This window comes from Manduca sexta, chromosome 25 (assembly GCF_014839805.1).
Source record: "Manduca sexta isolate Smith_Timp_Sample1 chromosome 25, JHU_Msex_v1.0, whole genome shotgun sequence".
NCBI lineage: Eukaryota > Metazoa > Arthropoda > Insecta > Lepidoptera > Sphingidae > Manduca > Manduca sexta.
The window spans coordinates 2,860,015-2,932,103 of NC_051139.1; the positions used below are offsets into that span (position 1 = coordinate 2,860,015).

A 72,089-nucleotide genomic window follows, 5' to 3' on the forward strand; every position below is an offset into this window, starting at 1 on the left:
ATAAATATTACCTATATATAATTCATATATATTCATAGTTTCGTATTTATAAGTGATAAGGTCGTATGTGCCTTGTCAGTAGCGTTTATTATTCTGCAAAGCAGTTTTAGTAGACTATAGTATGTTGATGTCGCGAGCCATTCACTTACGCAACCTAATGTCTTTGTGCTTGTGCAACGTTGTAACCATTTCCCGGGCCTTCTACGGTGATAGTTGGAATTAATATCGATATTAATGCGTATCGATATACACAACAATTAATCGATGTGTTTCTATTGTCATATGTTCGCAGAATATTGTTGATTGTACTAGCTTAATTTGATTAAGATTAGCTGCCTCGGCGGCGCGATTCTAATGCATGCGTGTAACACGACTAGCGCGCTGAGGTCTTGGGTTCGATCCCCGAGTCGGGCAAAGTGATATTAGGTTTTTCTACTGAACATCAATCTGGTTTCTGAAGTTGTGCTCGATATGGCGATAGGCTCATCTTCTTTAACATCATAGAACGGAACGCACAGCGAAAGGTGGTTGCATCGGTTACACTTCTGAATACTCCTTCGGGGATAAAAGACATGAGTATGTGTGTGTGCGTTATATAACAAAAATGATTATGACATTATAAATAAAAAGAATAATTGATCTATGTGAGACAAACGTGCAGATTCCATTACGTGAAAGAATGCGTTCCATTCACTTCCTTATTATTTAATCGATAATTATTATAACTGATAATAACAATGTGTCAGCTTGCATCTTTTGCTCTCAAATAAATCATGTCAATAGATAAATGTAAATACCGATGATTTATTACAATTGGATTCAAAATGCATGATTGTTACGAACATATATTAATTAGAAGAATAATGATTTTTTATGTTTACGCGAATATTAGACATTGGAATTAAACTGTTTTTTGGAATTTATTATTTTTATTTTATATTTTTTTCCCGACGTTTCAAAAACTTTGCAGCCTTCGTGGTCACAAGGGGACTGAGTTGTTGGTCGTCTGACAAGTCAAACATACAATATCTAACTACTTTTTACAACTATAAGAAACGCAATAATATCCGAAAAATATTTTATTTCAATTAGTACATTTTATTAAATGTCTAAAAAGATTATTTTATTTGCCAATATTAAAGTCGCACAGTCATACCTTAGGCACTTTACTAATCTGAAAAACACACTAAAAACAATAAAGTGAAGCAATTGCATTGGCAAATTTAACTTAACAAACTAAAGAAATTTTATCGGCAAATTTAACAATTAAAGGCGCCGTTAATTGACTATTACTGTGCCAATTGGGTCTAACAACTAAATTGTTTAGTATTTAATGTCTTGTGAAATGTGCGTACAGGGTCGTAGCTAGACTCGAATTTAAGGTAGGACAGCTGTTATTACAAGCAGGGTGGAAATAAAAATGTTACTAAATCTGATCTGGTCAATCGATTTTTGGTTTCCTTCACTCGTTAACGTGAGCAAAACAAAAAAAAAGGGTTTTATACTTAGGTAATTGTTAAGGTAATATATTCAGATTGTGACAAAATTCCCATAAATCTCGAAGGAAGGTTATTTCACCCATCAATACGGATAACTCTTACTATGGGGCCAACTTCCAAATCGTAAAATAAAAAAAACCGCTGCTCCATATATTTTCATACAGTAGTACTATACAATTTTGTTAATTATTAAGGTCGGGCATTACTATTTTTAGGTAGGGCATTAGTATTTTAAGGTAGGGCATTGCCCCCCAATGCCCCCCCCCCCCCCTAGCTACGGCCCTGTGTGCGTGTTGTCAACAAAAGTTACCATTTTAACACAAGATGCCTAATTCAAAACATTAAAGCTTATGAAAAGATTGGGCATTACACAAGTATGTTTCCGTCCCGAAATTTTATTACTAGAATTTTAATTCTTTATTCTATATACTATCCAAATATGTTCATAGTTATGTATTTATAAGTGATAAGGTCGAATATGGTATGCCATGCCTTTATTAATCTGCAAAGTTTAGTTTTACTAACCTTTAGTTTTCAAAGTAATGGAGTTTCGAACTAGTGAATAAAAAGTCATACCCAATCGGAGCTAGTTTCCGCAATAAGTGCGTACAAAAAAATCTCATTCTTTATTGAGTGGAAGAGATAACTTGACATCAATTACCCTTTGCCTGGATATGCTAAAAATGCATTACTCTAAATCTGTAATCCTTTTTTTTTCATCACGTAACAAACTAATTCAACTCGTGAAATAAAAAGAAAATCAATCAACTAAACCAGGCTTTACAAGCACATGTTGCGCGGTAATTAAATAATTACTTCGTGTTTTGTTGTCAGACGGGTCATTATCCGCCATTACAAAACCCCATAAACTCGTGTGGCATCCACCGTGACCGCAAATGACTATAACACCCATAGCTCTCTGATGGTTTCCGCGAGTCAGCGTAATGTGCTTACAGTTAGGTTAGTGAGTTCAGGAACGCGTCTAAAGTGTGGTCACATAACCGAGTGAAACGCGTTATTGATGATGTTGGTAATATTAATTAAATTAGCGGTCGTCCAGTGAAAACTAGACTTTAATTATGCCAAATGTCAACTATTTACGTAGTTTTAATATATAATCTACATATCAATACGTGGAGAAAAAAATTAGCCTTTTTAAACACATTGCACGCACAGAGGCTCTGTGTCACGGTGTTTTTTTTAGTTTTCATATGAACTTGTAATCTGAATTTTATTGACCCGACTTGAGAATCAAATACATATTTTCACAAATTTACAGAAAATAAAATATGACAATACCTGTTTTATTCTTAATTAAAAATATTGTCTACTGGCAACATAACAATTAAAAAGACCTGATTTTGCCTTAAAAAGTTTTTAATTCTTTTCTATCTATCTCGAATAATAAGTAAAGTTAAACTATTTTTTCGCACACCACATATCTAATAAAATTACAAGTAATCCAACAGTAGTTAAATTTTACCAAACACCATATAATTTACCACGATGAGTAAACATGTCATTTGTATTGCCGACATTTTAAAATGGTGAATTGACATTTTAAATTGGCGGCAATGTGAATTCACATGATCAATCCTCAGAACAATGACAAGCATAGAAGTAACATTATGACATTTGAGTGTACTCTGTCTTTGACAGCAAGAAATTTAATTGTGTTGCGATCTCTTCTGACATCTTATCGATATCGATAGATGCTTTGTCTATCGGCTATGGTAAATTCACGGACCTGCTAAAATAAACACTTTTCGAGTCAACTACAAACCGTTGCAAAATGCTATTTTAGATAAAGGTTAAAAAAAAGATATCAAAACCCTAATTTGGTATTCAAGTATCAAATGAGGTCTGGGTATATAAAATCACTCGTTAAGAAGCTGTTAAATTACAATAAACTATAGAACTACCGGCTCTCTTCGAGCTAAATTTTATCCAATTTTCATTTGCTATTTACAGCAGTTTCCATGCCTTCCGAAACGTCATTCACACAAAAATGGTTTAGCATTTAGATTATTAAATTAAGAAAATCTTAGAAATTTCGGAAGGAATGGAAACCGCTGTAAGTAACAAACAAGAAGTCGGCCGGAATTTCGTTTAGGAGAAAGCCAGTACGCCTTCTGTTCTTTTCTGACTTTCTTAGGGATTAAAAGATACCCAAGGGGTGTGATTTGACAGAAGCTACTAAAATGGGACAATAAAATTAAAACACAGCGGTATCATTCATGTCACATATGTTTGATAACTTATTTCAAAGTTAATAAAACTTTGTCGAAATGCTTAGAGCAAACACGGTGCTGTTTTTCCAATGCCAATTGGGACGAGCTATGGCAACGATCCATTTTGCCTCATAGCATCATCTGTGGGGAATCTGCAATGAAACACAATATGAAAATCAAATAGTTTGCTCAACCCCCAGCCTTCGCGCACGGTTTCCAAGTGGCTTTTACCACTTCACCACCGTATATTGAAAGTAAAACGCAATTTATGCAAAATAGTCAACTACAATATACTAACATCTATGTTATCGACAGAATATGCAGAACAACACTATTGAACACGACTACGTAAATTGATATAAATGAAAAATACTTAATAATTACTGTATCGAATGGCCAACAGCAGATTATAATATGACTACAGCATAATAAAGATTAATTAATATTACTTTTTGCACTTATGTACAGGGTTTAAGCAAATATATTAGGTTTTTTGTTTACTCACCGATGGAAGCTGATGATTTCAGTTTCATTTTCTTTACGACAAGAATGAGATTTACACCCCATAATAACGCAGGCCATTGCTTGTTCGTAGGGCTATATTATACTTAAACAGCACTGTGTATTTATTAAAATTAACAACAAAAATATTACAAAACATGTAGCCACTTTTGAAAAGCACGCGCTGAAGTATAACGTAACTAAATTGTGTGGGCGCGTTTGTGACATTGTTTTGAGGTTGGCAAGTTGGAACATTTGACATTTTATTTGCTTTGTAATTCGGCATCATAAAGAGGACCAAAGGTAACCATTTGATAATTTTAAAGTGTACGCAAGCCGACCTTAGCAACATAATATTTGTCTCGTTCTTTTCAACGGTTTTGGCCTATTTGAAAAAAAGGACAAGTATATGAGGGTAATTTAGATTCCTTCTATGCTTGTTCTTGTTCTGAGGATCAATCCATCATGTTTAATGTTATATTCGAATTTCGAATGTACCATTCTTTCCATTAATGTGCATAGATGAGATTCACAATACAATTTTGTGCTCTATGCAAGCTCGTTCGGCTTGATGGCACATACATTTACATTATTCCTTTTTACAGTACAATTGTGGGTGACTAAAGGCTAATTATAAGCTTCCACTAATTAATATTATTCTACTTTAAAAAAAACTTATTGTTTTCACACCCGTAATGTCCCTTTCAAAATAGAGGTCACTCAAAAGGCGTTTAAGGCGTTTAAGAGTTGTATTAATAATCTAAATCTACTGCTGTATTATTATCAGTACCAGCAAACATTTCGTTGAAATATGTGCTTGCTCTGAAGAAAGAAAAACGTTGATAAAGGAATGCAGTAAGGAAATAATAAATTTAACATTTTGTATTGCTCTCATAAATATACTTACAAATTGAATTCTTATCTTGGACATTAATTTGTTCGTTGACATCGTCAATGCCATAACATGCATTATTCAATGTGTTCAAACTGATTAATGTATTGTTGGAGATTGATTTAATGTCGTTCTTAGATGCCTAAAATGGAATATTACTTGTTATCACACTACAGTAGTGTCGCAAGTTCGATTCCTTCTTTTATTGTTAATCTTTATAAAAAAATTAACAACACCATGTCTATATATTGTGAATATTGATTAAAATCGAATGTCTATTAGAGCGACAGAAGCCATAACAATTGTTTTTAGAATTTTTGTCTGTCTGTATGTTTGTACACACATCACGTATAGACTACTGCATGGAATTGAATGCAGTTTTCATCGATGTATTGCTAGAAGTCTAACTTAAAATATAGGCTCTATTTTATCCCAAGAAAATATAAAGTGACTTTTATCCGAAAAAAACTCTTGACATTGGCGGAGCCGCGAGCAAAACCTAGTCTAAAATATACCAATTACGGTTACATGATTACTATATACAAAATCACTCCATATACATTATCTTCGACCAGAGCCGTACCGCGCTTTGGCCCAGAGGGGTACAAATCCCAGCTTTTGATCCAGGTAGAGGACAATTATACGTTGTCCTGATAATTCAACACAAATAAATACAATTGAACACAAACGCAGAGTATCTATCCTACCCTGCAGCTCCCCTATGGGTACGCTTTTGTCATCGTAAGGTAAATTTTATAATATTAATTTTTCTTATATTGGTATCGTACGAGAAGTGGAGTACACTCGACTGACGAGAGATGATTCCTCGCCAGTTGACACAATAATGCCGGCCTGTTTGAAACTAGATATACACATGCTAATCCCTGAACGCGAAACACTCATGTCGGCCTTTATGGCGAAATAGGTTTACTTATAATATGGTTATTAGTGGCCATAGGCCTCATCTCTAGCATATCACGAAAAATTACAGTCCATTATGTGGACTAGCTTAATGTTTTAAGATTATTTTAGTAAAGGTTTAATAATGTCAAATTAAAATGCCAATCGCGTCTAAATATAAAATAATAAATTATTCAACAGCTTCTCACTTTTAAGGTTAGTTCACACAGAGCCGTGTAGTGTGCGAACCTCAGAACAATGACAAGCAGTGCGAACAGTGACACGGCAGTGCTCATGCTCAATTATAATTGACTACTGACTTGATTATCAGCTCAATGACAGACATGGAGATTATTTGACGGACGTATAAGCTCGTGTTTTTTTTTACAAGTTTACTGGTGGTAGGATATATTTTATATCCGCCCGGTTAGCGACCACCGTACCCAAGGTGTTAAAACCCGCCATAGTGGCCTACGTAATTTTGTCGTGTTCCGAGATCAGCCTGTGTATATCCGGTTCCAACAGGCTGGCGTAATTGTGTCTACTGGCGAGGGCTAATCAACTCTCGTCAGTCGACATTCTATTGGACCCCACTCCACTTACCATCAGATGCAGTGAGGTCACTTTGCTGTGCACGTAAAAAAAAAGAATCATATAACATTATCATATTCGCTGAAGAATGCTCACAACACAAGCACAAGCCTGGGATCCAGTTCTACATTTAATTAAATCGGTAGCCAAAAGACCGGCTGCCAGACTTCAAGACACTGTCAGCTCATTCTGCGTAAATCAGACCACCAATAGCTAAAATTTAAAAAGTTGTATATTTGTAAAATATAGGTAGATATTGTAACTTTGACTTTGCGCATGAACATCACCCCAGTCCCCCCCGTGACCACGAAGGCTGCGAAGTCTTCGAAACGTCGGGAGAAAACTAAAATATTAAAACCGCGATAAAACCCGAAAAATAGATTAATTTTAATGTCTAACATTCGCGTAAAGAAATCATTTTTTAACCTAGTTGAAAAAATTCGAAAAAAAAATTCGCTTAAGTCAAATAGCCTTTCAACCGTCTATATTATATACGTAAACACTTACAGGTACCTCAGATCTCTACATTCGATCTCTGCAACGTTCAAAACAAAAACCTTTTTTTTATCGCAAACTTCATACTTGTCCTTCGCAGGTTCACGAGAAACGAGTTTTAGGGAATAAAAAAGAGACAGCATTATTTTCTCAAACAAGTGTAAAGAGGACAGAAAGATGGTGCTTTTTATGCGAAATATTATAAAGTTCGATTCTTTTATATTCCAAGAACCAGTTTTACGTATTCTTAGCGGGAGAGTTGACATCTTTATACTATACTAGGTGTTGCTCGTGGCTCCATTCGTGTGAGACACTTTTCCAAGAAAAAGAGTATGTATTTGCCGGAGTAAAACCTGTGCCGGATTTGTGAATAGATCATACAGGCCGCGACCTAGGGACGGCGAAGGCTTAGGTTCGTAATTGCAATCGGGGGCCATTTTTGTTTATTTTTCTCACGCAAAATAGGCACCCGCATGTCCAGTGTGGGAGGTTGCGTGAACTCAGTGGGCTATACTTGAGGAGAGTATAAATTCGGCACTGATAAAACTGCTTATGTGTTAATCTAGGCTTCAGTCTGCTGTATACAGTCAGCCAAAAAAGTAGATGAACAAATTTAAAACATCAAACCTCTTTTTTTTATTGTATGAATCCCTTTTCTTTATTTTTGTGAGAAAATAAAATGTTGGTATCAACTCAAAAGTGTTTAGCTGATTTGAAATTTGAAATTTGTTCTGCGACTTATATGGGTGACTGTATCACATTTTTAGCTATCACTGCGTTTACATTTACCAAAATTCCAAATAACTTCAAAAACCTAGTTACGTATAATATTATAGCCTGACCAGGAAAATAAAAAACCAAGGCAATGCTGAAGTAACATATGGACCTATTTTCTGATACATACAACGATAGCTTAAAACGAAAAAGCCATATTGGCAAACTCAAAGAAGGTTTTTAATATTCATGTCCAGAGTAAAATAAAATTGTTCATTACAATTTTTAGAAAGGTATTTAATATTGTTATAATTTGTTCACACTTTAGCATACGTGTCAACTAGAAGTAGCAATACACAGTTCAGAGCAAAACGAACCCTATAATTTAATCATTTAGGTCTACGAGGAAAGAACAAAACACGCCCTAGAGAGTTCACCGGAAATAGCAGGCGGCATTCCACCTCGAAGAGGTTCGATGTCGCATGTATTCTTATTGAACATTTTCCTCAAATGATTACTGGATATGACGTGTTATCGAAACGACAATCGTGTTTTAAATTGTTAGATAGTTTAAACCCAATTTTTTTTTATACTTGCGCGGCAAACAGGCATTGGAGTAGGGTCCATTAGAATGTCGACTGAGGAGAGATGATTACTCCGACAGTCAACACAATTATGCCGGCCAAAATGACAAACAAATTGATACATTAGGGGCCTATTTCACAAGTTTCAAATGATTAACAGTTGTCGTATTAAACAGCTAATATAGAGAGTACTTATTTGAATAAAATTTATTTGTGGGCACAGATCAGTGTGACTTTTGTATTTGGTCAGCTTATACATTTATGAGAGGAATAGCATTTACTGAGAAATGAAACAGGGCCTAGCAGAATAAAAATCTATAAATATTATAAAATAAAGTCCCCTTTTCTATCTGCCTGTATGTTATCGATTTTCTCAAAATCACTGAACGGATTTTTATGAAATTTGGTATGGAGATAGTTTAAGGTCTTAAAAATATTTAGCGGAACTTTTATCCCGGAAATCTGCTTAACTAAGCTAAAAAAGCTAAGCTGCGAGCAGAAGCTAGTTTTATTATATTATTTTATTATAAGTTTAGGATAACTTTTTAACTACAATTTTATTTCATGTGCAAGCATCGTGGTAACTTCTTCAACATATATTTAGGCGCCAGCAATACACTGAGTCATTTTGACATGAAATTTTAGATTACATACTTCGATAAAAATGTTTACTACGTTCTCTGAGTCAAACAGGTTTTTACTTATTATGCGTAAAGGTAATACGACTAGGCGAGGATTCGCGGTTTCTAAAGCTTACAATTTATGAGATTTCCTTTCCTATGAATATTCTATGTTGCAAATATATGGAAGACCACTTTCACTATCAATGGAAACTTTGAGACCCGAGACAGTAAGTCTATTATATCATTATTGAATATAATTAAATTTAAATAGATAAATTAATGCAAAAGAACACAATATAATTTTATTTGATTCCGTCGAATGGAACACCTATAAGCCGTTTTCGTTTTCGTTTGTTTGTTATTCGTTGCCCGTCTGTCTGATTCTTTTTCTCAAGTACGCGTGGAGGTATCAAGATGAAATTTATAATATGAAATACTCGAGTCTGCGGTCTTTTTTATTAGTAAAAGGTTAATGAGTACCGGATCTAGTTCCAAAGATTACTTTCAATTAAAATTCACAATCTTTACCTCTTCGTAACATTAGTAGGTCATTAGGTATACAGAAATGCTGTGGCAATCTCTACATATATTTATCACATCTGAAGGTTGATTTAGAAAATATTTCGGGTCTTAAGTCCATCTATATACACTAAAAAAAAAGTTTTAGTAAATAAATATTACAAATTATCATTATTAATAATATAAAAGGAACAAAAAAAATAAGATTGTTATTTGGAATATTTAAAAAAAATATTAAGATTAAAACAACATACCCCATAGGTTTGTAGTTGTATATAAGGTATTGTACGTAGGTTAATAGGTTTTTTTATTATACACTCAATGATAAGAAGTTATATTTACGGTATGACTGAATTTGTATGAAAAACTAGAGTTGCACGTTTGCGTAACTCGCTTGTTAACTCGAACACTACTAGTCTATTATGGAGGTTATTGATTTTCAATTTTACATATATCTAAAATGGCTTCCCCCAGATGCTGAGTGAGGCTCCACACCCAAGCCACCGGTGGTATCGGGTTCTAAATGAGTAATCTCCTCGAATAAGTTGTTATTATTGTTAACAATAAAATTGAAATTTACTACTTTTTTAACCTTATTTAAGAAAAAAGAAAGTATTTTAAAACAAGTTATTCCGCTTATCGTGGTGCGACGAAACGTGCTCTACAAAATGAACAGGCTTCATTTATTACACTATAAAAATGGCTTTAATTGTACTAGTCTTATGCTATAGGGATAAACAAACCTTCTTAAACCATAAAATCAAAAACCCTTTTTACACTACGTAAGTAAACGTAAAAGCAGACTTCAAAACCTCACCTGAACTTTCGATTAACACATATCCAAAAAAAGGTTGAATCACAACACAACACAAAAACTGTTACGGAATCACTGACGTAAGAAAGTAAAAGTGAATGCGCGGGTCGCGGATACGTGCGCACGCGCACCTGTCGAGCGGTGGACTGAGGCCTGAGGTGGTCAAGGACCGCGCAACCTGCCCGACAGGATGTAGGGCTGCCGGCGAACCTGGCTTCACGCTTCGCTACCCCTATGGTTTTTATTGATATCTTATGAAATATTTTTTTAATGGTAATGCGACGGCGGTGTTGCTTGATAAGTGTATTCCGTTGAGTCTTCTTGATTTTTAACTACCGATATTTTTTAAAGTTAAGGCTATATATTAAAATCACAGTTGCCAGAAATCAATGAGAAAAAGACGTTTGGATAAAGTAAGCGGAAGACATTAAATCCAAACCATATTTTATTTTTAAAAGGATTTAAAATTTCATACACTTATTATGGTGGATATGCACTATGCGCTACCTTGGACACACATATTATGAACATTGACAGTTTGTTTACGAAGAATTATGCAACCGCAACAAACTGGGGAATACAACAACTTATCACCCTTTTAGCTAGTGTAGACCTACAATACATACATTATGGTTTAAACATTGTATTTAACAGCTTCAATCCAATAACACATTAAATAATTAAATAGGAAGGTTTTTTATACTGTGACGTCATATAATTGTAAACAATAGTTATTTCAATGCTATTTCTTTTAAATAAACATATTATTAACTTTAGAACTTTTGTAGGTTATGTTTCATCAATTTATGGAATAACTTGTTAATGGTCACGTACTTAGCTCAGCTTAAAATATTGTTACCGTTGGCGTAGGTATATAAATATATTCCTACTTTATATTCATAGTATTTTAATGATCAATTAGGTCAGTAAATAAAAAAAAATATTAATCTAAAAAAAATGCCTTCTCATTGTGTCTTCAATAAAAAAATATGTTACAAAATCATGGATTACTTAAAATACTTATCAATAACATTCATTGGAAATATTTTAAGCCCAAGATAAATTCAAACTCAAAATTTCCTTTATTCAAATGGTCTTCCACAAGTTCTGGTTAATCTAGTATCGCTTCGGAACGTGCTATCGCTGTGAAGAAGCGCAAGAAGATTCCTCATAGACACGATCTGTTAAAATAATAATTACATAATTCTAATATAATATTAACAGACAAATTAGATATATGTTTATGTATTTCAAACCCATAGTACAATTACAAAACATTAGGACGTAGTTATAATTCCGATCGTAGAGTCAATGACTCCACCAGTCGTTAAGGGTTCACTGCGCACCCTCCTATAAATTAATTATAATTTATTACTGCAATTTTAATGATTCTAGCGTATCTTTTGAGCCTATTTTGCATATGACTCACGGTAATAACAGGTCTAAGAGTAATGAAATGTTTATTGGGAACTATTTAATTATATAGTAAAGATAATATTTTACTCTTATGGATATAAAAAAAATATGGCTACGTATTAAATTTTACAACGCGGGATCATGAGCTTTTCTTTTTGAGGCAGCTGTTTGGTGATGTTATCACCGACGTCATCTTAATACAGTGCGAAATACATAACAATATTTGTTTATAATTAACATTAATCAACTGTCTAGAAAAACCGCCATGAGAAACCTGACTTTTAAGATTTAATTTAATAAATAGCTGATTAAATATCCAAAATTTCTATTTATCTATGTATAATTTTACTATCTTCAGAAACTAATACTAAAATCCTCTGCACTTCCAAAACTAGAACGTTAATATTCATATGCCCCGATAAAAATAAACGTCTGCTAATACATGACACAGTGGTAAAGAAAAATCATGAAAAGCTCTCATCTTCCCGCGGGAACCTTGCTTCTTTATACCCTGCGGCCCTGCACAGTGACACACATGCCGAATAGCGTACGGGGCAGGACTTGGAATTCTAGTGGGGGCAATATCTCAACGTATCGATACTAATATTATAATTAATGCGAAAATAATTCTGTTAGTCTATCTGTGACGTTTTTACGGCTAAGCAGATTTTGATGCAATTTGGGAAGTAAGCCTAAAGTATAAGAAAGGATATCGGCTATATTTATTAAATAGTGGGACTCTTATCACGGGAAGGGTTTCAAGCGGGTGGAGGCGCGAACAACTAGTATTGAATACGAACAAAGTGTCGAATAACACATGAACTTGTAATAAACAAAACATTTGTATAAATCAACTTTGGTGTATTTAGATGTCATGTTATGATATTCATCCCTTTCTTGGGTACAGCTCATCTTAAACTTATAAATTGAAATATTGTCCATAAGCGGCATTTTTCTATAATTATGATAAAGTAGATACTCGTATTCTAATAGTTATATATGTAGTCCTTAAACACGGCCAACTGAATAAAAAAATATATAAATTCCCTATAGGTAATTACATATACCACGACGATCTCAAGTATAAGTAAAAATATTTTAAAAGACCAAGCACGGTTATTGTAAGTGACCCCCTCTAAAATAATAGTTGGATACCTTCCTGTGCGTGTCATATCGTAGCCTTTTGTTCCATGTTGGCTAATCTCCAGTTTACTTTCATGCTTTCAGGTCCCAACGCCCACGTTCACTGTGACTTTTGATGTTCCTTTATGCTCGCCATACCTGCATACAATGAAAGTTTTTAGTGCATGCGAAACCGGGCTCGAATTTTTTATAGGCTGATTTGTTAAAGTTTAAAAGGATGTTTTGTTTATTTAGCACTAGCGACCCGCCCCGGCTTCGCACGGGTGCAATGCTGATACTAAATACACTACAGAAAAACTGTGAACGTTGTATATAAAAACATAGCGGCCCGCTCTGGCTTCGCACGGGTATAACATAACAAAATAACAGTATTTCTCCACTATGGATGTTATTATACATATAAACCTTCTTCTTGAATCACTCTATCTATTAAAAAACCGCATCAAAATCCGTTGCGTAGTTTTAAAGATTTAAGCGTACAAATAGTCCATTGAAATGTTACATTTTTTAGGCCTTACCTTGCGTTTTTTAGAGGACGCAATTTTATTTTTTTGAAGTGTAGGGGGGGTCAGTCTAAAGCTAAAACCAAGTTTGTGGGGTCGCCACCCTTGTCCCACGGCCGCCATCTTGAAAATAGGGGTTGAAATGGTTTTACGATGTATCTCTTAAACTATTTATCTGACAAAAATGTATAAACATTCTTTGTTGCAAATTAAATTCTCTACAACTTTGGTCTAGTAACTTTTGTCGTAGAACTATAAATACAAAAGTTATAAGCGTAAATGTTAAGAAATTCAATGTTAAGCAATGTCCATTGCAACGTCATTAGAACGTGTGTTTATAAGGTTCATAATACTTTTTTTGTACTCTCATTAATACCCAAATACCCAAGGGACCATTAGGAAACAAAAAAAACATCTGCCTGCTATTATTATTTTTATTTCTAGAGGTTAGAATATGTAGCACAACTAAAAGATATAAGTTGAACGACAACTTCAACACAATATTATCAGCTATTCTTACAATAAGAGAGGTTAGAAATAATAATAATAATAGCAGGCAGATGTTCTTTTGTTCCCTAATGGTCCCTTGGGTATTTGGGTATTAATGAGAGTACAAAAAAGTATTATGAACCTTATAAACACACGTTCTGATGACGTTGCAATGGACATTGCTTAACATTGAATTTCTTAACATTTTCGCTTATAACTTTTTTATTTATAGTTCTACGACAAAAGTTACTAGACCAAAGTTGTAGAGAATTTAATTTGCAACAAAAAATGTTTATACATTTTTTTGTCAGATAAATAGTTTAAGAGATACATCGTAAAAGCCATTTCAACCCCTATTTTCAAGATGGCGGCCGTGGGACAAGGGTGGCGACCCCACAAACTTGGTTTTAGCTTTAGACTGACCCCCCCTACACTTCAAAAAAATAAAATTACGTCCTCTAAAAAACGCAACCCCAAATGTAACTTTTCAATGGACTAAAAGGGATATAGGGAAATAGAAAGCGACTTTGTTTTATATTATGTAGTGATAGCGCCTTTCTTTGTTTTAAAAATAGTAAAAATGTAACACACTGTTTCACAAGCCATGTTAGGCTCCATGTAATAGGGGGCCTATTTCTACTTACAAGATACAATTGAAAACTCCCGGTTCTACAGCCTAAATAACTTTATCTGACCCGAAGATCAAACCACAGTCGTACTATGTATGCAATAAACCTACGCCACTAAGGCATTCGAGACGAATTTTGTTTACAATTAGTTTAATACCGTTTTGTCTTCTTGCTGTCTAAAAATATTTTAATACATAACGTCTAAGTTCCACTTTTTCTACATTCTAGATCTAGAACATTACATAATGTTGACATCTGCGAAAGGTGTAGATGTTTGACCACTCTACGCTCCTTATTAATGCAGACTGCATTTCTCGGCGACATTGGAACTTGAAACCGAAAGGTCGGTTATTACGTGTGATTTATATTTATTTTTGACCTTTACACTATAGTGCTCTATTATAATAATATCTCGTCCCGTGTCAATCATCAATTTAGTATAAACTGTTAAACTATTACTGTTCGCATTTATTTTAAAATAGACAAGTAAATGAGGAACTAAATATTATTTTTATATCACCTATTAAAAATATTGAGGTTTGTTTCTTGCTAAAACAATGAATGAATGAAAACACTTCATTGCACACCACGTTCAGCAAAATGATTACGATTATGACATAAAAAAACATGCAACAATAAATTTTATTATCGCTTGAAAGCGATCTCTTGACTTATAATGAGAGACTAAATAAAACGAACTAAAGGAGTAAGTGTATGCCTGAGATTCAGAACAATCAATTATAAACTATTTGTTCAGCAGGTTATCTTTTGACTCAATATGTTTATAACTCAGCATCAATATACTCACTTCTGATTATTACTAAAATTTATTCTACAAACCGCCAAAAGGTATGTTGCAATACCTTACCAAATTAAATTTAATAAATTCACGAAGGATGGACGTTCAATCATAGGAAGCATGAGGATTTCACAACTAGATGCCGAAAACGACAGAATGTTTCCAAATGTAAGGAAATGGTTTGTTTACAGGTAGGTTACTATACGATACGTGATACGGATTGGCAATTCTTTATACTTTTTGCTGGTGGTAGGATTTATTTTATATCCACCCGTATAGCGATCACGAACAAGGTGTTAAAAGTGCCATAGTGGTCCACGTAAATGAGTCGCGTTCTAGCTTCAGCCTATGTATATCCGGTTCCGAAAGGCCGGCATAATTGTGTCAAGTGTTGAGTGGTCATCAATCATCTCTCGTCAGTCGACATTCTATTGGACATACATTCCACTTACCATCATGTGCATTGTGATCAGTTCGCTATGCTCGAAAAAAAAAATTTGATTTCAAGACCGACCTTTGAAGTTGTTTTTGAAGGTATGTTATAGTGCTATCTCAATGCTGAGTGTAGACTTATTCTGCTAATAAACGGATTATTCCGCTACCACCACCGCCGCCACTACGCCACCCATTTGGGGGTCAGCAGTATCAACTATTCATGAAGAGTGATCAAAATAAGGACGCATACAATTTATGGGAGTAATCCGTTTACTGACTTGCGACGGATTAGTTTACATTTAATCCAAAAGTCTAGTTACAACAATAATTTGTCGTGTAATCGATTGTGCAACAAATGCCGAGCAACATATTGTTTGGTCCCTTAACTAGTAATTTATATGCTACGTGTCTCGCTATGCAATCAGTCAATGTCCGCACGCAGTTTTATCATTATTGGATTGCGAACTTGATTCAAGCGAGTTTGAGACGCTTGCTAGTACGATAAATGCAAAAAGGTTTGAAGTATAGACATGTTTAGTCTGACCCCCTTATTCATAAACGTTTTTTATCGAACGACCGAGTAAAGCTGTGATAACAAGTTTGTTTCTCAGTGCTGACGGTATGGCAGTCTTCTCAGTGCGTAGACATAGGGCCGTTGTGATTGGCTAATATTGAGATACAACAATATTAGCCAATCACAACGGCCCCATGTCTGTTTCTCAGTGCCGTTGGGCACTGAGAAACAAGCTTGTTATCACAGCTTTACTTCGTCCTTCGATAAAAAACGTTTATGAATAAGGGGGTTAGTGTTTAGTCAATGAAAACAAACGAGATCGTAAAAAAAGCAAGCTTAACACGTCGCCATGGCAACCGGCTTATTGACATAACCCTGTCTTTTGAAATAATTTTACTAAAATAAATAAAAATGGTTTTATAAAAGCAATATTACATCGTTAAAATGAAATTGTTAAAGTTTCATTTGAGGTACCATCCTCCGGGTCTGATACTTGAATACTTGCAAAAAGGTGTTGTGAAAAGTAAAGATATAGATTTGCTGGATTTAAACGCTAAGTAAGTAGCAAATTTTGTGAATTATCGCTTGTTTTAACGGTGAAAGAAAACACCGAGAGGAAACCTGCGCATACCTGAGAAATTCTCTAAAAAAAATTCGAGTGTGTGTGAAGTCTACCAATCCGCATTAGGCCAGCGTGGTGGACTAAGGCCTAATCCCTCTCAGTAGTAGAAGAGGCCCGTGCCCAACAGTGGGACAGTATATAATACAGGGCTGATATTATTATATTATTATTATTAAGTAGCAATAATTAATATTATTTAGAGTAGGGTCTTAAACTTGTAGAAGTAATTTCTAATTATTGGTCACCTAGGAATTGGTAGATCAACATTGTTCTCAGCAATTACTTATCGTTTTGTTTGTTCATCACATTTGTTGCGTTGTTACATACGGTAGAGAAGTTCTCTATAGGAATTTTGAGGGTGTGTGAAATCTACCAATCTGCATTAGGCCAGCGTGGTGGACTAAGACCTAATCCCTCTCAGTAGTAGAGGAGGTCTGTGCCCAGCATTGGGCAAGTATATATCTAATAAAGGACTGGTATTATTATATACGGTTATAAGTTTTGCTCGCGGTTAGATTCGCATCACATTCCTAAAATGAAAGTCTCACATTGTCCATTCCATAATTAAAAATACTCTAAATGTTATCTAAAATATATGTGCTTGTAGTGTGTACTATATGTATATATGTGGTGTACATTTATGCCAAATCTTAGTTCGTTTTCTGTCATTATTCCTAACAAATATCGAGACATCTTCGCATGTAGGTAGAGCAGAAATTAGAGTGTCAAATAAATATCTATATAATATTCAAAGCATTTAGGATTAATTAACATCACAGCCATCTAAAAAAACATTTTGTAAACCTGTAACGTATCGTGAATCTTCCAATTTATTCTGTTACAGTTCAGACATAAAAGAGATAGCCAAGCGGCTGTACATGAAGGAAGTGCTGATCACGGAGGACGTGCGCGAGCAGCTCGAGCAGTGCCTGGATATCCTGAAGAAGCGAATCGAACACGAAGGTCCAGCGGGGAAGAGGTTTTACATATACAAGACATTACAAACACATGTACTGCCTCTAACTAATGTGGCTTTCGATAAGAATGGCAGCAGGTAAAACTTTATGTATATAGAGACTTTGAATTTGGTATAGCAGTGAACTATTGCCATATTGTTGCATGTGTGTTGAAAAATAATAACTATGTATTATTTTAGTGTGAGCAAAGCCATTACGAAAATTTAAATTTCGAAATAAGACGTTACTATATTTAAAAATAAATGCAAAGGTTACTTATTCTTGCTTTAAAAATGTTATATGTAGTACATATTATTCCTCTTTACAAGTGTACGCGAGTTAAAGACTGCGTACCTCTTTGGTTTCTTTGCAAACTGTCTGTGTTTGATTAGTCCGCTTGCAATTCTTGTTGGTTTTTTGGATGTACGGACGGTCATTGATGTGAATACAGTCGTACAATGTATTTTGGGCTGACTATCGCTTTTATTAGGTACACGTAAGCAGCTGCACTTTGAGCTTCAAATACAAAAATTTAAAGCAGCGTATGTTTTTTGTTATTGAATGAAGATCACAAATAGAAATTCGGTAACGCCTTTTATCCCAAAATGGTGGTGATGGTAGAAACGTAATCAGTGCCTCTCCACAGGGTTAGATAGAGGTGCACACAAAGCATCCATTTTTCGCTATATCGAGAACAAACTCCAAACTCCGGATTGATACTGAGCAGAGTAACTCAACATCACAATGACCTACAGAGTAGTTTTATATCTATAACTCACGCATTATAACTTCACCACCGAAGCATTCAGAAGCAGTCCTACCAGTGGCGAAAAGTCCATATAACCGAATTCCTACAGGCTTCCTTTTATGTAGAATTTATGTAGTCTAATTGTCTTTTAAACAATTTGCAGACTGCATTTATACATATTAGAACCTATGTGTTGTGTCTTCCCTGTCAGAAAATTTCACCTTTCGTCACTGAGTCCTACTGATAGTATGGTTATTTTTAAGGTGTTTATCAGGCAGCTACGACCGAACCTGCAAGCTGTGGAACGTGGAAACAGGCAAAGAGCTGAAGTCGTTCACGGGTCATCAAAATGTCGTCTATTGCGTCGGTTTCAATTTTCCCACGTGGTTAGTGAATATTTATTTAGATACCTGTTACAATATAATATGGATTTCAACAACTTAGAATGATAGAAATTTTTGTCGCACATCCAAATTTACGAAGCAAATTATATATACTTAACAAACATTTGATAGACTCAGGTTCGAAGTACACTCAAAGTAACTTGATTATGTAGCACAAATCTATACAAAAAAACAAAAATATTGGCTATAAAACATAATATTAATGATTCGCCATGTTTTTAATATTTCTCTATAATAACAGTGGAATTTTTTTAAATGTTTTTAGTAAGTAATAAAAATATCGGTATGCAATATTTCTCATTCGTCAAAACTAATAATAAAATGTTTTTTTTTTTCTTTCGTACTCAATTGGTAACATTAACGAACATGACATTTATTTATGGAAAATATTATTTATTATAAATATGTTTATCTTAACCTCTACAGGAAATTATATTACATAAGTACGTTGTTATCTAGTAAATAGTGTATTTTTCACAGTAATCGAGTGCTGACCGGATCGTTTGACAAGTCAGCCAAGATCTGGGACCCGGAGACGGGGGAATGTCTGGCCACACTCTGGGGACATCGAGGAGAGGTGGTCGCCGCGCAGTTCAGCGCGAAGGGTGATCTCGCGGCCACCAGCTCCATGGATCATACCGCCAAACTCTATGATGTTAGAACTGGTAAGGGGGTTAAGCAAGAAATGATTGTATAGAGTATTTCATAATGTCTAATTTTGTACTTTTTGGAGAAATTAATTTAAAAACAATCATGCTGCTCGCCTGACTTTAAGCGCCATAAACAGCTTTTCAACTTCACGCCTTATTCTAATTTATAAATCACGTTATTATGTAACACTTTACCAATAATGCGTGTTTTTGGGAGATTTACTGAGAATTACATATTTTTATTAGCTTAGTACATCATTTAAAAGAATCAACATTTGTTTTTTTTTATTTTCGCTTAAGGTAACGAAATCCACACCTATACTGGTCATACTGCGGAGGTTATTGCGTTACAATTTGACCCCAATGAAGGGCAGAGGATGATCACTGGCTCATTCGACGGCACCATATCCATGTGGGATACCAGGGCTAAAGAGTAAGTTGAAACAAACGCGCCTGACAAAATATTTATAGCAATATTATTTACGAGATATGCTATGATAAAAAGTTAAGGCGAAGATTTAGAACTTGGAGACTAGTCGTAATTACTAAACAATAGGAATAAAAAAACTTATTTCATTGCAGTGGGGCTGACGAGTAGTCTACATAATAAATTAAGTAATACTTTAACAATTTTATTTGCGGCCTTGAAGGTCTACAGTACAGAATTGGACGAATAGAATCTAAAAATTAATGCAAGCCCTCGTTGTTAGTGTACTAAAACACATACTATGATTATTTACCTACACTCATTTTTTACCAAGGCCTGCATCGGCCAAGGTCCATTCAGGCCTTGAACTTTGCTATCAAATATTGCCGATCATTTACCTAATCTAATAGTTTTACCTAACATGTTTAATGTTTGTTGTGTGCACTTGATAAATCTACGTAAAATAAATTCGCTTTTGTTACTTTTTAAGGCACTCAGTAGTAAAATTTCCACCACATTAGAGTGCTAGAGGTCAACTAAAATCAAATGCTAGTGATAGGATATCTGTATCCCCCGGATAACCACCACCGAAATCAAGGTGCAAAACATTAGTGTAGTAGTAGTGTGTAGTGGTGATGGCTGATCCTCGAACACGACACATGTGATATTCGGCTGAATATACACACATCCGGTTTCAATCATCAAATTATGGCTGCCTTGGGTTAATCATCTCTCGTCAGTCGACACTGTATCTCGACCCAACTTCAGTTACCACCAAGTCACATTGCCGTAGCCATATTATTACAAAAATCGGTCTCCCTAGATTCGTATCCACTGGTAGTGGGTATAAGAAACCAATAGATATAACTTTTGTAATATGAAAATATGTACATTGTACAGTCAACAGTGAGACGCGTCGCCCTCATATGAATATGAATTATAATTATTGACTAACATAACATAACATAACATAACTAAAATACTAAACATAACTAAAATATTCCCACGAAAGGCTGCTAATCCCAAATAATACTTACACAGCCGCGTGGCAGTGCTCCAAGGTCATGATGGCGAGATATCCAACGTGCAGTTCAACTGGGACAGTTCGCTGGTGGGCTCCTCGTCCCTGGACGGCAGCGCGAAGCTATGGGACGCCAGGAAGACGTCGTGCCTGGCTACTGTTGCAGGCCACACTGATGAGGTCAGATCTCGACTCCTTTTAGATGATACTTAAAATCGGGGCTATTTTGAAAATGGAAGGAAAGGAAATTTAGAAAAAGGTACATGAAGAAAGGGGGAGGTGGGTACATAAATTATGGACTTACAACTTTCGAGAATTACTTAGCGTGTCCTAAAAAAGGACTGACATTAAAGGCCTGCTTACAATAATATCGAAATGTGTCTTGACACGTGTGTAGATACAGTTTACTGGGTTACTGTGTTTCCATACAAAAGGCATAAACAACGCGCGTTGTGAAATATTTATACAATATATTATGACACGTGAATGGATTTTTATTATAAAATGTAACTAAACAAAGTATATCAACAGATTCAGGGATAAATTAGTAACATTGAAGAATAAGTATACCAAAAAAAAAGGCTATAAATAATATTTGTTTCATACTAAAACGATACATAACAATAGCTGGAATAATAAAGCAGTGGTTAGCAGCGTTAATAAAAACATCAGCCGCCACTTTACCTGGACCTCCGCTTACCAAGTGATACAATGGGGTCACTTTACCGAGTCTGTAAAAAAAATTATATCTTTTGCATCAGGTGTTAGATATCTGTTTCGATTGGGCCGGCAAACGGATGGCGACGTCGTCGAGCGACTGTTCTGCGCGCGTGTACGACGTCAGATCAGACTTCAAGGAGCTCGCCGTCATGAGGGGACATCGGGAAGAAGTCTCTAAGGTACTGGATAAAACCTATATGAACAATTTATTTGCAAACACTTGGATCGGGAATGGAGGAATGAATTGACTGTAATGCAAGCAGAAGGTGGTAAAGTGATTTACATTTGAATGACACTTTAATTCACAACAGCTAACGTTTTTATGTTTGTTATTCCTATTCCATCTTTTGTCTATTGACGAAAAATTTGAATGTTCTTCTTTATGATATATCGATGTCTTCAGGTGTGCTTCAGTCCAGCTGGAGGTTGTCTCCTCACCGCGTCAGCTGATCGCAGCGCCAGGATATGGAATACAACTACTGGAAATTGCATCCAGGTAAATTTAAATAAGACCACCATATTGTAAAATTACCGTACACATCACATAGTTACTCATAATCTTTAAAAGTAGGAAAACAATTAAAAAAATAGATCACCGTTGTAAACTAAATTTTATTTGGAATAATATATTGTTAGGTTATGAAGCGATTTTGATTTAAAAATAACCATTTCTGATTTTAGAAATACTTACATAAAGATTTCACCAACCACATCAATATACAAACAAATGTCAATGAACAAATGCATCGGTCTGTGAAACACTCAGTATTTTTATATCACAAAATTATTTGTATCTCAAAAATATATTTTGTTTCTGAAAAAGATTCACATAAGCAAAGCCGCGGACAGAGTCTATTTTGTATTACTTCTAGGTGCTGTCAGGTCATCAGGGCGAGATCTTCTCTTGCGCCTTCTCGTACGCCGGAGACGCCATCATCACCGCCTCCAAAGACAACACCTGCCGAATATGGAGATGATTGGACTGGTGGATGTAACACTGCAATGAAATAATTGAAGTGTTTAAACTTTTTAAAAGTGATTAGGTATAACAATAGCTAATTAAAGTCTGCACGATGCTAAAGTACGTACACAAAAATTACTCAGTATGGTAATAATAAGTAAGTAATTTGATTAGCACGCTATACTTATATATATTTTTTTTGATACCTATAATATAAAGGAAAATTTACGGCATCTAAAAGTTTGCACAGAACTGTGAAAATGCGCTCAAAATTTGATAAGTTATAAGCCTTTGACATTTGGTGGAAGGGGAACCTAAGGTAAATTGTAGTTAGATATTTAACATAAATTAGTCCTAATTTCACATTGACATAAACACTACGCCCAATCCGATTCCTACCAAAGGACCAAAAGCCGCGTGCCACGCCGAAAAAAAGTTGAGAATGAAAAAAAATGCAATTTTTTTATACGAAAGAATGAGGAAGCTGATAATGACACACGGCCGGCAGTTGACGTCATGCATTAACGAGATGGGTGAGACGTGGGGTGCATCCACGCGGCGTGCAAGTTAAATGCACGTAGTTATTAACCGCCTACGACACATGAATCAGTTCGCATTCTTTGCAATGAACGTCTGGCAGATGTCTTGATATCCTGATCTGTTAGAATCAGTTATGATGAATTTCTTAAACTTATTAGCCAGAAGATTTAGTAAGGTAACTCACTCGTATTGATCTTACCCTCGCATATTTCTTACCCTTGACTCCTACTTCGGACTTCCTCATATCATTTGCATGCTCATATACGCGGAAGCATGTGCAGCAGGCCAAGGCATAAAATATATCCTTGATAGCATTCATACACTGGGGACTAAACGGCCCTGCAAAGATTTCCTCTCCGTTTTATTAGTCTCCTATCTTCTTAACTTTCTTCTTCGCCAAGGGAAGGTTAAGAAGATGGTACAATCTTTTCCCATGATTCTTTCCCTTTGTTCGGGTTCCAATAGCTGTAATTATTACGTTTGATCGTCTGTATCACATTTGCAATGACCCCCGATTCCAGCAAAATACCCGCAGTAACCATCACAGATGCTTTTGACCTCGCTTGTCCAGAATCGTGAGACATTGATAGAAGTTGTTGCTCAACAATAGCCAAGAGAAAATTCACAAGATGCGGTAGAACAGTTTGGTATTTAGTTACGATATTACAAATGAATTTAGTACACAGGATTGCCTTGAAAAGCACAATAAATTTAGTCAATAAAATATAAGGTAATTATTTAAACAGCATAGATAAAAAATGTTTCTAGGCACTCTTCATGAATGTTAATTAAATGAATAGCTAATTATACATTATTACAAAAGTATAGGGCATAACGCAATTGGCCCCGCGCTTATAGAGTTCCGTACCTCAACACTTAAATTATTTTCTGATACGACATTAAAAATGATTGCGCTGACATTTTTTTAAATTACAGCTAACCAAGTAGAATGCAGGTATTAAAGTTAAGTTGTTATTTGGTTAACCGTTGATGACTATATCGTCGAAAAATAACCTATTTTAAGATGCTCCTCCTAGCAAAACTATGCGCTAACCGTATTTTTTGAGCCATCTACTCGCAATTTGTGAAACATAGATAAAAAAAAATGAACATCATATTTTTACATTTTAATGCAACCTTGGTGGTTTATTTTTTTATAATGCGAATATTGTGTTATTAATTTCACAATACAAATACCACAAAAATGGTTGATTTCGTGCATCGCCTCCTAAAGTACAAATAATTTTAATTAGAACCCAACACTAATCAATAGAAAATTTAATAAGAAATATTTGAGTAAAAGACTTAAAATAGATTAAAGTAATTATTTGTAAATTTTTGCGTATTCCCGTTGTAGCTCGTGCACCGAAAATGTATGGAACGAATACTCAAGGCCGTTTGCTAGGGGGCGGTTCTTAATAGAGCTTCTTATAGCACAATAAGTTCTAATAATACACTGCAATATGCACTTAAAGATACAAGAGACAATGCTATCAGCACAAATAATGTTAATACTGTAAAGCATTTCGGCTATGTTTTTATTACATATTTACTAATAAAACGTTTAATAAAATTGTGTTTTTGTATTATCTCCAAAATCGAAGCCGCACCAATTTAAATATTATGTTTGTAGTTCGATATAAGAGCTCTTAAAAAAGAACTAGGTACTCTAGGAAATCTTTAAACTGCCCTCAAGCGCTAAGTTGGCAGCTCTGAATTCAGGTTCACACCAGCCTACTACATCTCTCGCAGTCATCATTGTGCGGTCCTACACAACAAACACAGCCTTAGAAAGTTCGAGATCTTCGAATTTTGCTAGGCATTCCCATAATTCACTCGATCACTCCCAAAAAGTTCACTTCGTATTACTTATTATTAATATTCTAATATACATTGAGTTTTAACTGTGTTTAAATTAGGTCATTCAGACAAAGTGGCGAAGGGTGAATTTTTCCGAAAGAGCCCTACACAAGATTCTATAAGTATCGATGCGAATACGATCTGCAAATCTTTCTAATGATAATTCGATTTTACATAAATTACGAAAAGGAAGCCGGCAGGAATCAGGTTAGATAGACTTTTCGCCACAGGTAAATTTTGAGCCAAACAAGGAACACCTCGGAAACAAATATCCTACATTCAGGTGAGGTGTCAGCGTTTCGAAATTTATTATACGATTCGTTAACCCGTACGAGTACTTATTGAAAAACGTTAGGCTGATTTGTGTTCCGACTGTGGTACCGACAACTCACAATATGGCGGTACATCGCACTCCTCACTCTCCTCGCCCTCGCGCGCTCCGAACACGAAGTGGTGCACGGTGCCCTTAGATCACTTCGGATTCGCGACAAACACCACGTTCAAGATCAAATATTTGGAATGTGACGACTACTGGGACATGGGCGGCGGGCCCATATTCTTCTACACCGGGAATGAGGTTATTAAACATATTCAAGCCTTTATAAATGACTTTGATCGAAATATCGCGAAAAGGATGCGGGCCGCTTCCAGATCAGAAAATCGGCCCATGTTCAGCAGTGGACATCCTGCGGCTGATGATGATAATGATGATCTCGGCAAGGAACCAACCCTAATAAAGTTTAAGTGCATAAGGAGATGTTGTTCAAAGCCCAAACTATTATGCACCTAAACATCACCTAGGTTCGCGAGGACCTCGGCCGCCAGCACTCTATAAGTTCAATTGGGGGGATGTGTTCTATGATAGCCCCTGTACATGTATTATGTGAATGTTTCGAACAACAATTTGTCGCTTGATCATGGTGTAGCAACCATTATCTATTTATGTGTGCACTAGAACGTCGTATGACCACAAACTAAAATTGAAATAGATTTATATAGCTTTCGTTTTGGATTACGGGGCACCACGAAGCCTTTAACTCAGACTACCGATGTGGAGAGGAAGTAACATTATACTGAACAAAGGTGTTCGGAAAACCACAGAATGACGTTCCATATAGTTTAACTTTAGGTTAAGTCATTTTCGAGTGTAGTGTAGTGGGAGTTTGTGGTTTGTTTTTAAATCTGCAAATCTTAAAGAAAACTATTTTTTATAACAGCTCCTCACTCATGCTGCCTGGTTCATTCATTTTACCATCTAAAATAAACTAATATGCAGAAAAATATTCTTATCATGAATAAATTATGCGGGGTACGTTATACTTAATTAGGTATGTAAAAATAGACTGTAATAATTAACAGCACCGTACGGCTCACTATACCTATTAAATATTTCTTTCTTACAGGAGCTACGTAGCGTGTGCAAATACTTCCCAATGGCTACGTCAGAGCTGGAATCTTTGTGGTCCAACTAATTCTCCTATAGATGTCGAATTTCTGGTGCAGTTCCTAAAGTCCATGTACGTGAGAACGGCGATGGTGAATTATCCCTACGCTTCAGATTATGTGATGCCATTGCCCGCGGAACCTGTGGAAATCATTTGCCAGTATTTAAACGAGAGTTTGACGGACAAAAAGCTTTTGGAAGTGCGTGTTTGCTATACAGGATTTCTTTACACAAATCCACGCCTTTTAACCCCGCAAGGGTAGGCAGAGGCGTAACTGGTGCACTAAATTGTTGGCGTGTGTATACCGTCACGTAATGTAATAATGGGTGAACCCTATCGCACTATCAAGTATTAATTCCGGACTGATACTTTATAGAAAAACCCAATATCACCTTACCCGACCCGGGGATCGAACCCGAGACTTCAGTACTGATGTCATACCGTGATATGACGCCACCGAAACAATCATCAGGATTTCTTTATTCCTATATTTTTCGCCTGGCAAAGTACACTGTTCCGGGTTCTAAACATGGTGTTAGGTTGATTATATTGTTATCTAACAACAGATGCTGCGATCCGCAACAGTGACCAGAACAACTGTTTACTGTTTTGCACGATCACGGACTGACCAAAAATGGGTATCGTCGGACAAGCACTCTTTCATAAACAACCAATCCAAATACTAAATAAGAAAATATTTTACGTATTTTTGTGTTGTTCATGGCATTGACGTTACGGACAGGAATGTACCTATGTAATTAATTACCGAAATCAGAAATAAAAAAGTTAATTTGAATATGCAAAGATTTACGAATGGTTTATTTGAAAAATATATTTTAGGTCTTCTACTACCAAAATGAGCTTTATTAAATTGTCGATCTAATATTGTTGGCAGCAAATTAAAGTGAAATTTTCATTATAAAATTATAAAACACTATCCATATTATAAAATTAAAGAACAGAAATAAAGATATTAATAAATAATGTATTTTTTTCTATGTGTATTATATATTTCGAATAGATAGAAAATGCTTAGCCTAACGTTTCACTGGCCTTTACGCCAAAATATTTAAATAATTACTTAGTACTTGCCATTGTACTTATTTACTAATCAATATTATTTTATTAATTTCAGGCGATAGGAAAAGTTATTTTGGTGTTCGTAAACAATCAAAAGGAATGTTTAAATTACACAGAAGGTGCCAGTTATAGATTTGAACACATTATTGGTTGGAGTTTTCAGGTAAGGATGAATAAAATGCATAAGCAATGACTTATAATCTATTCTAAACTAATGTAAATTAGGACGCGTTAAGAAACATACTCTAATGTTTGTATAAATGCGAAGTGTATATGAAATATTATTTAAACAACTATTCCCTCATTCAAGAATAGTAGGTAAGCTAAATATATCAGATGCTATTAAAACTTACTCAATATGAAATTCGGTGCCCATGTTGCTAATGCAATAATGAGTCTACCCAGCTTTTAATATCTGCGAAGGCAATCTCGTGTTGATCCAGGTAGGGCAAAACAGAAGTTACTTACATTATCCTTTCATAATAGTATACTGAGACAGTCCCAAAAAATTAACACATACAATATATATTTTGGATATATAGGTAGAAGCGCCAACTATTCTTCCCTGAGTCAAGACTCCGCAAAATATTTAAAGCCTCAAACTACCTTTTTCAGGCTTGCACAGAGATAATAACACCCATGTGTGCTACAGGAGTGACAGATATGTTCGAACCATCTCCGTGGAGCTTCGCTGAGCACGTCGAGTTGTGTCACAATATGTATGATGTGTACCCTCGGCATGACATGGCTAGGATAGAATACGGAGGCGCCAGGCTGGAAGCTGCTTCCAATATCGTATTTAGTAATGGTCTTCGAGACCCTTGGGCGGCTGGTACGTGATTAAAATCGTTACAAATCCATTTAAATTTGAAAGTGGGTAGGTAACTTTTTTTTTATAAAATTTCATGGCTCCGCAGGACGAAATTCGACGAAGTTTTGGAACTTATGAAGGATATCTTGAGTTCCAATAAAAAATATTTAATATTATGTAATGTTATTTTATTTAAAAACACTTTTAGGTTAAAATAGGGCAGAATCTAAGTAGCTTAAACGCTATCAAATTTATTAGGAAGATATTATGAAAGCCAACACCTAGTAATATATAAAATTAAATGTGTGGATGTCGCTATGGATTTCAAAACAACTGAGGCGATTTTTATAACGTTTTAGGTAATCTTCAGAAGTTTATTAGCGATCGGACGACAAAAGAGTCATCTGGCTATAGATAATACCATAAAACCATAATAATCATTTTACAGGGGGAATCTTGAAGGACATAAACGACTCAGTCAAGGCAGTTGTTCTCGACGATGCTGCTCATCATCTGGACCTCATGGCTAGTAACCCCGCTGACCCTCCTTCCGTGAAGATGGCCAGGCATGTCCACAAAGATAACATTCGCAAATGGATCAATGAGTTCAATAACAATTGTGACAATGAACGTGAAGCGTTGTAGAATTCTGGTTTGCAGCTGTTTTCAATAAACGATCCCTATCTCAAACTTCAATCCCGGTTCCGAGAAAGAACCAATCAAATAACTCATTTGTAAGCATGTCAAAAATACTTTGTTCTAATTGGCCCATTTTTGAAAAAGATCGAAAGAACGTTTGGGTTCGTTGTTTGAAAATGGCGGTTAGACGACATTTGTTAATAAAAATGTATTAAATACTTAACTATAATTCGAATATTTTCTTTAATACACACACAAACAGGCCTTTTATCCCCAAAAGGGTAGACACTTTGTCCGACCCAGAATTCGAATCCGAAGCCTCAAAGGGAAGTTGTTCTACGCATACAATGCAACTACGCCACCGAGGCAGTTGTAATATTAATAGTTTTTAATACAAAATAATTAATTATTCACAATAGCCGTGTGATAGCCTAGTTAAGAATGAAACAAACTGCCGAGACCTAAGGTCCGTAGGTTCAAAACTCAAGGAACACACCTCTGACTTTGTATTGTTTACAATATTAGTTATCAATAATTATTGCTCGCTTTGACTGTGAAAGACAACATCATGAGGAAACATTACTAAATAAATTTCTGAAGAAGAGGAATGAAGCCAGTGCCAGTGCCTACCCACATTACGCCAACATGGCAGACCAAGACATAAACTCACTTATCAGATGAGAAGTCCTAAGCCACCAGTAAAACAGTACACAGGTCTTGTATATCATTATTTTTTATACTATAAAAAAGATAGGTGTAAATAAAAAGAAATAGTGTCATCGATATAAACGGACCAATCGGTCACATCCTGCCCCGACGCTGAGACAAGGGTCAAATGAACTTCGATAACGGGGTATACGCGCTCACAAGTGTTCTATTTCTACATTTTGCTCAATCGACTGACCCAAAATTAGGCACGTCACCTTAAACATCAAAGACTTTATCAGTACAAGCCTATAACTTAAATTATACTCTTGTACTGTATCAACTTGACATTTCTAGAATATCATAAGAAAAACAAGCCCCAGACCTTAATATAGTGTCGACTCAACCCAGAATACTGATGAATTTTGAATTACTTTCCAAAATAGGTACCTCTCTTTTTCGAAATCTGAAGCTGTCATTTCAAATATGTGCTCTCAAGATGAAACTTATCTTCCATTCTTAAGCAGTACCATACGGTTCATTTTATTTTAAAATTCCTGACTCGCATTGCTGTTCATTAAATAGATGGGGTGCTTACAATCAGCCGAGAAACCAGTTTGTATTGTTAATCAATACAAAAACATAACCCTCATAGTGGAACATTCTTCAATCGCATCACAAGCCACTGCGCAAATCTTATATTACTATGACCGAATAACAAAACAATTACTGAGTTACCTTTTTACAAAGACATTAAACCAAATTTTTGAAAGTACCAATTGGTACCTAATAAGATGCTGTTGGAAATATCCGTTTGACAAGTAATATATTTACAGAAAATATGCTAATATTACGTACAAATCGATACGGAGAAAATATGAAGAATTTCAAAATTGATGTTTTGCTATTTCACGGTAGATTGAGTAAACATCACATAAGCGCAAATTTTTTGTATAACAATCTTCAATGTCCGCTCTATATAAACATAGAACTCTTTGCCATTTATAATAATAAAAAATGTAAAGTATGTTTCGCTAAACATTTAAAATAACTTGACAACAGGACTGTACAAATTGCATAACGTTACACTAAGCGCGAACTTTAATACGAACCGTCGGCTCGCGCGGTGAGGACGTGTAGTATCGTTGTGTTGATTTGTGTCCTGACTCACAATGTGGCGGTACATCGCACTCCTCACACTCCTCGCCCTCGCGCGCTCCGAGTACAGATACAACACGAAGTGGTTCACGGTGCCCTTAGATCACTTCGGATTCGCGACAAACACCACGTTCAAGATCAAATATTTGGAATGTGACGACTACTGGGACATGGGAGGCGGGCCCATATTCTTCTACACCGGGAATGAGGTAAGTATTTTCAAATTTATATTCGTTAGTAGAAATTTAGAAGATCACTCCTTGTTAATCTTCTGTTTGTTGACGTTGTTTCATCGCCATGTGATAGAGGACGATGTAATAACCTTAACAAATACCTCCAGTAAACAGATATATATCAATATCTATCGCGTCACACTTTTTCGAATTAAAAACCCACAATTATATTTACACCACGCGAACTGAGAATTTAGGACCTCGCCATTTTCAAATATCTTCCTTTTCCATAGTATATTTTATTATATTAAGCTCTGTGGTGTGACCATATAGTAAATAATATACTACAAAAGATAGGTGACTAACATTTCCATGTAAATTATTGTTATTATTTAGAATTTGAATGTTGTAACCATAGTAACGATGAAGCTTCAAAACGAGTTATGAATTATAAGTACCCTCTTATTATAATTGAAAACAACGTTTAAAATGCCTTTAGATAAAGTATGAATTATGATGTCATATATTTAGATAAAACATTTACGATTGTGAATATTTTCCTGTAAATACCTTATACAAATAATAAGTGTTGTGTTAGCGTTACTATTTTAGATATTTCAACAATAGATTTATGTACTAACCGTAATAACAACTATGTTACAATAAAGAATTGATTTTATTCATTCCGTTTTAGTGTACAAGTTTCCTGAAATGTTTCCTTTACAAATGAGAAGGAATATATTTTGTTATTGTTTATGCCGTCAAACAGATGAATCACGTAATGATGATTACTACCGCACATAAACACCCACAATTCTACAATAATATAGGATGCGATACCGACCTTACAGAAAAGGAATAGGCATTAGGCAACTGGATAGTGCGGGAGGTTATATTCTGGATATCGTCAGGGTTAGTGCGATAGCTCATTAGTGACAAAAAAGTTTAGAATTATAAATCTAACGTTTATTACAGTAAGAATCAATTTCAAATGGTCTCCAAGACACAGGCTTTGCCTAGTTTGGGGCCCCGTGTTAAATAAGTTTTAAAATCGCAAACAAACACACATCTGAAAAAAAATGTTGCTAATTAAATCTTGTGCCAAATAAAGATTATTATTATATTATCTCAACATAGGTATATACAATAAAAAAAAACTGTCGCGGTATTGCACTATCTCTGAGGATATCTCACTCAACAAACGCAACAATAAGCGATCGCATCATGCATAATATCATTTCTGTAGAACAATAATAGGTAATTCCCCAGCCAAGCCGACCTATTTTATGCTGTAGATAAATGCCTACATGGTTAACGGCGATTTGGGACCATTGTGACCTTTTTATGCTGTAAGCAAGTGTCTACAATGTGGTTAACTTTAAGGCGATTTGGTACCATCGCTTGTGGTTAATATTCGACCATTATTTTCTTCCAATGATGCAATGAATCTTCGCTCTCCCAGCCATGGATGTGATGAAAATACTTTCATTTGTTCGGATATAACATAATATTAGCGAGTACCTGCCCTATTCATGTCACATAACAGCTGCCGAAGAGCTAAGAAACGAAAGGTCGTTAGTTCAATTAAATGTCGGGACATAAATTGCGAAATGCAATTATGCATTTCGCAATTTATGTTAATATTTCAAAGTATTTAAATTGTAAGTCTTCTTCACTAATTAATGATGTTAAATTAAGTAATTTTAAACAAGAGGCGGAACAAGAAAATACAGCTACTCGGTAAGATAGCATTTTCTTTTTAAATTTAATTTAATTTCAAAATTAATATTTCCCTAATCATTGTAAGAATATACCTCACTTTCAATATTTTTGTAATCAAAATTATATAGGTAGTTTACTAGCACAAATTTGTAATAATGGTATGCATTAAAAACAGGAAATGATGAAACATTAATTAGTTTTTCATTCATTTATTAGAAGCGCGAAAAGATGGCATTCAAATCATAGTTTTTAAAAAATTTCATGTCGAAATAAGAACCTCCTCGTTTTCCTGAAGTCAGTTATAAAGAGCATCGTCCACGCTGCAGCGCCTAAGAAACAATAGTAGCGGCATATTTAACATGATTTCCGAGCGTTTTGACTTTCATAATATCCAAAACTATTGGTTGAACACGATTTTAGGAAATAATGTAGCTTTTTAAATATAACAGTTTTATTTAATTTTCTTCTATTTGAGCGGATATAACAAATCATATTTTGTATATGAATTATAATAATGTGTTATTAATAATGAAAAATAATAATTGAAAATTTGAATGTAAGGGGCAATCACTGAAATTGCTGATCTGATTCTGACTAGGACCTAGGTAACTGACTAGGATTCTGACTAATTCTATTTTTCTGTAGAATAAATTTAAATGTTAATAAAACATTTAAGTACACAGGTACTTAAAAAAATATTTCAAATATGTTTTACGAAAACCAAAACAAATTTAATTAGTTAGAAAATCCAACGGCTTTTATTATCTCAGGTCAAAGTTGGTTCGTCAACTTGGCAAAATCAATATGACGTAATAACAAAGCACTGATTATTATAAAAACATTGATAACCCTTCATTATCGCGTGAATAAATATAAATCTAAACATATTATTATGTCGAAAAATATCCTCAATAAATTAACTGACCCTACACTACAAATCTTTTGTCATGACTCAGTAATTACAGGAGACTTATATTTTTAACCCCTCTAGGGAAAGAAGGGATGTATCAATGGGTGTTATAAGGTGTGTATCAATATATGTGTCTATATATTTGCCTTTAAGCACGTAGAGCCGTTGGTCTTGCACCTGATCTCTCTTCGGTCATGTCGGATTGCCGTCTCTCTGGACTATGATAATGAAGGAACACAGACTGCACCTGTGTATTGCACACACACTTGTGCACGATAATACCTCTTGCGTATCTGGCTGGTCCCCATTAAGGTTGGCCGCCATGGCCGAAACGTGGCTAGGAGGGATTCTCTTCATGTCTGCCTGTGGCATGATAATTCCCAAACGAATGGACTGATTTTCATATGAATTTTGTTTGAAAGCTGAATTTTTTGAATGAAGAGCGTGGAACGGCGCTCAAAGTACAATAAAGATCTCTAAAGATTAAACAAAGAACGGCACGCGATTATAGTCTCCTCTCCACTATGAGAAGTATCATTAACTTACATTTGCTAAAATGTCCTTCAAAATTAGAAATAGACAATGCCGTGGTACATAGACTGTCTCGGTAGTTATATTGCATGCGCGGTACGACAGCGCTCTGAGGTCCTGGGTTCGAATCTACCGGTCGGGCAAAGTGATATTTGGGTTTTTCTGCTCAGTATAAATGCGGCGATAGCCTAGTTGGGTGTGGAATGGACTGCCAAGCCGAATGTCCGCAGGTTCAAATTCCATGGGCACACACCTCTGACTTTTGTAAAATCATGTGTGTATTCTTTGTGAATTTATCGTTCGCTTTAACAGTAAAGGAAAACATTGTGAGGAAACCTGCACATCTGAGAAGTTCTCTATAGGAATTTCGAAGGTGCGTGAAGTCTACCAATCCGCACTAGGCCAGCGTGGTGGACTAAGGCCTAATCCCTCTCAGTAGTAGAGGAGGCCCGTGTTCAGCAGTGGGAAAGTATATAATACAGGGCTGATATTATTATCAACTCGGAGTCTGGAATTTGTGCCCGATATGGCGATAGGCTCGCCTCCTATCACATGAGACGGAACACACTTGGCGAAAAGTAGGTGCCTTGGTTGCGCCTCTGCATACCCATTGGGGAATAAATGCGTGATGTTGTGTGGTACATAGGTATTTCATTTTACAGACACGCACTTGCAACTTGTTTACACAGAGTAAATTGTTTGTTTGTTTTACAGGGTCAAATTGAAGTGTTTGCGAACCACACTGGCTTTATGTGGGACATAGCTGCTGAATTTAAAGCAAAAATAGTCTTTGCTGAACATAGGTGAGTATCACTAAATAGTTTGAACACTATAAATTATTAAGGTTTATTTCAACGTCAACTATTTGATATTTCTTTGCCCGGAATTTAAACTTTAGCGTAGTGGTCATAAGAGGTTTATAGTTAATACTGATCGATATTTATTGCAAAAACAGAAGGTTAAAATTTCAAACCATTTTATATAAAAACAATCTAATGACACATTCTTGTGTGCATCAAATTCATATTTCTGCTATTATTATGTTATTTTAAACATATTAAGTATACCTAGAAAACGTTTCCTATACAATTAATTTAACTAAGGTAAGTAAATAAAAAACATATTATATAACATTTCAGGTACTATGGCGCTTCAATGCCATTCGGTGACAAATCATTGGACAACCAACACATAGGGTATTTGACATCAGCTCAAGCGCTGGCCGATTATGCAGAGTTGATAAATTACCTCCAAAAAAATGCACTGAAACCAAAATACCCAGTTATTGCGTTTGGCGGTGAGTAATTAGTTTAAGAACACAGAAATAACCATTTGGAATGCAATCAAAGATGCTGACTTCACTCGACCCGAAAATACCTTTTCTTCTTTTGTTTCACTAATAAAGTAATTTACTACTAACGCTGAGTCTTTGAGGGTGGAACCTGACGGTTATGTTGGGTTCGCCGGCCTTTTGAGCTGCCCGGCGAGATGGTAAATGTCCGAGAACCTACCACTATAATATACTATATCAATAATATCAACTTAAACTCCGTGGTTGCCACCTTTGGCACATTAAGGATGACTGCCGACTTTTTCAAATGAAAAGTGTCTTGTTGTCTACAACCGCCTCTGCGCAGTTCCGCTTAGTGCCTGTTTTCTGTTGTGAGAGGGGCTCAAGAACGCCTGCGCCTCAAAGGACAACCTCGGCGTCAACGAGAGCATGATGCCTACCAGCCACACCAATTAATATCATCGCAAATGACTCCAATACATAAATCATTAGCATTTAATCGGTATAACACTAGCCTTGATTAAAATGTACTTTCTCTGAATATTTTTTTTAAAAAGAAGTGTTATCTTCTCGGTATCGTAGAATGATTAACACATCCCAACACTTTCGTTTCCAGGGTCATATGGCGGCATGCTCGCGGCGTACTTTCGCATGAAGTATCCCCACGTGGTAGCAGGAGCTATAGCAGCATCAGCACCCATACACATGTTCCCTGACATGGTACCCTGCGAGGTGTTCAACAGAATAGTAACATCCAGTTACAAAGTAGCCAATTCTAAGTGCGCTGACAATATAAAAAAGTCCTGGAGTTTCATTAGGTACTTATATTGTTTATTCTTTAATGTACTAATATTAACTACCTACTTGGTACTTATATCCCTAGCGTGGCAGTAAGTTAATAGAACTTTAATAAATATTTCGTGCAACTAGTGTTTAGACCTCAACGGACAATTAATTTGATTATTGTATTCTTTTTCAAGTTTAAAAGATATACGTAGGTACCTTATCGAATAAATTATACTAGCAAACGTATTTAGCAAAAAAAAACAATCAAGAGGTTATCATTGAATCGGCCGAAAATTGATATAGTCTACCTATCTAATAGGAAATACAATATTGCTACAAAAGACAACCGATACAATGCGTACCTACGTCATGTAAACAAACGATACTGTTTCAAGGAGAGTCACATCGGAAACAATGTACCCTTATTACTAGAACATTATACTTATTGTAGGTATAATGTACCTACCACCAGTAAATACTTACTGTATTTACGTATGGTAGGTCTCTCATATGTGAAGGTCTGCCTGCAATGTCTATTTCCGCCGCCAAGCAACAATGTATAGTCACTGTTGTTTTCCGGTTTGAAGGACATTGTAGCCAGTGTAACTACTGGACATCTCATGTCTTAGAATGGGGAGCGCAATGGAATACTTTAGAGTTCAAGGTGTTGGATGGTGTTTCTACTGTTTATGGGTGGTGGCATCGTTTACTATCAGGCGAACAGCAAGCTGGTCTCGTCATTCAAATAAAAAAAAAATAGGATTCCGATTAGCACATGTCTCGATTATTTGCGGCATACGGGTACAGAATGTAAATCTCTAGAATTAATGAATACTTTCACAACAGGGGCGTCGGTATAAGCTAATAAACTACGGTAGGGCTAGGTGGTACAGTGCAGCGGGGTTTCCGAGGTTAGGGCCTTTATGGACCCTGACTAGTACCTAAAACTCAAACTGAAATTGCAATTGTTAGCAACCATTCAGGGTCTCGCCCAGGAGCTTAGCTTAGCAGCTGAAACTTTTTTATAGATCACCAACCTGTGAATACTAACACTCTTACTTACCAAATAATATAATCAGGTTAATCGGGTCTACCGCTCAGGACTTGTGTTAAACACACTGGGCCAGGGAGCCCATTTTTTGCACCCGGACACTTGATTAGCTAGCTACTCCAATATAAAGCTGCAAGAAATTGTGCGCCCGGTCTCCACACCAAATGCACTGAAGTCGCTAAGCTGGGAGAATCTAATATCCCATTCGCTTTGAGACGATTTTGTTTTACAAGAGTAGAATGAGTTAACCTAGATCAATAAAAAATAAAAACCAGAATAGCACAGATCACGTCCCAAATTCACTGGCGTTGGTCAGTACACTAACAATGTTATTTCTTTCTATCAGGAGCTACGCAGCGTCTGCAAATACTTCAGAATGGCTGCGTCAGAACTGGAATCTTTGTGGTCCTGCAAATTCTACTTTACACGCAGATGTTTTGGTAGAATTCCTAGAGTCCATGTACGTGACAATGGCTATGGTGAATTATCCCTTCGCTTCAGACTTTTTGATGCCGTTGCCTGCTCAGCCCGTGAAGGTTGTCTGCCAGTACTTAAATGAGACTTTGAAGGACAAGGAACTTTTAGAGGTATGCATTTATTATGAAGGTTTTCATTTTTGTTCTCAATGTAACCTTTAATGGGATCCCAACAAAATATAAATAGGGTTATATTCTGGCAGCACTCAATCCAAATAATATTTATATTTATTTAGATTTTGGTCTTAATCTGTACGTGTATTTTGATACCAACAATTTTTTTTTCAGGGAATAGGAAAAGTTATTTCAGTGTTCACGAATAATAAGAAGGAGTGTTTAAATTACACAGAAGGTGACAATTATGGAAATTTAAATGCTAGCGGATGGGATTATCAGGCAAGAGAATTAATCAGCTTTATCGTCTCAAATACTAACAACTATATTCCGTTAATCTTCTCCTTCACATAAGTTTATTTTCTAATAGATTAATATTTCTCCGATTCTCAGGCTTGCACAGAGATGGTTATGCCCATTTGCACTACAGGAAAGAACGATATGTTTGAACCGTCTCCATGGAACTTCACTCAGTACGCTGAGGTCTGTCATAAGAAATACAACGTGTACCCTCGACCTAATATGGCGAGGATAGAATACGGAGGCGCCATGCTAGAAGCTGCTTCCAATATTGTTTTTAGTAATGGACTTTTAGACCCTTGGGCTGCAGGTAAGCGTTTAACGTAACGAAAGAGTAGACGAATTTTTGTAGAAAATATTAAGATTTTTTATGGTTTTATCGGGATGAAGATTGGTTGTTTATGGCATCTATTACAAGTAGAAAGATCGCTAGATTTCAACGATGATACCAAAATCAAGGAAGCCTGCTACCTAATCCCGATCACCGATAAACCTCTGTAAGAGAGTAGTATTCAACGCCGTAACTAGCTTTTTATACGCCTGCCGCGACCTACTATAATAGCACCCGTGCATGTCCTAAAACTTGGTCCTGGGCTGGTCTTTTTTGAGGCCCTCCATGGTCTGCATCCTATACCTAAATACTGCTGACACCGCAATAGTTACGGCACTGGTTGTACTCTGAGGTTGTACTATCGCTGTCAAAGCCGCGATCTATTGAAGCTATTGAGAAATCCATACTCCTCCGGACATAGTTATTATTTAGCCCGACTCTACCTATGGTTTAAAAATAATCTATTAGGTATTCTATCTATTTAAGATTTCACATTTATTTAACCATAAATTTCAATTTATAGGAGGAATCCTGAACAGTGTAAGCGACTCAGTAAAGGCAGTGATCATCATCGATGCTGCCCATCATTTGGACCTCATGGCTAGTAATCCCTCCGACCCTGAGTCAGTGAAGATGGCCAGGCAAATACACAAAGATAACATTCGCAAGTGGATCGACGAGTTTAATCGACAAATGGCTCATCGTAGAGCATGACTGTTGTGAAATTGTGATTTTTGACGGCTTTTTTTAATAAAAACATTTTATTTTGAGTATTTTATTGTTAAATATAGGACTATCATTCGTTTTTCCTTCTTCTATTTGTTATAATCCCAGTAGCGTAGACTAGGTTTTTGCCGCCCGGGGCCTATAACAAATATAATTAAAACATGTACAACTTCTGAGTACCGCTCTGAAATCTCGGGTTCAAATTCCAAATCGAATGGCATGAGATAGCCATCTGTTACTATTGGGTATACTCTAATGGCGTTACGCGAACCATCCGGAGCAGTATAGTCGTTCGTTCATGAATAAAAAAAGGAAAGATATGCAAACGAACAGCAAAATCGAGCAAGTACGACCTATTAAGTACTCTCAAGGAAGGTCGGCAACAGGCACAAGGTAATGCAAAAAACTACTGACTAATATTGCAGCCAAAGTGACGGGCGCATGCCTCCAAAGGCGTTCGAGTTTATAGGTGATGCTCCGATTGCCGTCCACGGGCGATGCGAGGATTGGAGAGGGAAAGTAAAAATTAAGGAGAGATTAGAATTATTTAGGAGGATGAAACGAAAAAGGTAGTATAATTTTATTGGACGAATGACAGGTATATGCCCGTTTCTAAACCCAGTCAGCAAATTGTATCAGACTCAGAAAAGTCACAGTGTCGGATATGGCAATAGACTCTCCTCCTATCGAGTTGCGGGGAAATGGACTAAAATTTCCGTGTTATTATTATCTTTAACCTATATTATTTTATATCATTTGAAATTTATTTTTATGAATTTTTGTCGAATCTTATGTACCATCGATTATTATGTACTAAATAACTAACAAAGATAATTAAATATCAATTATTTTATAGACATTCGGGTTCCAACATAGAACCAGACTTCTTTTTTTTCAAACACTTAAAAAACTATGTTGTTTTTTCGAACATAAAATTAATTAGAATAAAGGGCCATGTTTGACATTTGGTTTACAATTAATCTACATTCATAAAACTAGGCAGTATGATCGAAAGACTATAGCCTGTCCTCTGGACGAATTAAAAAAAAATGGTTTACAAATGACAACATAGTTCGAGGTTATCCAAATTGTAAATCAAAACAAGTTGTGTTTTGTAAACTAATTACTTACTTTTTATTCATTTAAATACGAAGATGTCTACTACCTGTAAATATTGCAAAGAAGAAGAAAGCAAGCAGTACCGGCCAGGGCTTGTATGTGGGACTTGTTCGTGTTTTGTGCACCTTTCATGTTTACAAAGGCCCGGCACTCCGGGAGACTTTGTTACGGATGTGTTTTTTGATTTCATTTGCGAAGATTGCGCACCAAATAAGAGCGAAGTCTTTACTAGAAACAAGTTTCCTTGGTAAGTGATAGTTAAAAATATTTAGAAACGATTTACTTACACTAAATATCGTAATTTTTAATATACCATTTGTTTATTATTAATTGCCTTATTTACTTTTATATCTTATTGTATGTTCATTTGTATCTTTAAATATCGAGTTTCCTTAATGCACTTACCCTATTTATCTCTGTACCACCGTCTCGGATACTTTTTCTTTTTATTGCTTGAATGACGAGATGAGCTTGCCGTTCGCCTGATGGTAACCGATACGACTGCCCAAAAACTGTAGAAACACCATCCAACACCTTGAAATATAAAGTATTGTTTGGTATTCCATTGCACTCGCCATCCTAAGACATGAGATGTTAAGTTGTATTATGTCCAGTAGTTAAAAAAGTAACCAACATGTTATATTAACGTTTTTTTGATTATTTATTCTCTATAATAATATACTTGTGTATATAATATAATTATCCCGGAATGAAAATGAAAGCTAAGGCTCGACCGAGACGGGTTTTTCAATCTCGGCCGAGACCGAGACCGAGACCGAGAATGAAATAAAATCTCGGCCGAGACCGAGAACCGAGACCGAGAATAGAAAAATCATGAATAAACTATAAAAAATTTGTTAACTGTATACTACAGTAGGCACTGTTTTATAAAAAAAAAACGCTTAACAATCAAAGTCTAATAACATAATATAGTATAAAATTATTTTTTTCGATATTTTCACCCTTCAAAGAGTGTCTCCTTTTATCGTACAAGTAATAACTCAGCAAAACAATTTTTATAAAAATAATTTTAACAAAAAATTAAACCGCCTTCAAAAACCACTCAAAACCTAAAAAATAATAACAGGTATATGAGGTATATAGGAAATTTAGCTCATAGATGGACTATGCAACAAATATAGCTTAACTAGCAATTTTAATTAGGCACCGACTACAAAATTGGTATCCAATATATACCTGTTATGTAGGGTTGCCAGATCCAGGCTGATCATTTCCTGGACATTTCTGGGGCCACGAACGGAATCAGAGTTTTGGTCTTTGGTCCGAGACTAAACTAAGTAGGAATTACCTAGGACTATTGGTTGATGAAAAGAAATACTTTTTTTGTAAAATCTTTTTCACTTCACCCGCACTCCGCGCTCCCCTCGCCTCTGGCTAATCGGCGAGCGACGCGAAGCGAGCCGCTCACACCTCTCCTCGCTCACCTAACGCAGTGCGAGCACGCTGTTTGGTTTGACTTTTGCAGCCGTAGTATCGTAACTTTGTGAAAAAAACTAGTATTTTTTCATTCCGGGACAGCAAAATAAAATTACTGGACACGGGACAACACGCAAAATTCCGGGACAATCCCGGAAATCCCGGCCATCTGGCAACCCTATTGTTATGTGAAATTATTTTTTGCTTTTGAGTGGTTTTTGAAGGCGGTTTAATTTTTTGTTAAAATTATTTTTAATTTAGATTTTTTGTGTTAGTAAAAAATAGGCCGTCTCGATGACGTGTTTCACTCACGATACGACTATCGCGCTCATGAGTTACACCTCTGAGTACCCCTGATAAGGGGAAAAGGTGTGATGCTATATATATATGTATGTAAGAAGTAGAGTCAACTAAACCCAACGCAAAAACACAACTAATGTGTTTCGCTCGCAGTACGACTATCGCGCTGAAATGTTACACCTCTGAGTACCCCTGATAAGGGGAAAAGGTGTGATGCTATATATATATGTATGTAAAAAGTAGAGTCAACTAAACCCAACGCAAAAACACAACTTATGTGTTTCGCTCGCAGTACGACTATCGCGCTGAAATGTTACACCTCTGCCTACCCCTGAAAAGGGGAAAAGGTGTGATACTATATATATATATGTATGTAAGAAGTAGAGTCAACTAAACCCAACGCAAAAACACAACTTATGTGTTTCGCTCGCAGTACGACTATCGCGCTGAAATGTTACACCTCTGCCTACCCCTGAAAAGGGGAAAAGGTGTGATACTGTATATATATGTATGTAAGAACTAGATTCAAGCAAACCTAACGCAAAAACACAACTGATATATTTCGATCATAGTACAACTATTGCGCTGTGGTGTTACATCTCTGCCTACCCCTAAATATGAGGAAAAGCCGTGATGCTAAATACATATATGTATGCATGTAAGAAGTAGGGTCAACTAAACCCAACCCAAAAACACAACTGATATGTTTCACACACGACTATCGCGCTGAAATGTTACGCCTCTGCCTACACCTGACACTCGGAAAAGATGTTATGCTATATGTATAAGTATATGAGAAGTAAACTCAACCAAACTCAATGCAAAAACATAACTAAAAACGTCATAGGAAAGCAAAATTCGCGATTTTGTTTTCTAGGACGACATAATTATTCTAGTTTTTTTAGTTTTAAAACCAAACTACTGAAGCGATGTTGAAAAAAAAATTATGGGACCAATCTGGAGAGAAATTCTTTCGAATAAAAAAAGAATTTTCCAAATCGGTTCATAAATGAGCGAGTTCTGAGGTAACAAACATACAAAAGAAAAAAAAAACATTCCCGTCGAATTGATAACCTACTAATTTTTTGAAGTCGGTTAAAAAGTACTTACATTTATACAATCTATACGATGTATTAAATGTTGGATCCCACTGCTGGGAACATCTCTCCTTTACTACTGAGAGGGTTTAGGCAGTCACCAAGCTGGCCTAATGTGGGTTTGTTACTTACTTTTATTAACTACAACATTTTAAGTAATTTCTATTTAACAACAATGGCTAAATAAACCGTGAACGAACGGCGCGAAGGCGGCCGCAGTTCACCAACTGGGACTCCAACCAATCACAACGCAGACTGCCTACTCACTCACTCACACCGAGCGACGAATATGGCCGCGCGCTGATTTGAATCTCATTCTGTTCCGTACAAAATTTCTCGGTAATTGCCGAGAATCTCGGCGGTTTTTAGCCGAGAACCGAGACAAGATTCTCGGCTGGATTTATAGCCGAGAATGCCGAGACCGAGACCGAGACCGAGATCTCGGTCGAGCCTTAATGAAAGCTTCTATTAATGCAAACAATTTTCGTAATCACTTTAGTAGTTCATTAGAAAAACATGTTTAAACTGACAAACAAACTCTTCAGCTTTATATATTAGTATAGATACATAATTTAACTACACAACATTGTTAATAATACTTAAACTGAGTGCTATGTTTGTTCATTGGTATTAATGTACACTTAAAATTCATAAACAGACTGATTAAATATAATATACTCATTTTTTATTTCATATTGCAGGGCTATTGTTATCTACTTGACACTGAATCACCTGAGCAACAACCTGTATGGGATTAGCAACCATGGGTACTTCCACTATAAAACCCATATCTGCTCGTTCATTGACAGAAACTGGCAAGCACTGTTTGGTGCACATTCGTAAGTATAATTTATGGAAATCTAACAATTTTCTAAATTTTATAGTGGGTTTTTATGATTATCTCCTGATGTTACGAAAGTTTTGCAGCCTTCATGGTCACGGGACAGATTGAGGGCACGGTCTTCTGAAAAGTCATTTTCAATACCTACCTACTTTTTTCAATTTTACGAAATGTTAAACTTGGCCACCAAGACTGCAGTCTTAGAAATGTTTGAAAAGAATCGTAATAAAAAAACCGCAATTAAATCCGAAAAATAGTTTTATTTTGATGTCTTACATTTGAGTAAACATAAAAAATCATTAAATATAATTTAAACATAAAATTTTGTTATCAAATTTGTTGCACTCAGCCGATTGGCACTCTGAGAAGTTTCTGTCACCAGCATTTTGTAACTACAAATGTTCCGTTTTGTAGGACTGTATATTTGGCCATTATACTTAATACCCAATGTCCCTTGTCCCAGGGGGACAAGTGCAGTGTAGTGCAAAACAATACATTGTAATTCTACATTATGCCTGATGGTTCTGCTGTTAATGGGCAGTCCATGTAGTATATTGCTTAATAATGACTGCCCGCCCGCTCGTTACATTCCTACTTCCTAGTTATTTTAAATCCATCCAATGGTCGTCGGGAAGACATCACCAGTAGCGATAAGACCGCCATTTGTACTTCCTGTTTGTTCATAACCTCTGTTGTATATTTACTGTTCTATATGACTTAATGTACAATAAAGAATTTAAATAAATAAATATATTGGTTTTATTTTGCTATATTCCAGGAAACAGAAAAAGAACTGGGTGGGAACCATAGCAGGAGTTTTGTCAGTGTACAATAAATTATTCTTCAAGTCAGGATCACCAGTACTCGGAGAAACTGGCTGGTGGAAGCTTCTCCACAAATTCTCACCAGCTGTTGCTGCTCATATTCGTAAGAAAACAATGATTATTATTATAAAAATAATACACACAGTTTGTAGTAATTTTTTTCATATGTTAATTGTGAAAGTATTGTAAATTACTAATATGCAAATAAAATTCCTTCTTCATACCTTAAATGTTCCTGGGTATATAATTAGTAAGTTGGAGTTTTAATCCTTTTAATACTGTTGAATATGGTAAAACCTAACTTTTGCATCATCAATTGTCTTAAAATATAAAAAAAATCAATTGCATTGTAATTATGTAATTACCTCTATTTGGTTACACCCTGTATATGGTATAAACTTACAAATACTATCTACAATATTTTGACTTACTATGGATAATATGTTCACTGCCTTACATGGAGTTATTTCATTTCAGTACAAGAAGCGGCGCGCGAGAAACCTAAACACCGTCAGCACAATCGCATGTCTTTGGATAAACCAATGTTCCTGAGCAAAATAGTCGAAATGGGTTTGTAAAGTTCTGTGTTATTGGGCTAAGCGATAATGTTTGTGAGTTATCAATATCATATTCACAAGAGAAAATTGTAATAACCTCTTTTATAAATATTGCATTGTTTAGTCATTTACTAGGTATATTTTTCATTAGCCTTTTCAAACTCTTTGGCGTAGGTCTCCTTTAAAATTTTCCATTCTTTGCAGCATTGATCTCTATCATCATCATCCATTCTATCCGGCAACATTTGTGGTCTTGCTGGTGATCGTTTTACCCCATGGCTTCCACTCGAACTGATTTTTGCATTACGATCTATCTTTCCGAGCAATATGTCCAGTTTACTTCCACTTCACGCGTGCCTTTTGTTTCGTTAAATTTGCGATATGGTACTAATAGGTCACTCGTTATTGGGAACCCTTCTCAATTATTATCACCTTATTATATTTTTCTTCCACCAAATAAGATTTTGCAAGAGCCATGCTGTTTCAGCTTGAGAGATTATAACCAATCAACAATATGGCTTGCTTCTTTCATTATTAAGTATAAAATAACATAATTAAGATTACCTTATACCCTTGTGATAGTCGCCATTAGATAATTATGTTATCAGGTTATAATAATATAATAATATCAGCCCTGTATTATATACTGTCCTACTGCTGGGCACGGGCCTCCTCTAAGTTCTAAGAGGTATTAGGCCTTAGTCCACCACGCTGTCCTAGTGCGGATTGGTAGATTTCACACACCCTAAAAATTCCTATAGAGAATTTCTCAGGTATACAGGTTTCCTCACGATGTTATCCTTTATCGTTAAAGCAAGCGATAATTCACAAAGAATACACACATGATTTTTTAGAAAAATCAAAGGTGTATGCCCATGGGATTTGAACCTGCGGACATTCGTCGCGGCAGTCCGTTTCACAACCAACTAGGCTATTGCCGCTTTTTTAATCTTTTATCAGGATACAAGGACCTAATTAACAATGATACGGAATCTGATACGTATCCGTGCAAGAAGCGACGCATCGAGTCCGACGAGTTGAGCGGTGTCTCCAGCGCCTCCTGCCAAGACAATCCTGACTCAGACAGCAGGTACATAATATATTCCTTGGACTCTCACTGATAATAGTTAAAAAGATAGATTCTCTCGTTTTTTACCATATATAATGTACTTAACACCTCATTCATGTCTCAGGATGGCGAGCGCAGTGAAATACCAAACAATACTTTATAATTCAAGGAGTTGGATGGTGTTTCTACTGTTGATGAGCGGTTGTATCGCTTACCATCAGGCGAACGGCAAGCTCGTCTCGTCATTCAAAGCAAAAAAAATCTCGTCACCAATATAAAGTTTTATATTATTATTTCCTTATAATATTCTATGTTTGATAAGATACAGTATGCTTATTTTTTGAAGCACATTGTAAAAATGCTTTTGCTTATTTTTTTTTTAATCTCACTACCCGTCTATCTACAGTAAGGAAGAAAAGATGTTATTGTATCTTAATTCCAAATGTAGCTTCAGAAATATGTGACTATAATGTAAACTAATTTATTGCATTACAGAAATGAGATATTAGATGATAGTGTAAATGAAGATTCATTGCACAGTACACCTAAAGAATCGACCTTCTCCAATTTGGAATTTAAAAATTTCGATTTCTTACCAACCAACCAGCTATTACCAGCACAAGTAAGTTTTAAACTAACAATACAATATTGTAGGTATGTACCACAATAATTTACAATATATCATGGCTACTAAAATCAAAGAGCCATCATTTCTCTTAAAGGTATTAATATTAACTGTCACGATGGATATCTCTTATCCTATTCCAATATCAGCAAAACTCATGGATAAATTACTGCATCATACTCCACTGCACTTGACCCTATATTAAGATGTTAGTTTCCATAATGTTATACTACCATACAAATAATTTACTTTCCATTTCAGAGTGATTCATCAAGCGTAATATCAATTCAACAATCAGGATTATACTACGATTCGGATTCGCAAAGCTCAGAACACGAGAAAAAGCTTCAAGAATCGAAACAAAAGAAGGTAGAAGACAAACCATATTTAAAAAGAGAATCCCTCTTCTCTACTCAACTCAACTCTGTGGACATGCCTTGGGTGGAAAAACTTCCAGAGCCAAGCCCAAATATAGTAGAAATGACACAGTACGAAGAGATACAGTTGTTGAAACAAGTTGAGACTATGATACCCAAAGTAAAGGATGTTAACAAAAAGGCCTATCTATGCAGGCTAAAGGCAAAGCTAGCTTTAAGAAGGTTGAAGAGACATAAGCATTTGCCTATATTTGATATGGACAGGTAAGTTTTTGATTAAATTATAATAATCTTAATATGCAGTGTAAGAGAGCAATCGAGTTGAGTTTAGTTTTACAAACAGTATTAAACTCAGCATATAAAGGGTGTCCTAATAAAAGCTTATTGTGTTTGTATAATAATTCAATAATTTAAGAGTTAGAGATCCTCCATAAGGATGAGATAGGGTTATAAATACAGCCTTTAGTTTTTAAACTAAATTCTTTCAATAACTTTCTAGATAAGGATATGGTGTAAACAACATGCTAAGTTCAGAAAAATAAAACCTTTAATATAAAAACTTCTGTATTCTTCTAAGGGCTGTGAAGCTGCTCGGAGGTTACGTTACAGATGACGCGACGACTTCGGCGAATGCGGAAAGAGTATTGGACAGATTCCAAAGATCGGTACGTAACTTATTGGATGTAAAGAAACACCACCCAATAACACAAGTCATAACAGCAGTCAGCTATCTGCTTGTTTGCAATGAAACAGTTTTAATTAATGTTATTTTCAACTTTAATTATTGTGAACAGTCATATATCTTGTGTAATTATTTAAATAGATTCAGCTGTCATACATAAGTCAAATTAATAGACTATAAAAAATGAAAAGAAAGTATATATATATGAAACTATCTTGATAATATACTTTACTATACAAATATGTCAATTACCCTCAGTATCTCATGGACAACCTGTGCGGCACGATAGCCAGCACAAACTACGGCACGCTGCTCCTGTCGCACGTGGAAGCCGCGCCGATCAGGTCCGCGTACTCGGGGGCCACACTCAAGCCGTACATACGGAGGGACGCGGACACCAAGCCGCTTTGGATTAAACTCACCGATGAGCTTCTCAGGAAGACTAATAAGTGAGTTTGCATTTTGAAAACATAATTTAAGGTTCGCGGTTAAAATGAAAAGATCCCATGAATTAATAACTCACTAGTGGTAGGCCTCTCATATGTGAGAGTCCACCTGGGTAGATACCACCGCAATGTCTATTTCTGCCGCCAAGCAGCAGTGTGTATTCACTGTCATGTTCCGGTTTGAAGGATATTGTAGCCATTGTAACTACTGGACATAATAAGTCTTAATATCTCAGGTCTCAGGATGGCGAGCGCAGTGGAATACCGAACAATATTTTGTAATTCAAGATGTTGGATAGTGTTTCTACTGTTTATGGGTGGTCGTATATCATCAGGCGAACGGCAAGTTCGTCTCGTCATTCAAAGCAAAAAAAATCTAATAATTTTCGCATTTTTAAAGTCAGTAAAAAAAGTGGCATATGCGCGTCAAAAATACGCACTGAGCTTAACGTTCGTTTTAGTCATGGTCAAAATGAATTCTGTCGCCAGTAGTGACTAATTCTGAACTTGTCTCTGAAAAATACATACATTATGTACTCAGTTTATAATACTACGAAAAATACCAATCTATATTATTTCATCCAGAACAAACAGTGCTCAGAATAAATCTTATTTTATAGCTAAGGTATTTGCTATTTTCGATTCATGTTCGCAACTGGCACAATGATTTATAGCCTGCATTCACTGTAAAATATAGGCACTTAAAATTATACGAGTGCTATTAAGTTAATCTATCAACTACGAAATAACAGTTGTAAGTTAAAATTTTGAACAACTTACTCAGCCTATATTTCTAGCTAAGATAAGAGAGCCTTAGCTGTGATAAAAAAAAATATCTCTTGAGTTTAATTCAGTTACCTCTTTCAAAGAATTCGAAAGACCTTGCGCTCTTGCTTCTCTCGGGCTTCGCATTCAGGACCGATTTTTAAGACATCAAATAAAAGTTATTCGGAGTGTAAAATACAATATGAACATAAAAACAACTTAAAAATATCAGTCATGTAACAGACGGCAGCAATTTTCGCACACTAACGCGTGATGTTATTTTTTTACTTTAATGCAGCTAAAATTAAAATTGAATTGTCTCAATTTTACATTTAGATGGTGAACTTTTATCCATTGAACAATTTTTTATTGGAAATATGCGATAACTCTGGAATCCTTGTTTATACAGGCATATAAAAGGCTACGAGCCGCCACCGCCAGCGACCATAGACTACTCGTACGTGAAACCTCAGCACATAGCGGCCGTCAACAATCTATGCGCGCAGTTCTTCTGGCCTGGTATAGACCGTACGTATTAGTATTTTATACAGTAAACAGCACAAGTCATAAGCATAGATAAACAGTTGGGTACTCGCATATGTACAAAACGAGGTTGTATAGTACCCGCATGGCACATGTAATCCGATAGACAACAAGCCAATGTTCGTTGTAATACAATTAGTTTCTTAATTACTAAGGAACCAATTGCACGAAGCATCAGCGCCTTGAATGTTAAACTTACTAATTTTGGATGTCTACAATTCGTTCCTCTATTAATACCGTGTGTGGCAAAAACGGGTTATGAACTCATACATACATACATAACATCACGCATTTATCCCCGAAGGGGTATGCAGAGGCGCAACTAGAGCACCCACTTTTCGCCAAGTATGTTCCCATGATGTGATAGGGGGCGAGCCTATGGCCATATCGGGCACAAATTCCGGGCTGATACTGAGCAGAAAAACCCAATTATCACTTTGCCCAATGTGGAATTCGAACCCAGGACCTCAGAGCGCTATTGTACCGGGCATGCAATGCAACTACGCCACCGAGGCAGTCGGTTATGAACTCGACATAAATAGAATTGATTTGAAGCAAAGAATTCATGTGTTATTATTATTTGTAAATAGAATCATTATTGATACCTCTATTTCATAACACCCTGTATACACAAAAACGTAATACGAGGCGGCATGTTCGATATTAAATAAATTAAATCAAATAAATATATAATGTGGTCTGCAAATATTTGTTTCGGGATTCATATTTTATAGGACCGAAACCCTGTTGTAGTTTCTGATAATTTATATTTTGGGGACTGTCACGAACTTTGAGTAAACGCTCACAATTTAATAAAATATACGGTGACTAAATACAACAGTCAAGCTACTAAGTAAATAGTAAACCAAAGAACGCATTCACCATTAACTGGCGGTAATATTGACCTGAACATTGTTAAACAGACCCTTAGGCATATAGACTGTATGATTATTAGATTGGTGTTTGTTTTTTTTGCTCAATATCAGCCCGGAGTCTGGAATTTGTGCCCGATATGGCGATAGACTCGCCTCCCTATCACATCATGGGAAGGAGCACACTTGGCGAAAAGTGGGTGCCCTGGTTGCGCCTCTGCATACCCCTTCAGGTATATATGCGTGATGTGGGTGTGAGATTGAGGTATTTTTTTTCTTAATAGTGACCGAAGCGCTTCAATACCCCGAATTCAGCTGTGTGGTCACGTACAAGAAGCTGATGGTGGGTTGCGCGTTCCTGGTGCCAGATGCTGATTACAACACTGCCTACATCTCCTTCGTGCTGACTAGGCCCGAGTGGAGGAACGCCAAGATAGCTTCATTCATGTTGTATCACTTGTTACAGGTATTTTTATGACTACTTCCTCATCCTAAGGTCTCTAATGCAAAAATATCTATCGAAAAAAAATCCCATGTATAGTTATCGACGTAAATAGCTGAACAAATTCAAAACATCAAATCGCCTCAGGATTTTTGTGTTTGACCAATTTTTTTTCTTCTATGAAATAAAATAAAAGGAATTTACTCCTTCATAAAAAGAAAGTTATGAAATTGTTTAGCTACTTTTGTGGGTGACTGTACAAATTGAAGATACACGAGTTAAAAACTGCAAGTCAGTTTATAAAAAGTGTCTATGGACCATTATATGAAGGTGTCATTATAGTAATGTCAGTGTCGGATTTGTGTGACTATATGTATGTATAATGTATATCTTTTATACAGACTTGCAGCGATAAAGATGTTACCCTGCATGTGTCGCCGACAAACCCCGCCATATTCCTCTACCAGAAGTTTGGGTTCAAAGTAAGTATAGTCCATATAACAAAGCAAAAACTTTGATTAACTATGTAAATAAAGTGATCTAGGCTCTAGAATAAATATATGTGGATATGCTATTTTGAAAAGTCCAAAATATATAAATTCTAAATGTGTAAATTATACCATGATATCCTTAATTATGATAACTATTTTAAACCCATTCCCATCTAGATGAAAAGTGCAGTAGAAAAGGCTATTTACAGCGTAATTGCAATTTTCGATATTCAACAGTTGATAGAAAATTTATTTTTTATAATGTTCACATGAAATAACCTGTGTTTCAAAACACCACCATATGTTGTTTTTGTTACATATACCATTTTACTTCTGTAAATTTAATACAAGTTGCACTCAACCTAGGCAAGGCAGAAGTTTTATACATAATTAACTCTTCTTTTATAATACTTTCACAAAGTTTTTTAAAACTAGTTAATAAAGAACAAGGAATGATAAAAACAATTTATTTACACCGGTTTGGTTATAAATCCTTCATACATTAAGTAATCATAGATCTTTCTAGTCTTATTTACATCAATTTTGATTATCCTCCTGGCATCTATTAACCGAAGGCAGCCCATTTTAAAGTTCTGTGCTATGAGTTGTTCTTTAATGTCCAAAAAACTCTCGGGTGTCAGTCTCAAGTTGGAGCAGAGAACTCTCTCAGTCTCAGTGAGTTGACTGAATCCTGGCAAATCTGTAATCTCGAGAGGCATCAATGTCCTTTTAAACTTCAGTAGCTTGTTTCTACCGTACAGAGTAGTGGGTTTCGTTGGTGATTGATTATCAAAGTTCTTAGCCATGATGGCTGTTGCATGTTTCTGCTCTTTCACATGCAAGTCATTGTCTCTTTTCAACTGTTTGAAAATCCTAGCTGTGTATAATGTTTTTATGCCGTATCGGCGGAATTGGCAGAGCCTTAATAACTTTTGCATCAGTTCGTACTCCAAATTCATGGTTTCCATAAATGCATCGAACTGCATTCCAGTCATAAACTGCATGAAGCAAAGGAGTCTTTCTGCTTTTTGTCTAGTCATTGTCACATCAAATTTTTGCACCCACGCAATCAGTTTATTAGCCATTATGAGACCATGGTTCTGTATGATTTTGTACCTCCTTCGCCTTTCCCGTAACCTTGTGTTAAGAGCATTTACCAGTGAAACTTTCAATGCATCCATACATTCATCATCATCTTCTGAATGGCTGTCTTCTATGTTAAAAATGCTCTCAGCATTATGGTCATAGTTAAACTCAAATTCTGATCTGTATGCGTTATACCCAGCCAAGTGTTGGTCACCAGTATTATTTCTTGGAGGGTTCGTACACACATCTGTATTGTACAAGTAAGGTGTGAGCAGTTTTGGAAACAAGGACTCTTTAGTTTCTGGAAATACTTGGAGCTCTTTACACGGGACATTCTCAATGTAATATTTCTTGTAATGTTCCTGACATTCTAACTTAGATCGCGTGTGGACACTTTTTGATATCTCTTCCCAGTTACCATAACCACACGTCGATAATGCCGAAAGTAATTTGCATTCTTCTTTCGCTGACCAATTGCAGTTTTCGAAGAGCGGGAAATCGTTTCTTCTGATAGCGTACATGTGGTCATTTTTGTGCGTAGTTGTTTCCTTACCGGCAGCAAAACATCCAGAACAAAGGTTCGTCTCACAATCGCAGCATTCGATGTAAGGTTCATGAGCGATCTCCGCACACACATCACACTTTGTCTGCAATATATCATTAGACATCATTTTGCAGGTGGAGGAGCTAATACAGGATTTCTACGAGAAATACTACGACATCGAGTACAAGGGATGCCGGCACGCACTGTTTTTGCGTCTCGTTCGATGAATAAACACTTAACCGTATTCGTCTTTTATTTAACGCAATATATCTCCTCCAATTGTAACACAAATATGTTAGCACTTAGATATTTATGAATAATTTCAAGAAAACAAGACACCGTTGACGGACATCTTTAGCAATCATTTTTAATAACCAATAATTTGCATCAAGCTTTGCTATAACAATAGACTTCAACAATAAATTGAAGCCCTACTGCCTATGTAAAAGATTCGAAAATCCATTGAGCAAAACAACTTTGGCATTAACCAAAACAAGTCATCGTGACATTTTGATGCGATGTTGTCAATTAGAAAAAACAATTTCAACTTTAGAAATATTTAAAAATATAAAGATTTTATTCTGAAAACGACTCCAACGTTAAACACATAAATTATTTATTATTGTAATTAATATAATACAATAAGAGACCCATTTTATGAGTAGGTACTAGGTAATAATTTTCTAGAAGAAAACGTGAATGGTCGACCTGTGAACTTTTTACCATCTGCTCACGTGTTCTGTAATCAATGTGGGTCGACAAAAACAACAAAAGGCAACGCTAGCGTTAAATCTACCCATACAAACAAAAACGAAGTATCTCCTATTTATTCTGAAATAGGAAATAGCTTTTTTAGGCTATTCATACTTTATCGCTACCTGCAGATTAATATTTTTACATTGTGTCTATTTGTTTGTACAGAATTAAGACTTAATGATTATATTACAAAAAATATGTATTATATATCAAACAATATGAATAATAAGAGACCACTATATCGATTTTAATAAGTTCCTACATACCCATACTCAAAATATCAATTAGTGAGCCTAAAAGGGCAAATAATATTATGTAGGTATGTCACAATATTATGAATAAACAAATAGAAAAAAGATTTATACGGATATAGAGTCGTGAATAAATGCTACTCATGAATAAAATACATACTACATTTTTATATTATAAATATCTATTATGAAATTACTTATTTAATTTTCATCACAGATTGTTTTTTAACTTTTAAAATATTTTGTTACCTTTTTAGTTACTTACTCAAAATAATAAAACTACAAGAATTCCAATCCATAGTTATAATATGCCTGTAAGAGTTTATTTAATTCATATTATTATATTTACGGTAATACTTTACCGATACAAAAAAAATCTATTGGATTTACAAAATAAATAAACATAATGGTTTGTAATAGAAAACGTGCCGATTGTTTTCATTGGTGTACAACGAGAACCTTCTAGTTTTAATCGGGGTGAGAACATGACGTGAAATCGTATAGTTTTGAACCATTAAATTTATATTTATCTCTTTCTTCCTCGAAATATTGTCCATTACACCAGCTGTGTTTTATCTCTTTCCCACATCGGGTGAAGGTCCCAGAATGTTCTAGACGTTTTAATGTATATATTTTGGCGCGACGGCAGCGCTGCGTTTCATTCATTTGTGAAGTTGCTGATGTGAAGTGTTGAATTGTGTTGTGTGTGTTATTTTAATAATTTCGCTTTTTTCTACTGACTGGATTACTTATAGAAGGTTCTATTGCAAGTGAGTATCTTTTTATTTTATTATAGTATAGATAGTAAGTGAAAAACCTGTAAATTTCTAGTAGACTTGCCAAAAATTCGCATTTTATTTAGCGCTCATGATCGTGCATCACCAAAAAAGGTGTCAGTCGTTCGGAGGTTAACGGGAGATTTTCTTTTTGTTACAGGATTCAAAATGGGCAAAGACTATTACAAAATATTAGGTCTATCAAAAGGTGCGTCTGATGACGACATAAAAAAGGCATACAGAAAGTTGGCACTAAAATACCATCCGGATAAGAACAAGGCTCCCGGTGCCGAGGAGAGATTTAAGGAGGTCGCAGAAGCGTATGAAGTGCTCTCTGATAAGAAGAAAAGGGAGATCTACGATGCGCATGGTGAGGAGGGCCTGAAGGGTGGAATGGGCAGCCACAACGGTCCAGGAGGCGGCCAGTCCTTCTCATACACATTCCATGGAGACCCGAGGGCGACATTCGCACAGTTCTTCGGCTCTGCGAGTCCGTTCCAAGCGTTCTTCGATCTGAACGGCGGCGGTGGCGGCACGACGATGTTCTTCGACCGCGACATGGACGTAGATATGGATCCGTTCGCGAACATGGGCATGGGACAGGCGCGACCAGGCGGCCCCGGCGGCGCATTCCGAAGCCACAGTTTCAACTTCCATGGCTCGCCAAGCAGGAAGGAGAAGACGCAAGACCCGCCCATCGAACACGATCTATACGTGTCGCTCGAAGACATCGCGCGCGGATGCGTTAAGAAAATGAAGATCTCTCGCCGCGTCATTCAACCCGACGGCACTTCGAAAAAGGAGGACAAAGTGCTGACGATACACGTGAAGCCCGGCTGGAAGGCGGGCACGAAGATAACGTTCCAGAAGGAGGGCGACCAGGGCCGCAACAAGATCCCCGCGGACATCGTGTTCATCATCCGGGACAAGTCGCACCCCCTGTTCAAACGAGAAGGCAGCGACGTCAGATACACGGCAAAGATATCGCTCAAACAGGTAAGCCTCCATCACCTATTGTCACTCATCAAGTTAGTGGAAAGTACCTGTAAAACATTGTGTAAACTAACCATAACAGGTTGAAACAATGGACCATTCTAGAACAAGAGCATGTTTCTGTTGATGACTGGTTTTGTTCATAATGCAACAAGTGTTTGCAATTTGCAGATAAATTTATTACATTAAATGTTGCAGTTGAGTGGTTGGTAATGTGGGACATTCCCAATCTGTTTGCATTCTTGCCACATGTTGTATAAACAATATTGATAAGGTTACTGTGTGCCTAGATCGGTCAACAGTTGACACTAGGCTGTTAAATGGTGAGTCATATGTCGCTGACCCAAACTTTCCTTTGTTGCAGGCACTCTGCGGAACCATCATTGAAGTACCAACCATGTCTGGGGAGAAGTTAACAGTAAATCTTCAAGGTGAAGTGGTGAAGCCCCACACAGTGAAGCGATTCCCAGGGTATGGCCTCCCATTCCCTAAGGAACCCACAAGGAAAGGTGACTTACTTGTTGCCTTTGACATCAAGTTCCCAGACCGTCTGTCATCAGGAGTTAAGGAAATACTTATGGACACATTACCCAACTAGAATTAATAGTGAATATCTCATTGGACCAGATTTAAGTATATAATGATGATGGTTCTGACTACCTTGGCTAGAAAAGCGAATGAACAGAAGTTGACCTGAACAGTGCCGATGGGAACTTCAGCATGTTGTGCCTGTTTGACAGAGGAGTAAATGATTTAAAAGTTTGGACATGTCAGAACGCCAGTTTTATATGCTCAAACCTAGTGATGGGACATTTCTACCCGATCATGTAGGAACTTTACTCATGTTGCTGCCTAAGTATTAGCTGTGTTATTACAACCGAGTGAATGTTGGACTTATAATTTTGTGGTCTTCGTGCGTTCTAGTACGGCGGACTCGTGCGAGTGTTGTGTGATTAATTTAATTTAATTAAGTTGTACATATTTTTTACCACATGTAAATAATGGCTCGGCAGCAATTGTAAGTTTTAAGTTTTACGAAACTTGGAATTGACAATTGCGCGTGTGATGCCGACGAAATGGTGTTTCGATAATGTGTGCAGGCGCATTGTTGGGATTCTGTTTCGCCGGTTTAGGACGTAGTGACAGTGAAAGTGGCCGGCTTATCACTTATAATTGCTGTTAAATGACTAATAAACAAACATACAATTAGCTATGTACGTGTTTTATTGTACCGCTCGTCTTACATAATGTGGGAAGTCTGGTCGCGGGCAGGCGGCCCACGTGAAACTATTTTAGCGAGTGCGGCGTGCAGTGGCGAGTGGCGACCGCCGCGCACGTGCCTGGAGCCGCACTGGAATGGATACTGACCGCCGCTCACACGTGACCTGACATAACTCACTACCAACATGCCAATGCGCAGATCTTTGTTTCATCTACATGTATATTTGAACATACCACAGCCACCTTGGCCTCGTGTCATGGGGATTTGTGGATTTTAGTTCTATTTTTAGTGGACTCGTGTAAACAAACCTATTAATTCCTGGCTTACATTAATATCTTCAGTAAACGTAGCACAAATCCCAAGCGTGATTGGTTTGAGTCTTGAAACAATGTAAATGTAGGGTAGGTACACATTTTGCTACACATCATTTTAACGAACATAGTAAAATTATACGACTTTTACATGTAATTAGGTTTAATTAATATATCAGTTTGCGCTATATTAATTGCTTTACCTTTCTTACAATAATTCCCAGTGACGTCACTCGTCTAAGGAGAAGAGGCGTGGTCCGAACACATTCGAGTAATTAATGACATGAAATTATTGTGGAAAACGAAGGAACTTGTATTTACGCGTTACAAGAGCATTGTGTTAACAGCTGTGCGGAGACGAAACGGCAATCTGTTGACATGGCCACCACGACGAACCTTGGTGGCAGCTAGTGGTGCGCAGAGCCATACAAACAGCGATAATATTTCTGAGATTTAATACTTTGTAATATTAAAAACAAATAGGTATTGATTTTCCTGTAAATCCCCCACTTAGCGCTACCGTATTGTGGTTTTATTATACCTTTGCATGGTTACTTAATATTTTCGTATTCAGATATTGCTGAGACCTCGAAATAATCCGCTATTCGTGACTTAAATATTTACGTGTTAGGCGCTAACGGTAAACGTTTTTGGGCAAATGTAAGCATAACATACATACATTTATAGTGATAAATTTAATGTTTGTCGCGCTTGGCATCCAAACAATGCGCCAAACGATCTTCATTGAAAGCAGTGCATGGATCTGAAGACAGGTATTGATTTTAAATTAGCAATGAATACAACAATTTTATGAAATAAAACAATTCCGTTGAATAAGAATACAATGTATTACGTCGCACGTCTGTGAACAGTAAACATTAGACACCAAAAATTTGTCTGGTGACTGACAGGAAGTAATGGTCTATTAATTCTATTTTTTGTTATATAACTTGTAACCAATAATTTATGAAATATTTAGACGATGTCTAAACGAATGTATTTATATTATACATATTATTTATTAAACGTACAGAAATAAACATCGCTTTTTAAGTAAGTACAACAATTAATCATTCTTTACGTCACATTCATGATTTGTTTATGGCGCATGTTTTAGCTAATTTATGCCTAAAATTTAAATGCTGATTTTGATTATAACATTGTCTCATTATAAATCCACTTCATCTCGACATTACCGATCGCTGGTGTAAAGGCCACAGTCGTGTGGAGGCCGCGCCACATCTGACGTCACTGGGCAAAAATACACGCCGCCCGCCCCCACACTGTGGAGAAATGCAGCATTTCACGATAATGTTCGTAAATTTTTCGGTTTCGATTATATATTAGTGTAAAGTTTTAATCTAAACAGAGTTCATTCAGTTTTGAATACTCAGAAGCCGTGGTAATTAGAAGATCGTGTTTGTTTATGTCTGGTTGCTATGTTAGAGATAAAATATTAATATAATCATTTCTAATATCAATATGTGTCTATATTGAAGATATAACATCTGGCTTACGACCTATAAATGAATTAGTACACGGTGTACTTTTGGCCAATCTTTAGTCAGCAGATGGCAAATTAATACCTATTTATGTAAGCATAAACGCTCCGCAGTCTAACCCAAATATTAATTTTGTATAAATTTGTATTACATTAGCGGGATTGTAAACATTGAGTATACTTATTAGTTGATATGGGCTTTCATTGTGTAGGTTATCGATTTGAAGAGAATTCCTCATGTGGAGATAGTTGTATTACTATTCTACTTATGCCTTACACTGCTATTCATTTCATTCGCCAAAATAATATTTTATAAGAGGTAATTAAATGTGTAGTTATCATATAATCAAAATCAAGTTATCTAACATAGAGCATAAAATAATTATCAGTCTTGGTTTTAGGATTTCCCAGTAATTCTATAAGACGAACTCCTTATTGTGCCATTAGCGTTTAGCGTCAGCGGTCTTTATTATATTTAATTTATAATGTGTGGGTACGGTGGAATAATGCAAAATGGAAGTTCTTTGGCACGATTTGTCATCATGATTATTATGTAGGATACAAAGTCATTGGGCTCGCGGCGGAAATGAAAATCCTGTTCAATGTAAAAAAAACTTTAATAAATATTCAACCTATCTTACCAATAGAAATCTTTCCTCATATTGTATGTGAAACATCTTTAAACTACTTTAAAGCTTTAGGTAAATTTTGCACAATATACCTTAGACTTTTGAGTCGAGTTTAGAACCTATATTGTTTCTATAAACATTCTGGGATTACCTAAGGGAATTAGCTTAAACATTTACGTCTATGAAGAGTGTCATCAAAACCCACGTTGTAATAGAAATAAACTCAGTAGCAATTTTTATGTCGGCCTTCATAACTGGATACACGCGGGCGGAACCCGACACGCGACTTGCGGGAGCGAGGGAGCAACCGGTTCGTTCGACTTGTTATTGTGTATGGGTTCAGCTCTAGGTCGTATCATCAGGATAAGGTAGTCAAGGTCATTGAACCTGTAAAATCAGTCATCTAAATTTCCTGAAATCTGAACAGAGAAATACTAAACTAAGCAGTATGGAAGTCTTATGTCTTCAGGAAAGAGGATCTCACTATTGGCAGGTGCTTATGTGTTGCTTTTGTAATATTATGCTATTACTGTGGTATTGCTAATTTAGCTATTTACACAAACGTACATAGGCACATACATTTCAATAAATTGCATCTTTCCTTCTTTCATCATCTGTGATGGAGTAAACATTGCATAGGTATAGAATCTTGCAAAACTAACATACCTACTTATCCACTATGAAGTTATGCTGTGTTACTATGCATAGATATGTTATCTCACAACATATTTATGTCTAATTTTATGCTTGATTTGGATTTAATGACATTTTTCATTCCGGTTTAAGAATAGAGTAAATAACCTGCATTCTATTTATAGGTCATAGATAACATCATATTTATTTAGATTTCAGACACTAGCATTTGGAGAGGTACTAAACACACAAGTCAAATAAAGAAGAAAAATTCCAAATTCGAAAATCAGTGACATTGAAAACCACGAAACAGCATAACTTTCGATGAATAAAGCGAGAATTTCTTCCGGGTCAAGAATTGTAAGGAAATTCTGGCATGAAGCCAAACTCCGAGCGTAGGTAAATACCTGAACGTATATACTAAACGTAATACACAAAAACGAGGCAAAAACTGATCACAACTAATAAGCTTGGAATGCTTCGATATTGTAAGCGTAATTATCGTTATTTTAATGTGGTGATTAATGAGCCATTCCTATGTTTAGATTACAATAGTTTAACAATTATGAATTACCAAAATTTCAGAACTATTTGAAAAGGACAATTATATTGCATGTAAGGTTCTGTATCTTTTATGACAAAGGTATCTAGTAGCTTTATAATACATTATGTCGATGGTAGCAAATTAATTAATTGAGCAAAATCATTACAGTACACAAGCATTTATTTGCTAATATTTGTTTTAGTAATCAAAATAAAGACAAAATGACAATGAAACATCGTCTCGTTTTGGCTCTCATTTTAAAAGCAAATGTTATCGAAGTTCAAGCAAGACGCCCGCTTTAAAATTATTCGTATCTTTGTTTTGACAAATGTTTTAGTCACTACTTACTATGACAGCCTTTGCAGCGTAACGTGTGATGAGCGAGCCTGAATGTGATGTCGTTGGTTCCATCATCAGAGTAATATAGGTCAATATTAAGTCATAGTAATTATTTTCTCTTCTCTTAGTTTTTAAAACTTACGACACAAGTTTGGGTCTTTTTGTGTACAACTAGAGACTATATGTAGACTATATGTGTTTACTAGTCGAAAATTCCAAAAACAGAAGGTCTTTTCGTGTCTGCTAACACTATTTATGTGTTTACTGGTCGAAAATTCCAAAAACAGATCGACCAGTAAATTCGTATAAACCGCGGCTAATTGTTTTACGGCAGCGTGATTCACGTAAACTAGTTTTTCAATATTTATGTATTGACTCAACTTTTGAGAGCAAGTTACTTCCTCAGCCCCGTTATTTCCTAGCGTCTATATTTTATGAGCTGGCATTTAATCTCAAAATATTGCAAATATTAGTGGAGTTATTTTTTATACATTCCTAATGTATTGGCTAATCAATTGAAATATTAATAGTGTGGGTCTCTCTTATCAATATTCATCATATTGTATCAAAAAGTCTCTGGATTTGAGCATAAAGTACGTACATGAAGTTTTAGATACAAAAACATCTTTTGTATCTCCTAAGCTTATTTACTCGGCAAAAAACAATGTACATCAAGATATAGAAAGAAACAATTGTCGTCACTGAATACATATTGGCATTAGAAAGAGACGTTAATCAATTACATTTTGGCTACGTAGACCGTCGTCACTCACACTATGAAACATTTTGGCAATCTATTTATTTATTGCCGACAACTACAAATGGATATCCAAATTAATAAAAATTAGGCAGTAAATATTTGTATCCACGTCATTCCCACAAGAGGCGATGATTCAATGGTCGGTCAGTCGTGTAGTATTCCTGATTACGTAGTTACAATCTCCTTGGTTTATCTTCAGTAGAATTCATTTGTACCGGACTTCCCAACGGTGTTTCGTGATTTCCTTGTTATTTTCCGTTCTACGAATTGTTGCATATAAACCATATTAGACTAATTTATTGCCTTTTGACTGCCTCGGTGGCGTAGTTGTATTGCATGTCCGGTACAATAGCGCTCTGAGGTCCTGGGTTCGAATCCCGGGTCGGACACAGTGATATTTGGGTTTTTCTGCTCAGTATCAGCCCGGAGTCTGGAATTTGTGCCCGATATGGCGATAGGCTCGCCCCCTATCACATCATGGGACGGCACATACTTGGCGAAAAGTGGGTGCCCTAGTTGCGCCTCTGCATACCCCTTCGGGGATAAAATTGCGTGATGTTATGTATGTTATGTAGACTAATTTATCTGACCGGTAAATTAGTTGTATTTTTCAGCTCATGCGTCACCTGGGCTGTGATCCGTGTGTTTTGGGTTATGGTTTCAGGTGAAATAACACACCTGATCTATCGATTTTAGGCTCGTCCTTTATTATAATTATTATTTTTTTATTCCTTTGAATGATTAGACGAGCTTGCAAAAAAATAAAACACAATCCAACAACTTGAATTACAAAGTATTGTTTGGTATTCCACTGCGCTTGCCATCCTGAGACATGAGACGTTAAATGTTGTCATGTTCAGTAGTTACACTGGCTACAATGCACTTCAAACCGGAACACAACAGTGACTAAAGACTGCTGCTTGGCGGTAGATATTGACATTGCGGTGGTACCTACCCAGGCGGACTCTCACGTATAAGAGACCTACCATCAGTAATATACCCTTAGAAACAGCCTAGGTCGGAAATTAAGTGTAGATCATCACTGGGTGCTCTTGTTTGACCTCTGGGCATTGCTGTATCGCTGACCTTCAAGATAGGCTTTTCTTGAAGATGTAAATCTTACAACAATGTATTATACCGCATTATTATAACAATAGAAAACCGCGTGTAGGATCATTAGTATAATATTTCTTTGTGGTTTGTTACGTTCAAACTTTGATTAGTTCCTTAGAGAGTAAGGTTTCAAAACAATTAATTAGCCTGATAGAATACTGCCATCAATATTTACATCACAGAATAATCTTTTATAGCGGTGATTATCAGCTTTTAGTATTTATTTATGGTTATGCTAAAAGGTTCGAGACTTTCCCGCCGTCACACCCACCACTACAATTCCTGTAAGCCAGGATCAGCAGTGGCACGCATTTTATGACACCGAGCAGTGAAGCTCGACGAGTCTCAGGGAAAACTACTATGTCATTATCCCGCAACGAAATTAATCAAATAGAAAGATAGGGAGGAGTTGGAAATATTAATTGTCCACTTCCCTCCAGAGCAATGCGGGTGACAAAATCATGATGTAAGGAGGCGATTTAACCTCAAGGACAGGGACGTTTACAACTAGATAAGCTAGTTATAAAGCACCACGGATAAAATTAAATGAAAGGGTCCTATCACATGAGCTGTTAGATTTGATTACAATAGGCATGGCAAAAACGCCGGAAAGCACGGAAATTCCGTCTAGTCTCAACAAGGTCCATGTAGTATACAACCCCAGATGTTATTTGCATACTGTTTAACATGATGTTGCGCTCTTCATGCCAGAGACCACACTCCCAAAGTACGTGATGAGCAGATTGTTCAACCTCGTCACCAGGTGTAGAGCATGGGCACGCAGGAGAATCGACCAGCCTAAATGAGAACAGTTTACCCTTAAAATTACCATGGCCGGTAAGGAATTGCGATACACAGTAATCTATTTCGAGCCAAGTTTTAATTAGGCGATCGCGAACGTACGGAAAGTATTTATATAAATGACGCCCTTTCGAAGAGACAGGGAGTACACCCGCGAGGACAGGCAAAGCTTCTGTACTAACAGTTCTATACGCCTTGCACAAGAATATCAACGCCAATCGTTGACTTTGGAGCAGTTTCCTGCGCACAGCACCGATAGTTGCCCTATCGGCCCATACAGGTGATCCGTATGTAATGCAAGCTAAGTAAGTCGCTCCATAAATGATTTTGAGCGTAGTGAAAGACAGTCCCCACGTAGAGGTCGATATCCTTGTCAAGGCGTAAAAGTTACGTTTTGATTTTTCCCCGACGTTTACTAAAAGGTTGGTATAAATAAACTAATTACATATATAATATCAGTCTTGTATTATATTATACTATCCCAATGCTGGGCACGGGTTTCCTCTACTACCGAGAGTGATTAGGTCTTAGTCCACCATGGCCTAGTGCGGTTTGGTAGACTTCACATACCCTAAAAATTCCTAAAGAGAACGTCTCAGGTATGCAGGTTTCCTCACGATGTTTTCCTTTACAGTTACAGCAATCTATAATTCACAAAGAAGCTAAGTATGTACATACTAGTAAATTTGTACACTCAATGATGCATTTTAATATATTTTTAATTACTTAGTCATGGTGTTATAAAATTAAACGAATATAATACTTTAATTGTCAATTTATTAATTGTAAGTGCGTCCAATTTACATTGTTTCAAATAAAAATATGCATTGAGTCTACGTTAACAATTGTGATGCAAGGAAACGATGTAATGTTACATTGCAATCAATAATGACGTAAAAGCAATAAATACTGTGAAATATAACAATTGGTTGCAGTTCTATGAAAAGGGGCCAGACGATAATATACTTTATCATTGGTTGATGGTAAAATAATTCTCCGATCAACTAGTACAATGGTTTGACAAATACGATTTTAAAATTAAGCAATAAATATCTTTGTATGAATTTGTCTCGAAGCTTTACAGAATCTAAGATTGATAAGCAATTTCAGTGGTTAATTCGAGTTTGACTAATATCCACAAACAAACATTCAACACAAGGATTTCCAACTCTACGTTTAATAGAGTCTAACTCATACTAAACGTATGTCAAGTTCATGTATAGATTATGCTTTTAAATGAAATGTTAGTCTAAATAGAACGTGCGCTGGGATCTGGAAGCTGTTTGTACGCATTCGGCTATCTCACTTACTCTTTGCATAAAGTATTAACATGCGCATTCTACTCTCTCATTCATCACATTTACAAATCAATATTATCAGGGTTGCTACGTTATGGATATATAGTTTCCTATAGATTTTGCGATGTGCGCAGTAAAAATATTTTTTATATATATTTTTTTACTAATTGCACATATTTCAGCTGACACGTGCTTATTGATCTTTGATATAAAAAATATATATACATATTTTAGGTATCTTATCTATATGTATTTTGATAAATTCCACATTAGGTTCTCCATTAAAACATTTTTGACTTTGGTAAAATGCTGGGATTTTACTATCAATTTATGAGATGGGATTGCCCTAACTCCTACGTGGGTGGGGGAGTTAATGCATTGTTGTCTAGGTTGGCTATAGCTAAATACATTTTTATATTCTAGGGTGGTGTCAGGTGTAGACTATGTTGATGCCATGGGGGCGAAGTGTCTGGCAACATGCCAGAGCATTTCCACCCTTATAGGCTAAAAATAATATTTGTCGCATAGCATTTATAGCGAAAACTAGGCTATATGTGGGAGTTGATGCCATGGCGTGATGATTACCTTACGAATAAAAATGCGAATATTGCAATATTACCTAAGAAATTAATAAATATTATAGTATGTTTGAAATGTTTGTCGTCAACCGCGATACCTCAAAACTAAGTTTTATGATGGTCAATTACGGATATAATACGGATTTATTGATTTTAAATGAGAAGGAACCAGTAAGGGTATACCAACATTACATAAAGTAGCTTTTATAATAACCAGTTTTACGTATAAAATGCCGGTACCACTTAAATATTTTATGAGAAACATTCAAGTCATCGGTGAACCGCCAAAAATTTGCCGAATGCACCTTACCTGCATCACCTGCTTAGCGGACCCAATTATAAGCCCAACGAACCATGCTGATAGGTCCACCATCTTGCCTAAGCTTAGACCTTCTACCTTCTTTCTTCTTCTTCTCTTTCAGTGTGTCTACTACAATGAAAGTAGAATGTGCATAGCCTGGTGATATTGTGTCAATATGACCACATAAATCAATCTTCATCGCTTGTTTTACGCACGCTAATATGATTAAATGTGTGCATGATAATTTGATCATATACCTTTGGCAAAAGTAAGGAGTATACAAGCCGCATCCTTTATATATTGTCTAGTAGCATAGAGTACAATTTATTTATAATATTCTAGCTTTCGTTGCTTCACCCGCGTGAACAAGTTTTCCGGGATAAAAGTCCCGCTATATATTTTCCCGGGATAGAAAGTAGCAAATAACCTTCCCAGGGTCTTAAACTGTCTCCATACCAAATTTCATAAAAATTGGTTCAGTAGATTATGAGAAAATCGATAACATACCGACAGACAGAAAAATGGACTTTGTTTTATAATATGTATAGATTGATTTTTGTTTCAAGACTGTAATGTTTATAATTATTGCATTAATGGTGCAAATTAATTATTGAATCATATTAACCCTTAACGACTTTTTACAACAGGAACGGAGTTAACCGCGAGCAAATCTAGTTTATATGAGAAATAATGTTACGAACGCTAAAGAGTTCACGTCAAGAACTGCTCATCGATTTTACAATTAGATACCTATTTTAACACCAATAATCACTTCAAGGAACTAAGCGATTGTTTAAATATTTAAACTGTTGGAAACTAGATCCATATTTTCAATACCGAAATAGTTATGAAAACAGTGTCCGGACAGGTCAAAAATCTGAATGAATGCCAATTACTCGACCTAAATACGTACTGGAATGGACTTATGTTTATAGGACGGGCACATTCGCGTCCTCATTGTCCTAACGATAGGCCTTTTGAGAGATCTAGGTCATCGGAATCGGAGTAGGATGGGAGAGCAGATTTAAGCCAATGATCGTGAGAGTTAGGCTGATTAATGTCTATCATATTATATTTTAATGTATCGGATGATGATATTGCTGGTAGTGAGATATATTTTATATTCGCCTGAATAGCGGCCACCGTACACAAGTTGTTAGAACCCACCATAGTCTTCCACGTAAGTGTGTCGCATTTCGGCATCAGCATGTACGTATATCTGATTTCAACAGGCCACCATAATTGTGTTGACTGCCTAGGGGTAATAGACTCTCGCCAGTTGACATTCCATTGGACCCCATACCATCAGGAGCAGTAGGGATACTTTGCCGTGCTCGTATAAAAAAAATTAAGCTTCAGGAAATTGAGTTTAGACCTTCGGCTACTACTAGATCATACTAATCCAGCTCTCGTACATCGACACTATCTGGACCTTGCTTACTACCCAGTGCAGTAGGGTCCAGCGTGAAGTTTTTCGAAATATAACCCAACACAACATACAGATACTATGCATAAATGCGGTCTTTTAATCGTCCTAATGATAATTAGATTCTACATAAATTACGAAAGGGAAGCCGGCAGGAATCGGGTTATATGGACCCTTTGCCATTGGTAGGGTTAATTTGCTGAGCCCTTTTAAAAAAATCACGTTGTTTTGTCTACAGCGTAACTCTGCAACTAGAGACAGTCCGAAGTCGGTACTAGATTCGCCACTCATTACATGGGTGACGGAACCTAATGTAGCTGGTGAGATGCGGGTGTGATTGTTATGATATAGGTACAGTCTACCCTAGATAAGGCTTGGTGCTATGTTTGCATGTATCAATAGTTATCGATGCTCGCACGTATTTAATATACGTGCACGTATTTAACAGAACACGTAGATTGCAAAATTTGTTATTGTTTTTATGTTTTTATCTTACTCCTTTTTTCCTGTTTCATAATAGAAAAAATGATTTCGTGATTGCTAATTTTTAGTTTTAGTTAGATTACTCTAGCTGTATGTTTTGTTACTAAATGCTAGATTTAGTGTGTTTCGTCAGAATATGGGATGTTTTGACTAGGATAATATTGTGTAAAGTCGATGCAGTCACATCTCTAATGCTGGATTATAATCGATATTACCGATACTTACTATAAGTACTACAGCTTTTCGAACTCTACCTAATAATCGATTCTGCATATCGATTCTTGTAACGATGTTTAGAGAAAAGGTAATAATGCGAATGCAAACGTATGTTAATATCTAATAAAACACTAGCGCATTCTCCTGGCGCAGGCGCATTTGTTTCTGTCAAAAAATATAGATAACAGGATATGTAACTGTTTATGTTTTTATGAAAATTACGCCAAGTTATATATTCACGAGACAAAAAAAATAGAAGCGCCACTCTAGACTTTAATAATCAACAGTTATTCTATCTTATCAGGTGCTTGTAATGCTAATCAAAAATATAATCTTGTTAATAAATTCTTTCTTTCTGTAAGCTTTATCTATGTCTATGTCACGGTCAGACAGACAACATAGTACATACGCTATGGGGAACAAATCGATCCACAGATTTTATATACATAATGTGGTTATACACTATACATCACTAGATAATGTGGAAGTACAGAAAATTAGGTTTGAAACGTGCTTATCTCACTGAAATATAGAATTGATAGATTACGTGCTTGGACCTTTTCTATTGTTTTAAAAATTGTGGTTCTTATAATTAGAGTTAGAATTACGGAAGCGACTATAGCTATAACTATGTGTGTAAAATACACATAGCGATAGCTATAGTCAAAGAATTATTGTAAACTCCGTTAGTACAATAAATGAAATGAAATAAATAAAAATATCTGAAATTCTATGTAGACCCAGTAAACTCCATTAAATTTCCTTTAAGCCGAATTACTGCTAGGCAATAGAAATACATAAAGCATACCTCAACAGAATCTAGTAATTTATATATACGTTCATCTGTAAAAATTACTTTATATAACGATAACTAGCTCACGTGTTCTGTAAAACCAGTTACAAAATCGAATATTTAGATAACAATCTACGCCGGAGGAATCCGCCTTTATCTAGCTGTTATCGGTGATAGATTGTCCTCATATAAAACAGCTGTGTTGGCTGTTTATTTATGTACAGGCAAACAAAACATTTAGTTTAAATTTTTCCATTAACTTGCTAAGAGCTGGTTGGATGTTATCAGCAATAAGGCAATTAGGGACTTATGAATAAATATGAAAAAAAAAACAAGAAAAATTTTATTTATGGCATTCAAAATGATCTGATGAAAAAATAAACGTAAAGAAAAAGGAAATGTTCATTTACTATATATTCTCTGTCACCGTTTATATAAGAGGGCTAATACTGGCTGTTTTCAGTTTGGAAAAAAAAATACTGGCTGTTTCAAACCAACTATGGTAGGCAAAGGAAGAACACTAAAGGTCCTATACATGAAAAAAAAGTTCTATTACGACCTTCACGTTTGGTGGGATAAATAAATATTCAAGTAACTTGTATTATAAATAAAATATTTTTTACGATCCATTCACGTTCATAATTGCATAGCTTACTTGGTTTGAACAACAGGTTTCGGAGTTTAGTGGGCGGATGAAATTCCAAATTTTTTTACCACTGAGCCGAATGCAACTTGACTCCGCGTCAACTCGTAATTAATTTTGAATCATTCACGGCCCAACGTGGCAGCTTTTAATGTTAACCGATTCTGAGTAGTACTTTCGAAAGAAAGTAATTTATTTTTCAACCTACTAATATTACAAATAATACAGACTGACGTAGTACTTGTTTTCCTTACAATACGTTTTAATAATAGGAAGTAGGCAAACGAAAGTGATTACTAACACTTTTGCACACCCACGCAAGATAACTGTTGGAGCTTTATCGATTTTAAAGGCGGAAGATGAGTATTGGACACAGGAAGAGAATAGAAAAGGTCAGATATAAAGTTAATCATTTTATACATGCTCTGTTTAAAATCTGGCATGAATAAGTAAGTATTTTGCAAGCAATGAGTAATATTGACTGAATACGATAGTAATATTGATTGTTGGTGAAGGTAAAGTTAATAGCTATTATCCATTATTTTAGAAAGTGTTGTACGTAGAGTTTCGTATCTGAAAACGTAGACAACATTCGTTTTTTTAGAAGCGGTCACAAAACCTATAAAATTTTAGGTACGTAATAAAGTCTATGGTAGTTAAATTATGCAATCTATACTTTAACAAATACAAGTGATGTGACACTAGCAGACATTAATATTTCTTGATGAACCGAAATGAAATGAATTATTTCCTTCTTTCTAAGATACTTCTTCGGTCGTCATGCAAGTAGAGTCTTTAGCATAGTTAGAGCCCTAAAGCCGGAGTGGCAGTTACAGTTTGTTTTTATTGACCTTCATGGGGTGTGCGACACGAGGTTGGTTCTGCATCAAGGATATAATCGTTGTCGATTATATTATTCCATTTATTATTATATATCTAGCTATATTTATCGGCCCGGTACTTAAATTTTACCTGTAACAAAAAGTTCAAATAACCAAGTTTCTATATCTGGTTTACCTCTTATATAACTTTCGTTGTGAGACCATTTTTCTCTGTCAGTACGCTTAGTATTCTATAAAGTTACATTTCATTATTTATTTATTCTAATTAATTTGTTGAGCAAGGCCGTATAATATTATTGTATTGATGTGTGGAATATTCGAGAAGAGCAATGATTTGTTGGAATTGTGAATTGGTATACTCATACAACTTAGATTATAATAATACGTACATAATTATTTAAGTGACAATACCTAATATATATTATTCCCATAATTTTAATTCCTGAAGTCTATAAACCGAGAATTCAACTCGAATCCTTTCATTTCTGATCCCGAACTGCCGCGGTCAAACTGCAGAAAGTTTTCAAACACGATGAGTCTACTGTATCCGCAGTCCATACAGATATTTCTCAAGTGCCGATGATACATTCGTTTATTAGAAAACATCCTCTAATTCTTTAATACAATCGATAGTGAAGAGGAAACTATGATACCAAGAAATCAATGAATGAGTCACAAAGTTTGTGATTATCTATGGATCCCGTATTATGATATGCGAAATTATATTCGATCAATTGATCTGATATGTGATAAAGGGGACTCCATTTTCAAATATGGAGGCAAAACAATATTAGGGTAGTTATTATCGAATGATAATAGCTACCCTAATATTGTATTATATACTTGAATAAGTATAAATCTAGAATATAGAAATAAACATGATTGTGTGTAAGAGATTGCTCTGAGCGATAAAACCACAATTTGTAAATTTCTATCATAATTACTGGTATACAATAAAATATTATAAATGAATAAAAAAAAAACTCTATTTTTCGGTAGAGTTTATTAAAAATTTATTATTCGTTGGATGGTAATATAAATATAAAAGAAAATCTTATTATGATGTTATTTAGGCTTTAAAAAGGTAAAGTTCTTCAAATAGATTAAAAATTGTTTTATGATGTCGTTTTAATGCATCATTATGTAGTTCGTAGAAAACATTATTTTATTATCCCTCTAAAATCTTTCTTTAAACTCTTACAAAATTACTTAATTTACAAATTTGTCGAAGAACTATTTCACAGACGAATGATTAGAGTAAGTCACGTTTGTGATAAGCGATAAAATATATACCATACAATATTATGTATTGTATAAGAGGTTACCATGTTACGCAGGTGATCCAAGGCTGAATGGCCACGTTCCTAAAGTTGG

The 72,089-nt window shown here is 35.8% G+C and overlaps 7 protein-coding genes across 7 annotated transcripts in view; 5 read left to right on the top strand and 2 right to left on the bottom strand.

Annotated features, from left to right (window-relative positions):
* LOC115440771 (solute carrier organic anion transporter family member 4A1) overlaps nt 1-10,509 on the bottom strand; it is a 56,063-nt gene extending 45,554 nt beyond the window's left edge. Inside the window, exon 1 of the mRNA XM_030165223.2 lies at nt 10,367-10,509. The gene's annotated coding sequence lies outside the window, so the exon portion shown is untranslated. The remainder of the gene's footprint in view (nt 1-10,366) is intronic.
* Nucleotides 10,510-16,610: 6,101 nt separating this feature from the next.
* LOC115440800 (dynein assembly factor with WDR repeat domains 1) lies at nt 16,611-24,913 on the top strand. Its single transcript, XM_030165266.2, has 9 exons — nt 16,611-16,848; nt 17,758-17,967; nt 18,881-19,003; nt 19,502-19,686; nt 19,972-20,104; nt 21,140-21,299; nt 21,881-22,018; nt 22,243-22,335; nt 22,712-24,913. The coding sequence occupies exons 1-9, from the start codon at nt 16,736-16,738 to the stop codon at nt 22,814-22,816; spliced, it is 1,260 nt and encodes a 419-aa protein (XP_030021126.2). The 5' UTR covers nt 16,611-16,735; the 3' UTR covers nt 22,817-24,913.
* Nucleotides 24,290-29,181, top strand: LOC115440762 (lysosomal Pro-X carboxypeptidase-like). Its single transcript, XM_037442756.1, has 7 exons — nt 24,290-24,295; nt 25,556-25,777; nt 26,418-26,437; nt 26,604-26,844; nt 27,781-27,888; nt 28,341-28,557; nt 28,985-29,181. Exons 1-7 carry the CDS (start codon nt 24,290-24,292, stop codon nt 29,179-29,181), a joined length of 1,011 nt encoding a protein of 336 aa, XP_037298653.1.
* A 1,726-nt stretch (nt 29,182-30,907) lies between these two features.
* On the top strand, nt 30,908-39,436 carry LOC115440767 (lysosomal Pro-X carboxypeptidase). Its single transcript, XM_030165218.2, has 8 exons — nt 30,908-31,187; nt 35,029-35,117; nt 35,454-35,611; nt 36,222-36,423; nt 37,789-38,029; nt 38,207-38,314; nt 38,426-38,642; nt 39,187-39,436. Exons 1-8 carry the CDS (start codon nt 30,993-30,995, stop codon nt 39,375-39,377), a joined length of 1,401 nt encoding a protein of 466 aa, XP_030021078.2. The 5' UTR covers nt 30,908-30,992; the 3' UTR covers nt 39,378-39,436.
* A 988-nt stretch (nt 39,437-40,424) lies between these two features.
* Nucleotides 40,425-53,750, top strand: LOC115440766 (cysteine-rich protein 2-binding protein). Its single transcript, XM_030165217.2, has 13 exons — nt 40,425-40,755; nt 44,044-44,181; nt 44,962-45,110; nt 45,485-45,577; nt 46,525-46,654; nt 47,129-47,255; nt 47,520-47,899; nt 48,213-48,300; nt 48,576-48,766; nt 49,938-50,056; nt 51,228-51,409; nt 51,787-51,867; nt 53,641-53,750. Exons 1-13 carry the CDS (start codon nt 40,544-40,546, stop codon nt 53,731-53,733), a joined length of 1,983 nt encoding a protein of 660 aa, XP_030021077.2. The 5' UTR covers nt 40,425-40,543; the 3' UTR covers nt 53,734-53,750.
* Nucleotides 52,327-54,007, bottom strand: LOC115440768 (transcriptional adapter 2A). Its single transcript, XM_030165219.2, has one exon. It carries the CDS (start codon nt 53,631-53,633, stop codon nt 52,347-52,349), a length of 1,287 nt encoding a protein of 428 aa, XP_030021079.2. The 5' UTR covers nt 53,634-54,007; the 3' UTR covers nt 52,327-52,346.
* Nucleotides 54,008-55,045: 1,038 nt separating this feature from the next.
* Nucleotides 55,046-57,495, top strand: LOC115440792 (dnaJ protein homolog 1). Its single transcript, XM_030165255.2, has 3 exons — nt 55,046-55,283; nt 55,450-56,285; nt 56,647-57,495. The coding sequence occupies exons 2-3, from the start codon at nt 55,458-55,460 to the stop codon at nt 56,878-56,880; spliced, it is 1,062 nt and encodes a 353-aa protein (XP_030021115.2). The 5' UTR covers nt 55,046-55,283; nt 55,450-55,457; the 3' UTR covers nt 56,881-57,495.
* Nucleotides 57,496-72,089: the final 14,594 nt, after the last annotated feature.

Bases quoted from the DNA above. Each gene is read 5' to 3' on its own strand.
- LOC115440800 (XM_030165266.2), top strand. From the start codon at position 16,736: ATGAAATTGTTAAAGTTTCATTTGAGGTACCATCCTCCGGGTCTGATA. The intron at 16,849-17,757 runs GTAAGTAGCAAA...ATTCTGTTACAG, and splicing joins TTGCTGGATTTAAACGCTAA to TTCAGACATAAAAGAGATAG. The intron at 19,004-19,501 runs GTTAGTGAATAT...TATTTTTCACAG, and splicing joins GGTTTCAATTTTCCCACGTG to TAATCGAGTGCTGACCGGAT.
- LOC115440762 (XM_037442756.1), top strand. The intron at 25,778-26,417 runs GTTATTAAACAT...TTTTTATAACAG, and splicing joins TCTTCTACACCGGGAATGAG to CTCCTCACTCATGCTGCCTG. The intron at 26,438-26,603 runs GTTCATTCATTT...TCTTTCTTACAG, and splicing joins CTCCTCACTCATGCTGCCTG to GAGCTACGTAGCGTGTGCAA.
- LOC115440766 (XM_030165217.2), top strand. From the start codon at position 40,544: ATGTCTACTACCTGTAAATATTGCAAAGAAGAAGAAAGCAAGCAGTAC. The intron at 45,578-46,524 runs GTTTGTAAAGTT...ATCTTTTATCAG, and splicing joins GAGCAAAATAGTCGAAATGG to GATACAAGGACCTAATTAAC. The intron at 51,410-51,786 runs GTATTTTTATGA...TCTTTTATACAG, and splicing joins TGTTGTATCACTTGTTACAG to ACTTGCAGCGATAAAGATGT.
- LOC115440768 (XM_030165219.2), bottom strand. From the start codon at position 53,633: ATGATGTCTAATGATATATTGCAGACAAAGTGTGATGTGTGTGCGGAG.
- LOC115440767 (XM_030165218.2), top strand. From the start codon at position 30,993: ATGTGGCGGTACATCGCACTCCTCACACTCCTCGCCCTCGCGCGCTCC. The intron at 31,188-35,028 runs GTAAGTATTTTC...TTTGTTTTACAG, and splicing joins TCTTCTACACCGGGAATGAG to GGTCAAATTGAAGTGTTTGC. The intron at 38,030-38,206 runs GTATGCATTTAT...TTTTTTTTTCAG, and splicing joins AGGACAAGGAACTTTTAGAG to GGAATAGGAAAAGTTATTTC.
- LOC115440792 (XM_030165255.2), top strand. From the start codon at position 55,458: ATGGGCAAAGACTATTACAAAATATTAGGTCTATCAAAAGGTGCGTCT. The intron at 56,286-56,646 runs GTAAGCCTCCAT...CCTTTGTTGCAG, and splicing joins CAAAGATATCGCTCAAACAG to GCACTCTGCGGAACCATCAT.